This window comes from Medicago sativa, chromosome 5 (genome assembly GCF_051527215.1).
Source record: "Medicago sativa cultivar Bolivia chromosome 5, Bolivia_mono, whole genome shotgun sequence".
Taxonomy (NCBI): domain Eukaryota; kingdom Viridiplantae; phylum Streptophyta; class Magnoliopsida; order Fabales; family Fabaceae; genus Medicago; species Medicago sativa.
In genome coordinates this window covers 28,065,479-28,137,567 of record NC_140753.1, presented here as the reverse complement: position 1 = coordinate 28,137,567, position 72,089 = coordinate 28,065,479, and the positions used below count along the sequence as shown (strand labels likewise).

The window sequence follows — 72,089 nt, the reverse complement described above, 5'->3', positions numbered from 1 at the left end:
GTGTGAATGTAGCTTATCAGTTGGTATTGTGCAGGACAAACCAACAGTTTGATGAAATTTTGTACTACTCGTGGAAGCAAATTTTGGATGCAACCATTTGATGAAATTCCCAAAATTTGGAATTCACCTAATTGGATGTTGGCTCAACGTCTGAAACAGACGCAAAACCAGCACCATACCATGCATAGCCTGTATAGCACATGGGCAATGAACAAAACAAAATTCAATGGAATCGTTCAGGAATTGCTGATAGTTGAAATACTTGTTGGCAAAAAGGAAATTCTAAGAGAATTTACATAAAGAATATTTGACTTGATATGTATTATAAACAAAGATTGATCCTTGTGATTGATATGTAGGAAAAACATTTATCCTAAAATAATGTTATGTACATATTAACATTTTTCCTCAAGCTGATAAACTAATATCATCCATCATGCCCAATGTTGACATCGCTTACTTGAGAAAAGCTTTTCATTCATATATTTGATTTTATCGTTTATATTTGATTGCACAACTATTGTTTCTATCATCTGTGCCAAAAACCATGTGATGCTTCTCAACAATGAAACGTTCCTGTTGACAGTATCCTGAACAACATTTTGATGTTCTTCCTTAATCATTCATGTGTGTTGCTGTTTCTGTTAACAGTAGCGATACCTATGTTTTCGTTTTTTCTTTTCACAACAATTATGAGTCCTACATCCCAATCGGAATCCCTCTGAAACATCCCCTTGTCGCGTCTGAAATCCACCTGCTGCTTGATACCTTGATCATTGTCAAATGGTTGTAGATGACCAAAATAAGAAGTGCTTATTCTATGGAAGTACGCTGAAGAAATCGTTATGAGGAAATCCTCCCTGTAGCACTGTTGTAATGCTATCTTGAAAAACACCTACAAAACATTTTACTGTAGAAGTCGATCTTATTCTGACCAGAAGACATATTGCTTTATTGCAAGTTGCAATATTGATTCATAGATTATTATTAAATAAGAAACTTTGAAAAAATCCAGGCTTCTAATGTTATGGACTTGGTGAGTTTGAAAATGGGATGTTATTTGCTGTAATCTTGTTGGAACTTAATTGAACGTAAGATACTCATATTAACCAAACATAATCTTGTTGAAACTCATTTTACTTAAACATATTACTAACTCAATGATGTGAAATACTGAATTTCTTGATATTTTTGCACATTTTTTACAAAAATAATTTGGTTCATTTAAATTTATCTCCGCAAAGTGCTTTTTATATGTCATGACTAATGGGATAAAGTTGAAGGATACCATCACATGTAATTTCTCTGATTTTTCTTGTCTAGGTGTGAGAATTCTTTAGTCTAAAGACGTGACATTTTAAGGTCCCTAATTTTGATGAGTCAAAACACATGATGGATTTATGAATTGTATTCGTTGGTTGATGAATATCCCAAAGGTTGGAGTACAGGTGAAGTTGCAAGGTCAAATGTTTTCTCCACAAAGTGGATTTATGAATTGAACTTGATAATAGCTAGAAAACTATAACTAACTTGTAACCGTAACTAACTTGTAACGGCCCAAACTGAATTCACAATAGTTTGACAGCTGGTAGAATCTAGCTAGCATTGCTATATAAGCAAACAATCATTCCTCTAAGATTTGTAACTAACATTCATTCAATAGAAAATAGAAATTGAGCTCAACAATCTCAAATAGAAATAGTGTACCAGAAGAATCCAAGCATGAAGCACGGACACTAAACACGTCAGTGACACTGACACGTCGAGACCGATAAAATTTTGAGAAAATGATATAATTCAATGTAGTCACAAGTGTCGGTGACAGACACGACACATGTCCGACATGTGGACACGTCTTCAATTAAAAGTGTCGGTGCAACAGAGTGCACCACCTTACTCATCTTATTAATCTAGATAGGGTTGCATATGATTGAGGGGTCAATGTCAGCAAACTTTTGGTCTCAATTAGGTTAACCGTGTTCTGTAACAGAATCTTCCAAGTGTTAAGAGTACTCTTCAAACTTTTCTTTGAGGCACAAAGGGATTGGTGATATGCTCTGAGGAAGGCCTTATTCCTTCACAAAGTGGCAATGATTGATATGCCATTGATTCTAACCAGCTAGCATTACAAGTAGTATTTCTTGTGTTAGAACCTCATTTGTTTAACCTCATTTATTGTAGAAGTCGATCTTATTCCGACCAGAAGACATATTGCTTTATTGCAAGTTGCAATATTGGTTCATAGATTATTTAATAAGAACTTTGAAAAGAAAAAAAAATCCAGGCTTCAAATGTTATGGACTTGATGAGTTTGAATATGGGATGGTATTTTCTGTACTCTTGTTGGAACTCAATTGAACATAAGATACACATATTAACCAAAGATAATCTTGTTGAAACTCATTTTACTTAAACATATTCACTTACTTAATGATGTGAAATACTGAATTTCTTGATATTTTTGCACATTTTATAAAAAAAATAATAATAATAAATTGGTGTCCCGCAAGTGTAGCTCAGTTGGTAGCTACCAGCGATAATTTGTGCAGGGGCCGGGGTTCGAACCCCGGATTCCCCACTTCTCCACACATAATGTGTGTGAATCTAGCCACTAGACTAGACCAAAAAAAAATAAAAATTTGGTTCATTCATAAAATTGGTTCATTCATTTAATGTTTTCTCCACAAACTATTATACCATGATTCAAGAAATCATTCATGAATCTACTTGTTGGCGAAAGGGAAATTCTATGAGAAATCACATGAAGAATATTTAACTTGATAATAGTTAGAAAACTACAGTCTACAACTAACTTGTAATCGTAAATAACTTGTACCTGTTCAAACTGAATTCATAATAGTTTGACATGACAGCTGGTATAACTATATAAGCAATCATTCCTCTAATATTTGTAACTAACATTCATTCAATAGAAAATAAAAATTGAGCTCAAGAATCTCTCTCAAATTTCAAATCTCTAAAGCTTAAGAAATCTACTGTGGTATGAGAAATCGTTCCGATCCAGTGGCCTCGAACACGAACGCTCCCTCACGAGTTACAGTGGCACTGGCGTCCCAACAACTTATTTCTCTCTCGTCATCTTGTCTGGAGAGCAATTTTTCAACCAATGCAAAAAATCTATTTTACTTTTTTTTTGGATCACTTCTACTATAACTTTAGAGACAATATCAAGTTTTCCCTATCAAAGCAAAGGTGAATTCTCTGACGTTGTCGTGAAAAAGATGGATTTAAATACATCTTTCGTATTGATCAATAGGAAGAAGAGCGTTGAGTAACGATGGACACACCCCTCACTCCATGTCATTGCATGAGGGTATTGACTAATGAAGACTTAGATACAGAAAACAATACAAGAATGCACATTGATGAGTTAACTTGCAGAGAAAGTTACTACACAAAACTGTCTACATACTGGTTACATCTCAGCTCATTCTATTGGAAAACTCAGCAATTAGTTAGACAGTCAAACACAGTTAGTCAGAACAGTTTGTAGCTGATTTTCTCTCTTGTAATTGGTAATTTAGAGATAGAAATATAGAGCATTCTATATAAGTTGTATAAGTGCACAATTCAATGGCTCTCGATCTGAGTGTGCTCCATCATATTCCGCTTCAATGGCTCCTCGCACAAAAAATGGTGCATCCTCTTCAACCGGTGTTCTTGATCCAATCATACATCAACCTTCTCCCTCATTCGTGCATCCCAGTAGGGGTGGACAAACGGGTGTCACCCGACCCAAACCCGTAAACTCACATTTAAACGAACCTTGTCTAATCTATTGGTATGGTAAAGTCTCAGATGTTAGATCCTTGACCCTTCATGAATAAAATCTTTTCTTTTGTGATTCAACGTGAAAGATAGAATAATCTTGCTCCTCTTGATGATTCCAAAGTATTGATTATTTCTGTTGATTACAATAAATCCAATTCCAAATATAACAAATTCTCTTTCTACACTGTTTCTCTGCCATGAAGATTATCAAGAATGAGTTGCAAAATCGCGTAAGAGATCAATGGTTAAATGATTGCTTAGTTACTTATATATAGATAAATGTTTTTATGGAGATTGAAAATGAGAAAAACATTTAATATTTCCAAAAAATGACAAATTGTAGAGAACAATTGTGGTGTATATATTTGTTTTAAAAATTGAAATGTAATTATATTTAATTCTACAAATTGTATATACGGTGTCTCCATTATTCAAAATTCTTAGCTCCCGCTGTTGAGTGTGCTCCTCTTAAGGTCTTAGGTTTGAATCATTCCGGTGTCAGCTTTTCTGCACTAGTTTATACAGAGCTTTAAATATAATCCTTGCAAGTTTACGGTAGGATTGATCCTCCATATTAGCCGGTCCTTAGACCAAATACCAAATTTAAAAAGTTAATAAATAAATTATATTCGGTAGTGGTACACTGACATAAGATGTCTCTAGAGACCATATATACTTGTTGCTATTAAATGTCAAGAATTGAAATAAACAGCACTTTGCCTAACAAGACAAAGTGTTTTTGACTGCAATATGCTCTACATAGATAAAACATTAGTGTTTAAATTTATAATAACTTTTCATCATACATCTAAATTAATGGTCCATTGATCCGTTTATCACAAGACTAGCCTTGCTACTAAAAGGTCACCTCCTATGCAATTGTGCTGACAAGATGGAAACGGAGATACTCAAAGAACATATAAATTGCTTTTTTATTTGTGAATTTCATAGCATTGTTGTTAATATTTGGTTTGGAATTGTGATGGGTATCAAAGTAACAATTTATTTTTAACATTGTTACTTCTTTTTACCTTGTTCGGTTTTTTAAAAGGTCATCCGAGAATCATAAGTGAATCCAACCCTCACCTTACATATCAAAAATTTGAATTTGGTCTAGCTCAACCTTACAAAACCGGCTAGTGAGTTGAGGAAATTGCCCTGGTTATAAACATTTGTCAGATCTTATCTCATTCATGCAACGTGAGACTCTTAACACTTTTTAGTTAATATGCATACTCAATAGTTTAGAAATTGCAAATACATTTCTAATGACCGTGTACCTTTCGTGGAAACATGAAATTATGATCAAACACTACATCAAATGCAATTCCGCTTTCATTTGATCTTTCTCTCTAGTTAGTTAATATGCATTTGATCTCAAAAAGAAAGAGTACACAAGAAGAATCCAAGCATGAAGCACGGACACAGACAGGGACACCGAACACATCACTGACACTGACATGTCGAGACTGATAAAATTTTGAAAAAATGATATAATTCAATGTAGTCACAAGAAGAATCCAAGCATGAAGCACGGACACAGACAGGGACACCGAACACATCACTGACACTGACATGTCGAGACTGATAAAATTTTGAAAAAATGATATAATTCAATGTAGTCACAAGTGTCGGTAACAGACACAACACATGTCAGACATCTGAACACGTCTTCAATCAGAAGTGTCGGTGCAACAGAGTGCTCCACCTTACTCATCTTATAAATCTAGATAGGGAAGGCATATGATTGAGGGATCAATGTCAGCAAACTTTTGGTCTTAATTAGGTTAATAATGTTCTGTAACAGAATCTGCAAAAATGTTAAGAGTACTCTTCAAACTTTTCTTTGAGGCACAAAGGGATTGGTGATATGCTCTGAGGAAGGTCTTATTCCTTCACAAAGTGGCAATGACAAAATACTTTTAGAGTCATCTTGTGCATGATTGATATTGCAATTGTTTCGTAACAAGCTAGCATTACTAGTATTTTTGGTGTTAGAACCTCATTTGTTTAACACCAGAGTGTTAGAATTTATTTTTATGTTAGAGATCCAGTTGAATTATGAATTGACCGATAAAATAGAAATTATGATTGGTGGGAAACAATGCTAGGATGATGCTCCAGAAAATACTCGATCCACAAAACAATTAGAATAAAAAAGGCTAAATTGTATTTTTGGTCCCTTAACTATTTAGGAAGTATCGCTTTGGTCCCTTAATTAAAATTTGATTTATTTTGGTCCTTTAACTTCTCTCTGTTACACGTTTTGGTCATTTCCGTTAGTTTTAATTCAAAAACGTTAGGTTTTCTTCATTTTCTTCTGGTATTTTTTTGGGATTCTTGTTGTTGAAGGTTGATGGAGATGATATGAAGATGAAAAAGAGGAGAAGTAGATGAAGAAAACCAAACGTTTTTGAATTAAAACTAACGGAAAGGACCAAAATGTGTAACAGAGAGAAGTTAAGGGACCAAAATAAATCGGATTTTAATTAAGGGACCAAAGCGATACTACCTAAATAGTTAAGGGACCAAAAATACAATTTAACAAATAAAAAATGGTTTAGTTTTGGAATTCCTATGAGGATTTGAGTGACACCTTTTCAATGAGATTATCAAGCATTCAAAGTGACTTCTTTTCTAGTTTAAGATGCTTAAATATGTTAGGATTTTAATCTTGTTTGGCAGCGGTCTAATTGAGCTCGGATACTTATCTACCAAAAAGTGAAAATTATATCATCGTGAGCTTAACTCAGTTGGTAGGAACAATACATAATATATGTAACTCTGGGTTCAAACTCTGACCACCAAAAAAAAATGAAAATCCGTTTTATTTTTAAACTTGATTGCACATTAATTGATTCTTTTCTCAAAACCATAATCGAGACTTACTGAGTGAAAGTAGGATCGTCTGAAACAACCCTAATATTAATCAATTTTCTTGGACAAACTGATCGATTAATTTCAACTAATTGATTAATTTACTAAATTAACTTATTACTTTTATAAAAATAGTTTCTAAACCATTCTACCTAATCTTTGCTATCAAGGACTAAAAAGAGAATAACAAAAACTTGGAATGTTGCATAAAATATTTCAAATATTGTTCAAATTAAAGTTCCAACTAAGATACTCCTTATCAGAGGAGGAACCGGGGGTGGCATGGGAAGGTCATGGCCACCCTATTCTTATCCCTCTTTCCTATATCCTTATGGTGCTATAAGTAATTCCTCCACTTTTTGTTAGTTTTATTTTGATCTCCTAAGTTTTTTTTTCCTTTTATTTTGATCCATTAAATTATAAATATTAGACAATTTAGTCTCTTAAGTTTATTTTATTTCATTTTGGTTATTAAACTTACAAATACCATATACTTTGATCTTTAAGAATTGAAATGTCTTTATATTTGTAATTTAAGAGAGCGAAGTGTTCAACGTTCAAAACTTAAGGACCGAAATGAAACGAAACAATTTTAAGGAACCAAATTATATATCGTTTGTAACTTAAGGGGGTCAAAATGAAAGGAAAAAAGACTTAAGGGATCAAAGGGAAATCCAACAATAACTTAAAGGACAAAAATTTAATTTAACCAATATAAAATTACTTAACTTTAAAAAAAATCAAAGCAATTTTTTTTTTTTTAAAAAAAAGAAGTATATAAAGCGGTCCTTTTAAGTGTAACTTAAGGGGGTCAAAATGAAAGGAAAAAAGACTTAAGGGATCAAAGGGAAATCCAACAATAACTTAAAGGACAAAAATTTAATTTAACCAATATAAAATTACTTAACTTTAAAAAAAATCAAAGCAATTTTTTTTTTTTTAAAAAAAAAGAAGTATATAAAGCGGTCCTTTTAAGTATAATAACATTATGGCTCCGCCACTGCTCCTGATGGATAATTTAATTTTAAATTTATTCAAAATTTGATAGTTTTTATTTTAATTTAGAAACTTAAGTGTTACGAATATTAATTAAAGAAAAGATGAAAATACAATTAATATATCACTAAGTTTAAATTATTAAATAATCTTGAATATTAGATAAATCATACAAAATTGATTTTAACTCATGAATTAAATAGTACTCTTAAAGTCATGCATTTTAATTACAAAGAACACCACCAACTATGCTCAACACAAACAATATATCTTGCAAAAGAGAACATTCTCCTCCATTCTTCATGTACTAAATATGACTCTTGGAGTCATGCATGTCATGTACAGAACAAATATTTATATGTTAGAAATTCAAAGTGATTGTAAAATCTAACATCTATTACTATTTTTTTTTTTGAATAATCACATAAAATTTTACAATGTTATATTATTTTATGAACAAATTATTAATTACATCAATTACCATTATAAACTTACACGAGAAGGGCTTCCACATTTTCTACATTTTCACTCCCAAAATCAACAAACCTTCACAAAACCAAAGGTTAAAGCGACGGCGCCGCTGCTGTCCGCCTTGATGTAAATCTTCGTCTTGGCCCTCAATTTTGCAATCTCAAAAAAATAAACTTAGACGAGAAACATCATCAACATTAACTTTTTTTTTTCTCATTTGTGTTCATACATTCTTTATATTTATCTTTTTCTTTTTTTCGGCTAAATAGTTTTCTTTCTTCTCTTTGCACACATGCTAAGACCAACGTTTTAGACATTTGAAGAGAACGATTGCAATTATAGCTAAGACCAAGTGGCAAGAACCGCTACTGCGGCGTGAGAAATGAATGATATCATCAATGCAGAAACGGTCAAGTTCAACTTTCCAATATTAATGAGGGAAGTGTTGCGTTGTTTATTCCATCTGAACCCACTACGATTATTACAGACATGAAAAAGAATTCAAAAGTTGTCACAAGTATCAGAAATAGTTTTTTTATGAACCACGATGAAGATTCCAATAATTGTGGAATTCTGAAGCGAAATAGAAACTAAATCTTTGACGGTGTCGAAGCTCACACCGCCAGAGTGTTGGTCGGTGGCGAAGACAGAAGACTTGTGGCTTGCTTCTGCCATTGGGTTTGGTTTAAATCGTTTAAGACAGTTAAATTTAATTATGGTTGAATTAAAAAAAATAGCTGAGATGTATTTAAATGGATAAAGTCAAAGATCGTGACATTACATGGCTACATATCTGATTTATACCCACATGGAGAAAACCAACCACCGCCAACAAGAATTGTCTAGATCATACGTTATAACATGTAAATTAAGAGATATCAAGTTTGAGGCTCATCGTGCAATATTCAATATTTGTCAAAAAGCAATAGACTGTTATGAATGGAAAATCTACAATATATAACTTGTTTTACCGTAACTATTGTTTTGCAGGTCTTAGCTATATTTATCGTTCAGTTGTAAGAATTTACTTTAGAACACGCTAAATCCACAAATTCCAATGGGTTTGGAGAGATTTCTAGTGTTCAAAATGAAAGATAATGAAAGAAATAAGATAGAGAGCAATGACTTGATTCTATGAGGGGGTGGGCTTAAAAGTTCAACATGACCCAATCTCATAGACACCAAAAAGAAAACTCTTAATTTTTCAAAAAAAAAAAAAATCTGCTCTTCTCCCAACGAAATTCACTCGCGCCCAGTTGATTTGTCAATTATACCCATGTGTTAGTTAAGTCACGCCGCGTGACTTAACTCACGCACCTTATAGCTATGCGTGACTTAAGTCACGCACCACTGGCCTAGACGCGAGTTAAATCACTCATGTTGGCCGGTTGGTCAGAGCTCAAAAACATACGTTTTTTGGACTTTGATCAGCTTTTTAACCTTCAATCTACACGTTTTTTTACCAAGTTTACACGTTTTTTTTACCACTTTTATGGTTGTTATAACCTATACTACCATTCCCACCTATAAATACCCCTTCATACTTCCCTCTTTCCTCACACCATATCACCTTCTCTTCCTCCTCAATCTCTGCCTCTATTTCTCTTCTTTTTCTTTTTCAATAGTCTCTAGTCACTTTTTACCCCTTTTGAGGTATAAAGTGGTCAGTTTTGAGGTAAATGGTGAGTAGCCGACTTGGGGGAAGTGATCAACCCTTGGGATAAAATTAAATTTGCTTCTTTTTATCCCCAAAAACTTTTTACCGTGGGTAAAAAGAATCTTCTTGGGGTATAAAAAGAACCCGATTTAGATTTATCCCAAGGGTTGATGATGTATTTTCCCCAAGAAGGTTGCTCACTAATTACCCCAAGGCTCACTTTTTACGCCAAGAGGGTAAAAAGAAAATAAGTATATTTAGTGAATTCGAATAAATGTATCAATTATTGTATGAACTCTATTAATAAAATGAGATGTTGTTATATGTATTAATTTTGTTCATTTCATTTTATTTATATTTGCTTTTATTTTCTGATTTTGTATTTAATAAATAAATTCGAATAAATATTAATTTATTTCATTTCTTTTTATTTATTTTATATTTGCATTTATTTAATGAATTAATTTGAATAAATATTTATTTTGTGTAAATAAATAAATTAGAATAACATAAATAAATAAATAAATTAGAATGAAGTGAACAAATAAATTAGAATAAAGTAAATAAATTAATTTGAATAAAGTAAATAAATTAATTAGAATAAAGTAAATAAATAAATTTGAATAAAAGTGAACAAATTAATTAGAATAAATTTAACCCTTGCGTTACTTAACTAACGCAGCGTTGGTTAAATTGCGCAAAATTAAACACTTGTGTTACTTAACTAACGCAAGGGTATTTTCGGCAAATCAGTTGGGCACGAGCAAAACTTGTTGGGAGAAGAGCAGAATTCAAAAAAAAACTCTTAATTTTGATTAGGGCTGACAATGAACAGAACCAACTCGGATATAGTTCAAAATTCGATTCGAGAATTAATCCGTTGAACTTGGTTCATGAATCTAATGAGTCGAGCTTGAGTTAAAAATTAAGTTCGTTAATTAAATGAGCCGAACTTGAGTTATAGATAGTTCGATTCGTTTGGTTCATGAGTTAACTCGATTACTTTCATATATTTAAATGGTTTTTTAATTAGTTTCTGAAACTTTATATATTTATTAAATTAATTAAATATTTTTTCAATAAAGAACTCAAGGCTTAAACGTTTCAGTTCCTTTTCTTATTTTTTTTTATTTTTTTGGTAATTCAGTTCCTTTTCTTAGATTAGCCTAGGAAATAGGAACTTTAACTTTAGTATTATATGCCTTTATTACTTTTGCAATTTTCAATTACTTTTCCTTTTCATTTCCAATTTCCATTAAGTTGTTAGGGTCACATCCTTTAACACACTCCTATAACACACTCCAATAGTAATTGACCATGTCATCCATTTTTTTAATCCTTTAACTTGCTACCGTTTTATTTTAAAAGTGTAGCATTTTTTTATATTTATTTTATTACTTAGATTTTAACTATTCATCTTCTATGATATCATGTTCTACCTATTAATTGACTGTGACATATCCTATTAGTGTAATATTAATTGATATGATCATTGTGTGATAGAGATTATAGTTGAATATTTGTTTAAATATTTTTAAAAGTCTTGGATTGATAATCCAACTATCATTCTCCGCCAAGTGGGAGAATTTTACATGTCAATTATCTATTAATGAGAAGCAAGTATCACTTGTTGATGAATACTCTTTTGTTTATTATGGAGACTTAATTATATTGAGGATATTATAATCTTTTCCTAAAAATAAAATAAAAATTATGACTATGTTGTCCTATATCCTCAATAGTGCTGAAATTGAAGTCTCGTATATTTCTGCTGCGTAAATAAATAATTACTAAATGTTAAAGAGATTATGAGTTTAGCGGTAATAGTTACTCTTCCAAAAGATAACATATAATTATATGTTGATTTTCTTTTATGTGTTTTTAATGTACTATTCTACCGCATTTTATGAAACAAAACATGTTGGGAATGCGAATTAAAATTCCAACCGACCAGTATGGATGCATTTAAATAATGCATTTCTTTTATTGATTGTGTCGTATCTTGACAAGAGTTATTGATTTCTATGCAAAAATAATTTCATGCGTTGATACAGGTCGTTACCATCAAAGAGGGACCCGCCTTTATTGATTGATTGAAGAAGTTTATTTTTGTAGCTTGAGGAATGTTTTTAATCGTAAGATGTAGTTTCCTGCCCAAAGGTGGTTATTGCATTTTACAATTAAAAATTTATTTGAGATAAAGTTACTGAAGAATGTTTTGAACTAAGGAATTTGTCTGCCCAAAGGTGACAATTTCCCGAATTCAATACATACTCATTGATTAACTTATCTGAGATTTTGACTGGGGTTTTAACCTTAGTTTCTACATTCTTCCCAAAGGTGATTGTACTATTGTATTGGCCTCATTGTGATACATTGTTTATTTTGAGCTATATCTTGTCTAATGATATATTTTAATAAATTCATGTTTTGTCTCACAAAGTGAATTTCTCCATGAATAATTGTTTTGTTATGCATTAATTATTCATGCTCATTAACTAACTTACATGAGATGGAGTTATTGGAGAATATGTTGAACAGAAGAACTTGTCTACATAAAGGTGACAATTTCCCAAGTTCAATGTATCCTCATTGATTAACTCATTTGAGGTTTTGACTTGGGTTTTGACCTTAGTTTGTGCATTATGCCCAAAGGTGATTGTACAATTATATTGGCCTCGTTATAATAGCTTGCTTATTTTGAGCTAAATCTTGTCTTTTGACATATTTTAACGAATTCATGTTTTGTATAAACAATGAGTTTCTCTGTGAATAATTGTTCTACTTCCATCGAGATGTTAATCAAGTCAAACTGTAAGAAATGGAAGTAAGATTTGGAGTTGCCTCTAGGAGAACATGCATAAACTGAAATAACCTTTTGGTAAGTGGGAGGTGACTCACAAGTTAAAATACCTGACCATATTGGTATCCATGTGTCTAATGAAAAGTTATTGGACATGAAAATATGATAATGTTGTAATCTAGAAGTAATTGTCGAGTCAGTGGGAGATATCAACTTAAATTTAGATTAATATGATGTAGGAGTTACTGTGAAGTCAGTGGGAGATGTCACAATAATTTATCATTCTAGTTTTGAACTTGTTTTGAAAAATATCTTTCACGTACCTTCATTTAGGATGAATCTTGTTGGAGCAACTTTGTTTTAGTTTTACTCTTGGAGGTAGAAAACTAAGATTGAGATTAAACTCACATAACCTTGCTTCATCCTTTGTTCATCTATACAAATGGTCTCTAGTAGATAGTTCATGACTCCCTGAATCTTTTGTTGATGGTTTATATAAGTTGTCTTTGACTTCACATAACCTTACTTTGTCTTTCGTTGTCAAAACTTTTGTTGTTGTAAGGTCTAGTGTTGAGGAAGACATCCTTTACTTTATGGCATAAGCACTTGGATCATATTTTTTATTAGGGAAAGAGCTAAGAAATTAATCAAAGTAAATATTCTACCTTTCTTAAAGTTTGATGATCCAGGTACTTTTGTGGATTGCATTAGAAGCAAATATTATTAAAATCGACATAATGGGTACAACTAGTAGTTCCGAACCCTTAGAAATTGTCAACATTGACATTAGTGGCTCCTAACTTCTATAATTTATATTAATAAATTATTTATTACATTCATTGTGTAACATCCCAGACGACTTTAAGCATTGCCGACTTACCCTACAAATCAACACGAGTCTTTTCAGCGTGTTTTGTCCTCACTCGCACGTTTACCGGGAAACTTCCCGGTAGGTCACCCATCCAAAGACTACTCCAAGTCAAGCACGCTTAACTGCGGAGTTCTTATGGAATGAGTTACCAAAAAGAAGATGCATCTTGTTGATATAGGTAGTACCAAACAATTCTTATAAGCCTTCCTTCGACCATGTAGTCCCAAACCTACACAGCCTCAGGATCCCTCTCATTCCGATGTGATTCGGTTCCTCTAGAAGCTGTCGGGAGTTGCTCATTGTCGTGCCTTGTGCACCGGCGACCACTCCCCGCCCTCGTCAGCCATGGGTGTTACATGCACACCAACTTCTGCTTGGTTCGTCCCCGAACCACATCGTACTGGGAGAGGTCTGCTCTGATACCATTTGTAACATCCCAGATGACTTTAAGCATTGCCGACTGACCCTACAAATCAACACGAGTCTTTTCAGCGTGTTTTGTCCTCACTCGCACGCTTATCGGGAAACTTCCTGGTAGGTCACCCATCCAAAGACTACTCCAAGTCAAGCACGCTTAACTGCGGAGTTCTTATGGAATGAGTTACCAAAAAGAAGATGCATCTTGTTGAAATAGGTAGTACCAAACAATTCTTATAAGCCTTCCTTCAACCATGTAGTCCCATACCTACACAGCCTCAGGATCCCTCTCATTCCGATGTGATTTGGTTCCTCTAGAAGTTGTCGGGAGCCGCTCATTGTCGTGCCTTGTGCACCAGCGACCACTCCCCGCCCTCGTCAGCCTTGGGTGTTACACATTGGCTCCCTAACTTTGACGTTAATTGTTCTTTAACCAAATAACTTCGATTCATTGTTTTCAAGAGTCACTTTGAATAACATGAATACTGTGAATTCTTTTGATGTCTTTGGTTAGTGGGAATTTGAATTTTGTATTATCAATTTTGTAATGATAGATTTTTCTTTCACTTATTATCTTTGATATATTGATGTGAATTTTCATTCAATTTAATTAATGATGATGAGATGAATTCTTGTATATATCAAATATCAAATATGAAAAATTAAAGCTCAGTGTTGAAGGGATCACTATGCCAGTGATCGACACTATTTTGGAGCTGAGGCATTACATGTGAAAAATTTGAGTTCAATGTTGACATGATCTATATGCCGGCTGTCAACATTATTCTGGAGCTGATGTATTATGTGTGAAAATTAGAGCTCAGTGTTCATAGTATCACTATGTCGATGATTAACACTATTTTGGAGCTGAGACATTATATACACATGAAATTTAGAGCTCAGTGTCGTTGGGATCACTATGCCGGTGATCGACACTATTTTGGAGCTGAGGCAATGTGGTTTTCCGTGGACCACATAATTTCTATGGCTTTAAGGCATTTGAGAGAAATCACATAATTTCTTTGATTTTAAGGCATTTGAGAGAAATCGCATAATTTCTCTGGCTTTAAGGTATTGAGAGAAATTAAGGACCGACAATGAAAATGATAGTATGGTCGATGATCACGTTGACATATCATTTCTTGCTACACTCTACACAGACGAGTCGATGAAATTGGTGCTATTTGTAACCATGGAAGGTGTTGTATCAATTAAGGATATAACTACTGTCATGATTCGATATCATTCAGTTTTTTTTGTTGGATGGAGTCTTAATTAAGTGTTGCATCATGGGATCATGTAGTGGCCATGTTAGGAAGTTTGTTATCAGTCCGAGAGTCGTTTTCAAAAATATTTTTATTTTATTTTTATTTATTATTATTTTAAAAATACAATTGATTTTGCCCAAGTGGGAGAATGTTAGAATTTCTTCTAATATTTTGTGGGATGCAATCAATTGTTGGTTTTGGTTTTAATAAAAATAGACTGATGTTTGTGATCCATTTGATGATGTTTATGCCCTAATAAAAGTGATCAATAAATAATGGGCTTTTGAGCACTTAATCTGATTTGTGTAGAAACATAGTGTAGGCCCAAACACTAGGCCCATGATGGGTAGTACCTAGGGTTTTCAAGGTTATAAATAGATAGGCTAGGTCCCCTTTGCCATCACTGTGACTATTCTGCTCATTAGCGGTTTGCCCCATCGAAAACTCTAAGTTTGGAGCATGTGAAAGAGAATATAGTTGAATATTTGTTTAAATATTTTTAAAAGTCTTGGATTGATAATCCAACTATCATTCTCTATCAAGTGGGACAAAAATAAGTATGGTCGAAAAATAACATGGTCACATAATTTCTCTGGCTTTAAGGCATTTGAGAGAAATCACATAATTTCTTTGGCTTTAAGCATTTGAGAGAAATCACATAATTTCTCTCGCTTTAAAGCATTGAGAGAAATTGAGGACCGGCAATGAAAATGATAGTTTGGTCGTTGATCATGTTGACATATCATTTCTTACTACACTCTACACATATGACTAGTCGACGGAATTGGTGATATTTGTAACCATGGAAGGTGTTGTATCAATTAAGGATATAACTACCGCCATAATTCGATATCATTTAGTTTTAGTTGGATGGAGTCTTAATTAAGTGTTGCATTATGGGATCATGTAGTGTCCACGTTAGGAAGTTTTGTTATCAGTCCAAGAGTCGTTTTCAAAAATATTTTTCTTTTGTTTTTATTTTTATTTTTATTTTTATTTTTAAAAATACACAATTGATTTTGCCCAAGTGGGAGAATGTTAGAATTTCTTCTAATATTTTGTGGGCTGCAATCAATTGTTGGTTTGGTTTTAATAAAATCGGACCGATGTTGTGATCCATTTGATGATGTTTAGGCCCTAATAAAAGTGATCAATAGATAATGGGATTTTGGGCACTTAATCTAATTTGTGTAGAAAAATAGTGTATGCCCAAACACTAGGCCCATGATGGGTGGTACCTAGGGTCGCACGGTTATAAATAGAGAGGCTAAGTCCCCTTTTCCATCACTCTGACTATTCTGCTCATTAGCGGTTTGCCCATCGAAAACCCTAAGTTTGAAGCATGTGAAAGGCAAAGGAAGACTCTTGTCTCAAATCTCGGCGAATCCGGTAATCATGGTTTTCAAGTAAGTGTGTTCTAATTTTTTGTAATAATTTCGATCTTGATGATTAAATTGTTTAGATGTAAACAATTGATTGCAGCCCACAAAATATTAGAAGAAATTCTAACATTCTCCCACTTGAGCAAAATCAATTGTGTATTTTAAAAAATAAAGATAAAAACAAAATAAAATTATTTTCGATTGGGAAAATTAATCAATATTATATGAGATAGAACACACTTACTTGTCGGTACCGATGACATGGCTGAGTCTTCCTTTGCCTTTCACGTGCTTCCGTTCTTAGGGTTGTCGATGGGGCAAACCACTAATGAGCTAATTATCAGAGTGATGGCAAAGGGGACCTAGCCTCTCTATTTATAACCTTGAAAACCCTAGGTACCACCCATCATGGGCCTAGTGTTTGGGCCTACACTATGTTTCTACACAAATCAGATTAAGTGCCCAAAAAAGCCATTATCTATTGATCACTTTTATTAGGGCATAAGCATCATCAACTGGATCACAACATCAATCCGTTTTTTATAAAAACTAAAACCAACAATTGATTGCAACCCACAAAATATTAGAAGAAATTCTAACATTCTCCCACTTGGGCAAAATCAATTGTGTATTTTAAAAAAAATAAAAATAAAATAAAAATATTTTTAAAAACGACTCTCAGACTGATAACAAACTTCTTAACGTGGCCACTACATGATGCCATGATGTAACACTTAATTAAGACTCCATCCAACAAAAAACTGAATGATATCGAATCATGGCGGTAGTTATATCCTTAATTGATACAACACCTTCCTTGGTTACAAATACCACCAATTCCGTCGACTAGTCATTTGTGTAGAGTGTAGCAAGAAATGATATGTCAACGTGATCATCGACCATACTATCATTTTCATTTTCGGTCCTCAATTTCTCTCAATCCCTTAAAGCCAGAGAAATTATGTGATTTCTCTCAAATGCCTTAAAGCCAAAGAAATTATGTGATTTCTCTCGAATGACTTAAAGCCAAAGAAACTTTGTGGTCCACGGAAAACCACATTGCCTCAGCTCCAAAATAGTGTCAATTATCACCGGCATAGTGATCCCAACGACACTGAGCTCTAATTTTCACACATAATACATCAGCTCCAGAATAATATTAACAGCCGGCATAAAGACCCTGTCAACATTGAGCTCAATTATTTATTCATTTTTTACATGTAATGCCTCAGCTCCAAAATAGTGTCGATCATCGACATAGTGATCCCTTCAACACTGAGCTTTAATTTTTCACATTTGATATTTGATATATACAATAATTCATCTCATCATCAATAATTAAATTGAATGAAAATTCACATCAAAATATCAAAGATAATAAGTGAAAGAAAAATCCATCATCACAAAATTGATAATATAAAATTCAAACTCCCACTAACCAAAGACATCAAAAGAATTCACAATATTCATGTTATTCAAAGTGACTTTTGAAAACAATGAATCTAAGTCATTTGGTTAAAAGAAAAATTATCGTCAAAGTTAGGGAGCCAATGAATGTAATAAATGATTTATTACTATAAATTATAGGAGTTGGGAGCCACTAATCTCAATATTGATAATTTCTAAGGGTTGAGAACTGCTAGTTGTACCCATTATGTTGGTTTTGATAAATTTGCTTCTAATGCAATCCACATAAGTATCTAGATCATCAAACTTTAAGAAAGGTAGAATATGTATTTTGATTAATTTATCATCCCTTTCCCAATAAATATGATCCAAGTGCTTATGCTATATAGTAAAGAATAACTTCCTGTACATTAGATCTTATAGCATCAAAAAATTTGACAACGAAAGATGAATCAAGGTTATGTGAAGTCAAAGACAACTTATACAAACCATCAACAAAAGATCCAGGGAGTCATGAACCATCAAATAGAGAAAATTTATATAGATGAATAAAGAATGAATCAAGGTTATGTGAGTTTAATCTCAAACTTAGTTTGTTATGTGAGTTTAATCTCAAACTTAGTTTTCTACCTCCAAAAGTAAAACTAAAACAAAGTTGCTCCAACAAGGTAAAGAAAACAAGATTCATCCTAAATGAAGGTTACATGTAAGATATTTTTCAAAATAAGTTCAAAACTAGAATGTTAAATTATGGTGACATCTCCCACTGACTCCACAATTACTCCTAAATCATATTAATCTGAAATTAAGTTGACATCTCTCACTAACTTCACAGTTACTCCTAAATTACAACATTGTCATATTTTCACGTCCAATAACTTTTTCATTAGACACATGGAGACCAATATGGTAAGGTACTTTAAATTTTGAGTCATCTCCCACTTACCAAAAGGTTATTTCAGTTCATGCATGTTCTCCTAGAGGCAACTCCAAATCTTACGTCAATTTCTTACAGTTTGACTTGTTTAACATCTCGATGGAAGCAAAACAATTATTCGCAGAGAAATCCATTGGTACAAAACATGAATTCATTAAAATATGTCATAAAACAAGATTTAGCTCAAAATAAATAAGCTATTATATGGAGGCCAATATAATTGTACAATCACCTTTGGGCAGAATGCACAAACTAAGGTCAAAACCCAAGCCAAAACCTCAATTGAGTTAATCAATGAGGATACATTGAACTTGGGAAATTGTCACCTTTAGGCAGACAAATTCTTTTGTTCAACATATACTCCAATAACTCCATCTCATATAAGTAAATCAAAGAGCATGCATAATAAAAGCATAACAATTATCCATTGAGGAAATATATGAGACAAAACATGAATGCATTAAAATATATCAATTGACAAGATATAACTCAAAATAAACAAGCTATTTCAATGAGGCCAATATAATTGTACAATCACATTTGGGCAGAATGCACAAACTAAGGCAAAGTCTAAGTCAAAACCTCTGATAAGTTAATCAATGAGCATGTATTGAATTCGGGAAATTGTCACATTTGGGCAGGCAAGTTCCTTAATTCAAAACATTCTCCAATAACTTTATCCCAAATCAATTTTTAATTGTAAAATGCAATAACCACCTTTGGGCAGGAAATTATATGTTACGAAAAAGGAAAAAAACTTTCCTCAAGCTACAAAAAGAAAATTCATCAATCAATAGAGGTGGTCCCACTTTGATGGCAACGGCCTATATCAACGCATAAAAATCTTTTTGCATAGGAAATCAATAACTCTTGTCAAAATACGACACAGAAAAAATATGCATCATTTAAATGCATCTAAATTGGTCAATATCGTTTCAATTTGCATTCATTATAATTTTGTTTGATACAATGCGGTAGAATAGAAAGTTAAAAGCACATGGAAGAAAATCGACATATAATTATGTGCTATCTTTTGAAAGAGTACTATTACCGCTAAACTCATAATCTCATTAACAAGTAATGATTTAAATCAATTACCTATACAGCGGAAATATACGAGACTTGAATTTCACTACAATTGAGGATAAAAAGACAAACTAGTAATAAAACAACATTTGAGAAAAGACTATAATATCCTCAATGTAAGTCTCCATAACAAAAAAGATTATTCATCAACACATAATATTTGTTTTTCATTTCTAGATAATTATTTTTTTGACAAAAACAAAACGATATTCATTCATTCAAATCGATAGAATACATCAGAATCAAGATCGCTAAAAACATAAAGGATGAATCTGCGAACAAACTCACAGCACCCAAGTTAATAGCATACAACGGCAAAATGCCTACAAATAATATGATAAAATCTAATTCACCAGAATACTCTTGCTTCTGGATCTGCAACGTTGACGTCCAAATCATTGATTGAATCTGTGATTGACTGAAGCTGATCTTTCAATATGAACCAACGAACACCGCAGCAAGATGCCAAACCAAACAACGCCGCACAAGACGACGAACAACACAAGGTCGCACTCAGACGAAGAAATCACAAAAAAACACAAATGAAAACACTTGATATTTGTGAAAATCACTTATTTAGATCGAAAGAAATGGAAAAAAAGATGCAGAGGGGTGGATTTTAGGTCAAAAAATGACCGAAAACCACCCCTCCTCGATGAGGGAAAGAGAAGGAAAACTTAGAGAGAAGTTGGAGTTTCTCTCACTAAAAAAACTAGGGCCGGCTCTTATTTTAAAATGATTATTAATATCACGTTTTCATTTCTAGATAATTGACATGTAAGATTCTCCCACTTGATAGAGAATGATTGTTAGATTATCAATCCAGGACTTTAAAATATTTAAATAAATATTCAACTATATTCTCTATCACACAATGGTCATGTCAATTAATATCACAATATCCACATCCCTTGTATAATAATCCTCTGTATAATAAAGGAACAAGTGTAATCAAATTCATTAAAAAGAATTTAAATTAATTAAACCAAGACTAACCTCGAAAAGTGTAATTAATTCTCCTTGTATTTAGAGTCATTAAGCTTCGATGACTTAGAGAAAATTCCGCACAACTTCGCATATTGTCATCTCAATTGGTTCATAATTCAACAACAACCAATAAAGCAAAAAAAAGATTGTAATAATACATCAATAAAATACAAGGATAATAGTTTTTGATTGCCTTCAGAGTTGCTCAAAAATTATCTTTTATGACATTCCACAATTGACCATAAAAATAACAAGGCAACACGCAATTTATACAATAATTATAAATTCATATACTTAATATTTGGTGATATGATCAACAAAATTGAGTCTAAAGTAATTTCACAAATACAACACTTTGATAGAATAATTCACTTCTATAAAAAGAGATTTTCACAAATAATAATTTAGATGCACATCCTAGCAATATATGTCTCACATATAAAAAAGAGATTTTACATATTTCATAAACAAAATTTATTCCCATAAATAAAAAGATGAAATCAATATTTGGAAATTATTACATATCATGTTATCCTATCTTTGAAGATGCTCTTACAAGATATGATACAATTTCACCGCTAATGGTTACGTGACTTTTATATACAATTTTAAAATTGATTTATTTATAATATTCCCAATTTCACTTTCTATGAAGTTCAAATATAGATCATTTTTTTCTTTCTCTGAAACAACCATCTAATTTTGTAATTCTTCAAAGAATCATAGCATAAATACATTTTACTTGGCGAACCTTCAAATAATTTTTGATAGAATAATTCACTTCTATAAAAAGAGATTTTCACAAATAATAATTTAGATGCACATCCTAGCAATATATGTCTCACATATAAAAAAGAGATTTTACATATTTCATAAACAAAATTTATTCCCATAAATAAAAAGATGAAATCAATATTTGGAAATTATTACATATCATGTTATCCTATCTTTGAAGATGCTCTTACAAGATATGATACAATTTCACCGCTAATGGTTACGTGATTTTTATATACAATTTTAAAATTGATTAATTTATAATATTCCCAATTTCACTTTCTATGAAGTTCAAATATAGATCATTTTTTTCTTTCTCTGAAACAACCATCTAATTTTGTAATTCTTCAAAGAATCATAGCATAAATACATTTTACTTGGCGGACCTTCAAATAATTTTATTTTGTTGATGTATTAGTTCTTTCCTCATTCGAATTCAAAATTTAGTAAGGTAATATCAAATAAAAAATCACGTAGTGAGAGAAACTCCCCCTCTCCCTAAGTTTTCTTCCTCTTTCACTCATTGAGGAGGGGTGATTTTAGGTCAATTTTTGACATAGAATCACCCATCTGCATCTTTTTTCCCCTTTCTTTCAATCTAAATAAGTGATTTCCACATACGTTAGGTTTTTTCTTTCGTGTTTTTTTGTGGTTTTGTCGTCTTAGTGCGACGTTGTGTTGTTTTTCGTCTTGTGTGGCGTTGTTTGATTTCGCATCTTTTGTTGTGCGGTGTTCGTTTGGTTCATATTGAAAGATCAGTTTCAGACAATCACAACTTCAATTAATGATTTAGGCGTCAACGTTACAGATCCAGAAGCATGAGTATTCTGGTGATTTAGATTTTATCATATTATTTGTAGGCATTTTGTCGTTGTATGCTATTAACTTGGGTGTTGTGAGTTTGTTCACAAATCCACCCTTTACGTTTTTAGCAATATTGATCATGTTATTGTCTCTGATGTATTCTATCAATTTGAACGAATGAATATCCTTTTGTTTTTATAAAAAAAAAATCACATGATATTAAGAAAAGTGGAACTACAATTTTGGTATTGTCCATTTTGTATTTTTTTTCTCAGCCTTTGTGTTTTCCTTGATTTTGTATTTTTAACACTTTTTCACACACCTTGTGGTTCAGAGGGAGGTTTGTTCATATATATATATATACACACATTGGCATCTTAAAAAAAAAAATTAGGTTATTTTATTTACATGATCTTAATTTTTTTTATACATTAATAATAACAATGAAACATAACAATCAAATTGCTTAGATTATTATCACAAAAAAAACGTATATTATCTTAATATGACTCTAAATTAATGTTCAAAAGTTACATATTTGAGTGAATGGGAATTGTAATTAGTTTGAAAAATATATATTGTCAGTATGTGTCATTAGAAGTCTTAGAAGCATATGACTTTCGCGTGAGTAGAAGAAAGACAAAGTATATGGAAAATTTCTATCGGACAGTTGTCATACTGAAAATGTTGCATGAAACATAGTGTTAAGCAAAGAACCCAAGTGAGTAAATATATAATAACTATAATGGGTAAAATAACCACAAAAATCTTAAACAAGAAAAATCAAGCACACACCAATCACACAATTCAGCAAACACGCGTACACGCTAGAAAGCAAATTAAAAAAAAAAGAAAAAAAAAGAGGTGTGTGATCTCACTAGCACCGGTCTAATATTTTGATTACAAAAAAAGTATTTGGCCTCCAACAAAAAACAAATCCACAAACCCATAGACCACTAATAAAAAAATAGCAAACTCATAACAATTTCTAGCCAAATGGTCCAATAAACTCTAGAACACGCGATGAACCTAAATTGTGAGATTAATCTAAAATGACAAAGTGATTAGAGCTCAAAACAAATTGGAACAGCGCAAAAGAAAACCAATCACATCAGATATGGAATGAGTAACAAACAACATATCCATTTGGGTTTCAAAACAAACAACACAGAACACGAGAACATGTTTTACAACAAAGCCGATGTCAACGACCAACAAAGCGGTCGTTGCTGATCTATGCAACAAAAACTAGATCTTAAGGAATCACCGGCACAAAAACGAACAACAACAATGAGATTTATCTTGAAACAATTCAGATCGAACCACAACATAAGCAAGCAGTGTCGTAACCAGATTCAAAATTTAAAAAATCAAAACCCACCAGCACAATGGCCGTCGAGAGCCGTCATAACCAAAACTTTACAATTCATACTAAAATTACATTAAATTTATGCCGATTTATATGTCAATAACTTAAATATACAAATTTTGTGTGAGATGTATTTTTTTCATGTAAACTAGTTTTCAATTTAATTTAAAATAATTATTCTTTTCCTTTTGGCGGCCGAAGGGCTGAATGTCATGATGAAGGCGATGGTGGATAATAATTTATTAACTGGATATGGGGTAGGAGACGCAAATTCAACGGCGGTTTCGCATCTTCAGTTTGCCGACGACACATTATTAGTCGGTGTCAAGAGTTGGGCTAATGTGCGAGCTTTAAGTGCGGTTTTGTCTTTGTTTGCGGTAATGTCTGGATTAAAGGTGAATTTTCAAAAAAGTATGATGGTTGGTGTTAATATTGCGGACTCGTGGTTGGATGAGGCTGCATCGTTACTGAACTGCAAGGTTGGGAAAGTCCCGTTTATGTATTTGGGTTTATCGATTGGGGGTGATCCTAGGAGATTGGCATTTTGGGAACCCGTTTTGAGTACCATTAAATCTAGATTGACGAGATGGCACAGTCGTTTTCTCTCATATGGTGGTCGATTGGTTCTACTTAAATCTGTCCTGTCAGCACTGCCTGTCTATGCCCTTTCCTTTTACAAAGCTCCGTCAGGTATAATCTCTTCCATTGACTCTATGTTTAAAAAAAAAATTGGGGAGGGAGTGAGGATAACAGGAAAATTTCCTGGGTAGCTTGGAGCTCTGTTTGTTTAAGTAAGGAGGATGGGGGTTTGGGGGTGAGAAAGTTGAATGAATTTAATCTTGCTTTATTAGGAAAATGGTGTTGGAGGTTGTTGGTGGATAGGGGAGATTTATGGTATAAAGTGCTGGCGACGAGGTATGGTGAGGAGGCTGGGCGGTTGGAGGTAGGGGGCCGGAGTGTTTCTCATTGGTGGAGAGAGTTAGCGAAGATTAGGGATGGTGTGGGTGGTGGCGGTGGGAGTTGGTTTGCTGATCGGGTGGCTAGTAAGGTAGGGACAGGATCGAACACTTTATTTTGGCAGGATAGGTGGTTAGGAGATGTTCCTTTGTGTCGAAGGTTTAGTCGTCTGTTTGATTTATCAATATATAAGTCAAGTACGGTGGCTGAGATGTTTGATCTTGGTTGGGAGGAAGGAGAAGTGGCGTGGGGGTGTCGGAGACGGTTATGGGATTGGGAGGAGATGATAGGCGAGTGTAGCCGTTTACTTGATAATGTTGTTTTGCAGAATGATGTTTATGACAGGTGGCAGTGGCTGCCCGACACGGCGGCTGGATATACTGTGCGCGGGGCTTATAACATTCTAACAGAACAGGCGCATTCCTTACGTGATGCAGTAGCAGAACTTGTTTGGCATAAACAGGTACCATTGAAGGTCTCTATTCTGGCATGGAGGTTACTACGGGACAGGTTACCAACAAAAAAACAACTTGCTCAGGTGTGGCATTATTCAACCCACGTACATGTTTTGTGTCACGGGATGTGAAATCGATGAAACGGCTGCTCACATGTTTTTGCATTGTTCTACTTTTGGTGCTTTATGGCAACATATTCAGCTTTGGCTAGGTGTTTATGGAGCTGATCCGTATACTATTCATGATCATTTTTTACAGTTCACATATGCTCTAGGGCCATCAAGGAAGAGAAGATCGTTTATGCAGCTTTTATGGTTATTAGTGGTATGGACTTTATGGACGGAAAGAAATAACAGATTATTTAATAACGTTCAAAATTCCATGTTAGACTTGATGGAAAAGGTCAAGTTTACATCCTTGTGGTGGCTGAAAGCCAATAATGTGATTTTTGTTTTAGGTACCCAAAGGTGGTGGTCAGACCCGTTACTGTGTTTGGGTATTGACTGACATCTGTTTTATTTTGTACAGAGACAGCTTGTATTTTTCTAGGGCGCCTTCTTTAGCACACCTTATGCTAAAGGGGTATTGTTGTTAATATAATCCATTTTTGATTCTTCAAAAAAAAAAAGAATTGTTGTTGCTATAATTTAGAAAACTAAAGTTGCGTATTGTTTGGAAGTCGTTTTTTTTTTTTAAATTTCTTTGTAAGGCCTACTGGTCATTACATGACATGCAATTTCTATATAAGCATATCCTCCTGCCATTGACTTTTAATTGATGCATTTTTCAGGTATAACAATACGCGGAACTTTTTTTTTTACATCGTTGTTACCCTAAAATACAATATTTACATTAGACCATTAGTTTTGTAAAAAATAAAAACAAATAACAATCGACGTTTTTGTAGCCCAAACTATGTTTATACGCACCCGTAAAAACTTTAACGTTCGCATTCACAAACTAGGTGTATACATCTGACACTGACTATTATATAAAAAAATAGAAATTTTTTAGTTTTTATGATTAATAAAATACATTATGTCAACAAATAATAATATACAGTACGTCGGCGTTTTTTGCAAAAATATTACATATGCTAAGTTTAACAATGAGTACATCTTATACTACAAATAATTAGTATAAGTATAAATCCAAATACTTTAATCGTTATGTGCAATGTTTAGATATTTCAAAATATATATACAAAATTAAGATGATATTGTTTTCCATGTCAAATTTAAATTATAACCACATTTATAATATTAAGATAACATAATATAAAATTTATACATTTGATCGAAAAAGTTTTTTATTTCTCGTGTTTAGCACGGGTCACTAAACTAGTTATATGAAATTAGAACATCTAAATTCACTTCACGTTCTTCAAGTTCTCCACTATAACACCCAAATTGACGAACAATATTGGCATCTTTATCAAATTTCCATGGAAAATTAAATCAATCCACCAAAAGGATGTTAATGAAGATCTGGAAAAACAAAAAAATGCTACAAAAATGGAACCCAATTCAATCTGTAAAAAAATGGAAACCCATATCAAAAAGGGTATGGATCACTTGCAACCAAGATAAGCCACCGGAGCTTTCGACAAATACAGTGCCGACTATCAGAGAGTGATATATACAATGGAACTTGCGATAAAAATGTTTCACAAATAACAGTAAGAAGCTTAAGAATTGAGATAAGAAGATGTTTCAAAATTGGTTGATAATGGTGTGCGATATGTGCGAGAAGTTTGAAAACACTGCACTTTCATTCTTTTCTCAATTTTATTTTTTTGTTCTACAAAATGTTACAACCTGAATAACCGGTTAACAAGTTACTCAATAAAATGTGCGGATGACATGGTCAATTACTATTGGAGTGTGTTATAGGAGTGTGTTAAAGGGTGTGACCCTAGCATTTCTCAAAACAAGTTTTGCTAGAAACCAATCCTTAGGCCTACTAAAATGGTATGTCATATCCACTAATCCGGTCTCTATGAACTCTAAATCATCTTCCATTTCCTTTTCTCTTCACGCTAAGTTGTTGCCATATTTTTGAAGGTATTCCATTTTATTTTCTTCCCTCTTGCACTATGTAAGTTTCTCACATTGTGCTTGCAGACTAGCTATTTAGGTCTTTGTGGCAGAAAAATGGATGCTAGTGGTCTTTTTTTACTGTTGTGATTGAGAGACTATCAAAAGACTAAGCAGACCATTTGTAGTGCATGCTTCTCACGATTGATTTTTCTGTAAATATAAGATGATGTTCGTTAACCTTTCAGATAGAGTTGGAGAAAGATAAGGTCACTAAGAATTTCTAATTCTATAATGCTAGCTGCTTTTGTTCCTTCGAAACTCGTTCGGGTGCAACAGTTTGTGCACAAACTCAAGAAACTAGAAATCCAACAGTATGGTTGACGACTGGGATCAAAAACACCGGAACATATACTCGAATAACATGACTATAGACTATACAATAGGTTTCACTCTCAATAAGGAGGCTTGTAATCGTTGTTTAATTCTTCTTTCTTACATTCGTTTTCTTCTTATGATTCACATTACAATTGTAGTCACTTTTTAATATTGTAGGCATTGAAAAAAAGAACCTTCATCAAGGCTTTCATTGATATGTAACGCTATATTCCAGAAATTATTATTTTATCACACTTATTTGATGCATAAACAAATTAATTATTGCAGATAACTCTTGTATGGCTCTTTGATAACTTAATGTGTCCTAGCATGGTAGATGTTCATGTTATGCTTCATTTTTATTTTGCACAAAAGTCATGAACTCTTTTATACAAGGTTATGCTTCACTTTGATAACAATATTGATGATGTCCAAGTTCGAAGGGTTTATAAGTAAAAGATCTATAAATTGACTTTTTTTGAAGAAAAAAAATTGACCTTTAAATTATGTGATTCGAGCGAACGAACAAAACCCAACGATACGAACCGAACTGTTCGTGAACTTTAAACGAGCCGAACTCGAGTTGAAAAAATGCATCGGTATGTGTGACAGAGTCAGCTGTGTCACTTAATATGGAATGGAGGAAGTATATAAAAGTCGGTAGTGTTAGTCAAACGAAGTTGACTCTAGGATTCTATCAAAACAAAAAGGTGGCGACTCAAGGATACCAAAGAATTTTCCACTAGACTATGGCAGTATTGGCATAAAAAAATTGTTAAAAATTTGAGGTTTCTTTCTACAATGAATGACATGTTTCCAATCAAAATATTGATCAGTTGTGCCAAAATTTGATAACCCGTTTCTGATTGGCAGCTCTATACAAATCTCTCTCCCTCTCTCTACACAGAACAATCATCAGATTTACTTGAACGGATCTATGACTACTAATATGCCCTGCTATTAACTATTTCTAATCATTTCTGGCTGCACTAACTATTCTAATTATTATACAAGCTTCAAAAAGTGGAAAACTCTTTATCAGAAGTGATATCGCAGTTAGTCAGTACTCAGTAGTCACCTCCTCCTATCACCACAGCATGTTGCGCGTTTTAACTCCTGAAGTTTGTGCCACAAACATATCATCTCCCTAGGACCTTGATAATGGGCAACCACATAACCATCCTTGCAACCTTCATTATAAACTCTGCCCTCATTCTCGTATCGAACTTCTAGACCTTCCTTCTTCATGTCTGCGATCCAGATTCCCATTGCAACATCTTCTAATTTAAACATCTGCAAAACAGTTTCAGAATTGGCTGAGTGTTCATCTATGCTTGCAATGCTTTTGTACATAACACATTTAGAGGCCACTAGAGATATTTTACATTTTGAGCAAATAAAGGATTGTACATACCTTCAAATGATTCTCTTTGTATTTCTTGTAAACTGTCCTAGCTATGTCATGTGAAACCACATAACCGGGACCATGTGCCCATGGAGGATAAGTTCCTTCGCTCCATTCCTTTACCATAGCATTAGCATACAATAAGATAATGTTATGTCCGTTTAAAGTAAGTAGAGAAGAAAAAAGAACAAAAACAAGATGCAAATGAAAACTACAGAGAAAATGATAACAAGTTAACGAAAACTTTAAATATCAAATATTTATGATAAATAAATCAAATAAAAAAAACTGGATATATGCTAATAGAAGTTCCAATCCAATATACATTTACTGAAGTTCCAATCAACTAAGCATTTCAGTCCAATTTCGGATGTTTTCTCACCGAGTTTCTAACAATGTAAACTGTTCTGGAACTTGGCATTTTCCGATACTAAGCATAGGATAATTGACGAAAATGCACCAACCCATGGACCATGACATGACTGAATAACCAAGTTTCAATCCAACCATGGGAATTTACATTCATTATAAGCTCTTCAGTTTGTATGAATAGAGAATATTTGTACAAAGACCAATACATTCGTCCAAGATCTATTTAAAAGCAGGTCCAATCAATAAACATTGCATATACCATATTCCATAAACTTACAGTCAGAAACTAATAAAGTAAATAGAATGTAAGAAGGATTAGTCTTACAAAGAGAAGATATCATTACCTCTTGGCTGATGTACCATTTGCTATCAGGATTTCGATGAGGCTGGGAATCTGAATTGATGAGTCCATATAGTAACCCATGAGACACATTGATCCTCTTCAAAGAGGCTAGCACTATATCTACACGAACAAATGCATCATCATCTGTCTTCATGACAAACTTCGCTGAAACAACCTGTGTCTGTTCAAAAGATATTGCCAATGAGAAGAGGAAAGATTTTCCTGCCAAGTCAAAGAAAATACAAGACAACGGACATTTACCCCGAATATACATATTGCTAAAGATTTCCAGGTGATGAGGCTGTAGTAGTCAACAAACGGCATCAACTGAATGTCTCCATACGTTTGTGCTTCTTTCCACAGTTCTTCATTAACTATTTGGCTTTTATGCTGCACCAAATCAAACATCAGACCAAATTCAGTAAAATCCAACATGTAACACTATTAACAGAGAATTTTGTAAAGTTGCAATCATGTCCTTAGGATGGATGAAAAGGCTACAAAGTGTATATAAGTATATTTTGTAACAATTTTGAATTTTGAAGACCACCAATTCAGAAAAATACAATAAAATTTCCATTTATATTATGATAATTGTTATATGATAAGGAGATCTTTACTCAATTCTACTAATATTAAGAATCGTGTGAGACAAACACAAGTAACACCTACCAAACCAACAAAGAAGCGCACAGCCGTTGTACTTGATCTAACAGCATTGTACTGCATCCAGGTTCTTCTAACAGCCATCCGTCGCTTAAAATTATTAGCTGTAGAGAAAACACCAATGAAGAGATCCAACGGGGCCTGTGCAGATAGAGGACTTGCTTTCAATAATTCCAGATCAACAACATGCTCTGAATCCTCTGATGTAGGCAGACCACTTGCAAGAATAGATTCTAGTTTTAGGTCCCCAGAAATTTTGATCTCACTGACAAGCCATGGCTCCAAAGTCTGAATCATAATTCATAACTAGCAAAGTTAGTCAAAACATTAAAACAAAAATTATTCAATATTTAATATTAAAAAAGTAGAAGCAAGAGAGAGAAAGTACTTCGCGAAAAGCAAATGAAGTTATGTGTTTTCCATCAACTGTCATCTGGATTCCCTCTGATCCCACTCTAATGGTTGCGACAAAAGGGTATCCTTGCTTAAAAGGGAAGTATTTTCTCTTAATTGATTGCTCTTCAGTTGCTGAAATTTGTCTCGAAGTGTGGGAATGCATGCCACCCGTGTAAAGATGGCTAATGTTCTTCCCAACAATCTTATTGCACTGCTCTAACTCATCAACTGGCATAAGAAACAACGATATAAGTAAAGGAAGTTAAAAGAAGTTATGCAAAAGAACGTTACGGTATTTACAACATCTGGATCAGCAAAAATCATACAGATAAAGTTTTAACACTACAAAATAATATAGCAGAAGAACAGCAAAGATGAAGATTGTAAGAAAAAGAAATTGATTTTCATGCGGACAGGATTCAAATCTGTTGCAGCTGCACATTAATAGGATAATAAAACTAAGCAGAAAACATGAGTCTTTTTGTTCTAGAAGAAATACTCTTTGGAAATCCTTGAACAAAAATTTCTTAAATTTTGATTTCAGAATCATAAGATAAGAGGAACCTTGACATCAATTATGATTGATTTCAGAATCATTAGAGGAAACTTTGACTTCAATTATGATGAACATGAATTTCTATTGATGTTAACAAGAGTATTTTTTTTACCTTTCTTAACCTCTGCAGATTCAGGAGATGGACATCGTTCCTCTTCACCCCAATCATGAGCTACTGTCCAGGTGTTTTGGACAATTACTGGATCTTCGGTGATTTTATCACCATGAAGCCTAACATTGTAGTGCAAGATAACTGGGGGATCAGGCTCCCCAGGGATTGGTTCACCAGTCAAATCTATCCGAAAATTACCTAGAATACCATTTGGAATACCAATTACAGTAATCGAAGAACCCTGTGTCAGACCACAAGGTACTTGCAGTCTATAACTACTATTACCAAGTTCAGTAGAATTCATCTTATTAAGAAAATGGGGACACTGCTTCTCTTTTGCTCTTGAACTATCATTTCCACGGCCTTGCTTTTGCTCTTCAACTGAGGAAACAAGACTATTCCACGCACTGGCAGCTTCCTTGATAGCTTCTGTTGCACTAGGTAAACCCTGAACATGATCAATTAAGTGTTTCAAGTGGTTCCATGTCTGCAGAGTTTGCTGCTCTTGTTTGGAAAAGTTGTTCCTGGCAAAGAGGCTAGATACTAAAATGTCCGCAGAAATAACTTGAGAAGTAGCAACTGGATTTTGAATAGCAGGCGGAATCACAGGATTAATCCATTCTAGAGGATTAGTACCATTAATCAAGACAGGTATAGTCAAATAACCTTCACCAATAGGATTTTTCATGACCCCATATCGCATGATCATAAGCATAAACAGTGTAAAAGATGAGGCAATCAGAACTCCTCCGTACAATTTCTTCATCTTGATGATCCTACGAATGAAACAATATCCCTATGTATTTATGGTACTTGATCATATGGATGCCAAATTACAACCAAATTGATCATTATCTTTCAGACAACTCCTTGTCGTAATTGTGTAGCAAAAAATGGTAGAGTAGAAATAATAAGGAACACAGATATAGTAAAGGTTAACTTTTTTCTTCAAGTCTGCTGTCTATATGATACCAAGTAACTACCAGCCTTTAGAAGCGTTTTTGGTATACTGAGATATCCACCGTGAAAACTATATCAAAAGCACGTCAAATGTAGCAAGCATGCTGAACCTGAATTCAAAACAATAAGTTAATATAATTATGCCTTTAAATATTACAGTAGATGTGAATAAAATAAATCAAACATGGTGTTCTGCCAATATGATTAATACAAATCAAAAGCAAGTGTTATGATCCTTTTTTCACTTAAAGAAACATACCACCTTTTGTTAGTAGGATACTACACAAACAAAAGAATGAAAACACCACAAATCAGTACAAATAGGATTTTAACCAAAATTAAGATGTGTGATTTTCAAGTGAACAAATCGTGTATCCTAACATTCCCGTCAAAAAATAAACAAAAAAAATTGTATCCTAACAAAATCATGTTGAATTTGTCTCAAAATCTGTTACAAGTGGTCATGCTACACAGATGTTGCAGCATATGTGAGCCTGTTACGATTTTGTGAAAGGTTGTTACATTCTGTTACAAATTACAATCATATAATGGTCGCAACCCAATTTAACAAAATTATATTTTCAGCAGAGCTTGAATACAGGGGTCTTATAAATAGCATTGAGTATCTCTTATGTGAGTAGGCAATCTAAGTAAGATAGAAGTGACGCATATTCATGTAAACTCTCTACATTGTAAAAAGAAAATTAGAAAGATCGAGTCGAGATCAAAGGAAAATGAGAAGAAAAAAAATTGTGAAAAAGGGGCTCCAAGACTGAATTGCGTTAACTCTAATACTGTTTTAAATGTTTTTCAGATGTTTAATACGACTACTGTTTTAATTGTTTAATATGACTACTGTTTTAATACTACTATTTTGTTCAGTTATCAGTTTTGTGTGCATCTATTAGTTTTCTCTTGTTGTAATTGGTTTCAAGCCTTAATTCGCTAACATATCAATAGTAATCAAACTCAAAGATTATCTCAAAAAAAGTTGAATTTTTTACATTCTGTGAAGTAATATGAATCACAACTTATTTCCAATTGTTCAAAGGGCAACCCGGTGCACTAAAACTCCCGCATACGTAGGGCCCAGGAAGGGGTCCACCATTTTTGGTATATCGTTCAAGCCTTACCCTGTTTTTTACTTCTTTCCAATTGAAACTCAAGATTTATCATTGCTTTGGGAAATTATTATTTGCTAGTAATCTAATGAAGGTGCCATCAACACAAGCACCGGATATGGCACAAACATCAACGACGCAGATAATAAATTGAGAAAAATCACATAATTCAATGTAATTTTTGGTGTCAGACACCAGACACGTCTTCAATCAGAAGTGTCGTGCTACATAATAATTTCCTATCATCAGACATTTTCCTGTTGTTAGTCAATTCCCTTTAAGGCATTCTATTAAAGTTTAATGCAGCCACTTTGAATAAAGTTTTGTATCAATAAATAAATGTTCCTAGTCAATGCCCAACCTAGGCAAACAACCACTATATTTTTAGTCAACATAGTAATACGATAATTCATATTTATATTGCAAAAGAAATTTGAACCGTCAACATAATAATAACAACAACAACAACAACAACAACAAAAATAATTCCCCAAAAAAATAATAACAATAATAATTAGGAATTAAAACAAATGAAAATCAAAATATTTAGAAGAACAAAGACAAATAAATTGACTCATGGTTTGAAGACACAAAAATAAATCACAGAAAATAATAAATTAAATTTAATCTAAATCTCCAATGATGCATTAATCAGAAACATATAACAGCTCAAAATCACTTATGAAATCAATTACTTATAACTACCGATTTAATCTCAGATCTTACTAAATTCATGGTTTTTTTTTTCTTCTTCTTCTTCACAGATTCAGCATTAAATCTACTAAAATTACTAAATTCATGGTTTTATTTTTTTCACAAATTCAGCATTAAATTAAATCTACTAAAATAACTGAATGGACAAATGCATGTATAAAAGAAAATATCTAGAATTTTTTATATTTATATTATATATATCCGTGTGTGAAAATTCCAGAACTTTTTTTTTTTGACAATGAAAATTCTAGAACCATTAAACGCGTTATTTTTCAAGCTTCTTCCTAAACTATTTGATCTCAAATAAAATTCTAAAGCAGGAAAAAAAAAACATGAATCATAACAAAAACGGGAACAACAAAAACAAAAACAAATCATGAACAATAATTAGCACAAAACTACAAAAAAAAAAAAAGAAGTTAAAGCGGTTAAAAAATTACAGTTAAATTCTGCAAAAATTGTACAAGCATCTTGAACGAAAAGCAAGTAAAAACAGAGTCAAAAATCAGAAATAAATTCGAAGAAATTAGAAAGAATCGAGGTTGAAAAGGAAGTAGAATCGCAATGTAAAACAGTGAAGGAGAAAGAGAAAGAGATAGAGAGAGTGAGAGAATCGTTGTACCTTGTGAGAGATTTTCTCGAGAAAATGGTGGAAAATGCAGAGAAAGAGAGAGAAAGTGAAATTGTTGTTTCAGTGTTTTGTTTAAGTTTGAAGTTTCTTTATTCTGATTTTGTGTGTTTTCTTCTTTCTTTTTCTTCTTCAATGTTCAAACTTAATAGTGTTACGAATTACGAAGTGATTGAAACTTAAGAATAGAAAATAATTAATTATTTAATTGGAAAAGGAAAATAAAAATATGTTAAAGAAAGAGACGCGTAATTGAAAAGTAAAAAACATCGAGACATTCGGACACCTTTTTCTCCGGTGTTATCAGATTTTTCGGATGAGAAATGAAAGGGTAAATAGGTAAATAAACATGTATTGATTATATTTTCTAATTGTAATTTTTATTTATATGTTAAATGTGAATACACAAATACTTGCTAAAATGCCCCTAAAAAACAAAAAAAAAAATAGGAATTAATCAAATGCGACACTCAAAATAATATTCAACAAACCTTTGATTTTAATATGTTTTTAAGAGTTTTGGTGGTGGCCGATATTTGAACTCCGAATATTGCATATATTATTCATTGTCTTTATCAATTAAGTTAAGCTCAAGATGACATGTTTTTATGAGTTTATTTTTAATTGATAGAGCATGAATATAATTTTAATTGATTGAGTCATAAATATTTTGATAAAATGATTAAGGAAAAAAATTAGTAATAGAAAATATGGTTAAACTTATTTGGGGAAGAAAATATATGGCTTTGCTAATCAATAGTACTTGCTAATTCACATGTATCAGATGCAATGGGAAACATTTATACCTATAAAATAATAATCATATTTGTACATCTATTTTGAAACAATTTTTTCATGATTACATCTTTCATATTCACATTATATTTTTATTCTCTCTTTTTTTTTTCTCTCTCTATCTCTATATTGTTTTTAACCAACAAAAAGAGAGAAAAGGGAAGTTATCACAAAATTATCTCAAATGGTTGTTCAAATAACACTACTAAAAAAATAGTAATTCACATGTTTTTGATATGATATTTAATTAATCGTTATTTCCCCTAAAAAAAACTATTAATTAATGGTTATTTATGTTTGTATTCAATTAAAAGTATGCTTATACTATTATGCAATTAATGTTTCATTACAACACTTTTTGTCTAAAAACATTTGCACCATCTTTTTTGAGTTTGGATCCGCTCTAGTCGTTAGTTTTCTCCGATTTCTCAATCTACCTAACGTTTTTAATACTCCTTCCGTCTCTAAATAATAGTCGTTTAAGGTTTATTCACGATTATTAAGAAAATGATTAATTGTGTTGATTTTGATGGTAAAATTAGTATCATTTACTAAAACACCATTATTAATTGTAGTTAGTGGAGTAGTTAAGTTAGATGAAATTCAATAAATAAGGGTATAATAATGGGAAAAAATAATAAATGCTGCATTTGTATTCTAAAGTGACAATTATTTTGAGAAAAAGAAAAATAGGAAAAAAGACAATTATTGTGAGACGGAGGGAGTATTTTAGTTTTTGTCTAAAAAATGATTTAGTTTTGAACGGGGTGTGTGTTTCGGTTGAGAAGAAGATGTATATTTTAGTTTTTTACACCATTTCATTGTTCCTCTTCTTCTCAACAATAACACACACACCCCGGGGTAATAGTCACTTTGGTCCCTGATTGTATATGATTAGTCATTTTAGTCCTTCATTGTATCAAAATTTCAAAATAGTCCTTGATTGTATCAAAATTTCAAAATAGTCCTTGATTGTGCATTATGTTAGTCAAAATAGTCCTTGACACTAAAATAATCTTTCAATGCTCACAATAACTCTTTTCATATAGGGACTAAAATGACAATAAATATGTACTTATAAGAACTAATATGACAATAAGTAAGTATATTGAAGGACCAATCTGACAATATTAATTAAACATTTTAACATCAAGGACTATTTTGACTAACAAAATGCATAATCAGAGACTATTTTGAAGTTTTGATACATTGAAGGACTATTTTGACTACTCATTACAATTTCAGGGACCAAAGCGACTATTACCCCCCCCCCCCCTTTCTAAAAAAATTTACACCATATTTTTGGAGTTTGGATCCGCTCGAGTCGTTAGTTTCTCCGATTTCTCAATCTACCTAACATTTGTAATATTTTAGTTTTTGTCTAAAATTGATTTAGTTTTGAACGGGGTGTGTGTTTCGGTTGAGAAGAAGAGGTATATTTTTAGTTTTTTACACTATTTCATTGTTCCTCTTTTTCTCAACAATGACACCCCCATGTGTGTCTTCCTCTTCTTCTCCCCCCCTAACATTTTCTACTTCCCTCGCGTTGCTTCACCACCGTCGCGAAGGCCCGTCACTCAGTTGTGGATCGTCGCCACAGTGTTTTTGTTATTTTTGATTTCATTGTATAACTTATGGTTCTAATCGACAATTGAACCCTAAATTGAAAACGGGGGAAATGAAGTGGGGCTTGAAGAACTAATTCCACAATAAAATTAAAGTTGAGATGCAAGAGTGTAACATGCAACAAAATATGTTTCTTATGGCGGCACTAACACAACAAAATCAAAACACGCATCGGTGTGAGCATGGTGATATGGTGACAAGATCGTTGCAATATGGCGGTGATCGTGGAAATGCAAAGGAGAAATGGTGAAGAGGATTGTTGTTTTAATCAAAGCAGGGGTTCAAGCAATTCCTACATATATGATGAGTTTTTTCTACTTCTAATGGGTTTTTCGAGCATATTGAAAGCATGACTAGCAAATTTTGGTGGGAGAGCAAACACGGGAGACATGACGTAAAGAAAAAAAGAAAGGTGGAATGGGTTTAGAACATTCCATAATTTTAACCTTGCAATGTTGTCTAAACAATGTTGGCGAATTATGCATAATGACGACTTATTGATCTCACAATGTTTGAAAGCAAGATTATAAGCACTTTCTTGAGAGCTTCAGTCGGTTATTGTCCAAGTTATACTTGGGGAAGTATTTTGCAAGCTTGTCTGAATGTTATTAAGAAAGCAGGTCTTTGGAGAGTGGGGGATGGTCACCTAATTCATATATGGGAGGACAATTGGCTTCCTTATGAAAATGGTCACAAGTTGTCGTCACCTAAACCTTCAGTTGTGATATTATGTTTGTTTCAGATCTCACTCATGATGATATTCGATGTTGAACTGCTCTTTTAATTAATGAAACTCCCCCCCCCCCCCCCCCCTCCCTTTTTATTAAGAAATATGTTTTGGATATGGCAAAGTTCCAATCTTTTAGACTCGAGTCTATTATTGTACCAAAGGTCCAATAAGGTATCCACATGATACATGGGTCAACATGAATCAATTGCTCTCTAGGAACCTAGCAATTGCTTACAGACAACTATTACAGTTTGTTGAACAACAATTAACTATCATTTGCTTCAAAACGATAGTTAATTGTCGGTCAATACTTTTTAAATCGATTAACCAATTTAAAAAGTTCCCCGAACAATAATTAATTTTTGCTGTGGTTATTTTGGGTAATTTGATGTGCATGTGAACAATTGACAAATGCCTATAGAGATATTTTCATTGGTGAAGAGTTGTGTCGCACGAGATCACACGTTCAAAACATCTCAAAATTGTCTGTTTGATCCAATGATCACCCGATCATCACAATGTATGAAGAAATATGATATATTCATGTTGGGAGCCTATAATTAGGGTTTGGCACACTAAAAACATATACATTTTCTCACTTTATAAAATTGCATCAAAGCTCATTAAAACATCGATGACTTAAACGTTGGAGTATCTTTGTATGTACCATTGTCTTGGTGAAGAAGATACTCTCCCATTGTCATGAACAAGCTCAAACATTGTAAACCCCACAACGGTTGCTTAACACCACCTTCAACCGAAACTACAATTCTATGATCAGAAAAGAAGGGGGTAATTCTATTAACATGGGTAATTTATGCAATTTCAGGGGGTAATTGAAGTTTTGCATAATAAATTACCCATCTAAACTGCAATTTCAGGGGGTAATTGAAGTTTTGTTTTTAGAATGCAAGTTAACCTTCTTTTCTGATCATAGAATTGTAGGTCCGGGGTTCGAACCCAGACCACCACAAAAAAAACATGGGTAGTTTATTTTAGGGTGTGTTTAGATGGAGGGTTTAGAAGGAAAAGAGAGGGGAGGTTTACTTTTCATTTTTAAATTGCGTACATTATGAAATATTTTTTAAAAAGTTAACATATTAACCTAATAAACGATCATATAATAATAAACGATCATATAATACTTCAATCATATTTAATTTATTTTAGAAAAACGTGTTATATAGTCTGTAATTTAAAAAAGAAAAGTAAACTTTCCCCTCCTTTTTTCTCTTAAACCTTCAATCCAAACACACTCTTAAGGAACATTGATATTTTATTTGTCCCGTGGTTCCATGATCAGAAGAATTTTATTTTTTAAGATAAATAAGTAAAGAATTTAGAGTTTAAACCTAAACTCTTATATATTGCTATATAATATATCAAAGATCAATATTTTAACATCGATTTTAGTTATTGTAAATAATTATTTGATACGAGATAATTTACCATTATCAAGCATGAATTAGAGTGGATAAGTGATACATATTTGGATCCTTAATCATTTGATTTAGAGTTCGATATTGAAAATTGTGTGTAGAAAAACATTTTTTGAAAATGTCAATATATTTTTTAAAACGGTCAATGTTAATAGTTAGTTGTTAAACTTGTATTTTTACTTTATTTTTTAAAATTTGTGTTTTTACTTATTATTTTGAGTTTGAACTCAATTGAACTATCTAGAGAAAATGTCTTGTTCTTGACCTGGTCCACTTCTTCTTTGTTCTTGACCTGGTCCACTTCTTCTTGGAGCATTCATAGTATACCAAAATAACAGCCGAACAACTTTTTGTTTCTCAGGTAGAGTCTACAAACCCACTTGCTGGCATTGCCTTTGCCTAATTTTTATTTTCTTAATTGTTAGGCTCTTTATTAATAATAATTTAATTGAACTAATGAATTTAGTATTACAAACTGAAAGTATAAGCTAAAAATAATATACTATTAGGATCTTACAACTATATTAGTTTTGGTTGGAAAAAAATATTTTTTGTATAAAAAACTATTTGTTTGATCTAAATAAAATTTCATTTTTGAATTTTTAAAAATTCCATATGTAAAATACGTTTAATAGTACTAAGCTTGTGAAAGTGGCAGGCTCATAGCCGGCAAGAGAGTAATTTACTAAAATGCCCATATTTTGCCAAAAGCTTCGTTTGCTACCTATCAGGTGATATGTAACTTTCGCACTTAACTTAAAAAAACAAACTTTCATATTTATTATAATTATTTTTTAAGGTTTTTTTTTTAATAAAATGTAACTTTTGCTACCATCCAGCAGTAACACCTCGTTCTTGTTACGAAGAAACACAAAGCATTCAACAATTGCAAACGTTATTTTTTTACCAAATAGGTTAGTAGTTAAACTCATACGTTTAAGTGGTGAAATGCGAAGAATCTTCGATTCAAACTCATGGCCTTTATATATTAACAATTTTGTAGCTATCAATTAAATTGTATTTCTAATGATAAATTTTTAGGTATTTTGGAGTTTAGTTAGATATCGACACCCTGACAAAAATTATTTAATATTTAGATTTATTTTTAAGATAAATTAATATAAAAATGTAACGTGTTGCAGAATTGGATGAAGAGTATATACTCAACCAAACTTCATGCTACCATTGCGTTCACCATTTATAATCCAACAAACTTTATTTACAAGTTACTAACTAAACACAATGATGTTCCTTTCTTTTTGGATCATATTATTGAATTTTTATATTGAGTTAGGCAACAGAAATTTGTTGGTAGCTTTCAATATTGTATATGTGTGTAGGTCGATGGATTCATATGAAGTTAAGCATTGGCATTTGTTATTGACATCTCACCTAAGAATAAGAATGACATTTTTGTTGCATTGGAGGCTTGAAGCAAACTAAACAAAGGATAGAGAAATGATATTTGAACAACCATTTTTGACAACTTTTGTGACAACTTTCTCTCTCATATTCACATTATCTTTTTACTTTCTCTCTCTACTGCTTTGGTTTTTGTGTCAATATTTCATTTTCTTTGTAAAATTTTGGTTGTCACAAAAGTTGTCACATATATGATGTTCAAATAACACAAATCAAAGGGTAAGGTGCTCTAATAAGTTTAATCACATTGGGATGTTCGATTTTCGTGTCATAGGTGGGGTGAAACAATTAAATTGTGGGTTAATACATTTTTACCCCCCTGTAATATAGGCGAGTTCCGGTTTTCCCCCCTGTAAAAAAGATTCTTTCGATTCCAACCCTGAAATATGAAGATTCCGTCGAAAACACCCCTGGTCAAATCTGGCACACGCCAGGTGCTGATGTGGCGCGCCACGTCACCTTTTTTGATGACGTGGCACGCTGACTGTATAATTATTTTTATTTTTTATTTTTTTAATAGGGACACGTGGAAAAATTAAAAAAATGATAACATCATGGAAAAAATTAATAAATTTTGAAAAATTCATATTTCCAGATTTTTTCAATACCGGAAAAATGAAAAAAAAATCATATTTTTTTTCGGAAAGTACTTGTCATTCAACCGTATAACATGATTTATATACCGGTGTCAATCAATATACATTGTATCCAGTTATTCGGACATGGTTTTTATAAATATGAATAATCTTCAAATTTTTGAAAATGACCAATCTTGAAATTTTTGAAAAAAGATTAATCATATTTACAAAATATAAATTTTCGAAAAAAAAAAAGATAAAAAAAAATATGGTAATTGAGTCAAACATAATTCATATTTTTTTCGAAAAACATACAAACTGCTCAAAACATTTTTTATGTTAGTGTCTACTAGTTTCAATGGTATTTGAGTCAAACATAATTTATATTTGTTTTACTATTTGAACTTCTACTATTTAAATATTTTTTTCGAAAATTCATATTTTTTTATCTTTTTTTTTCGAAAATTTAGTTTTTGTAAATATGATTAATCTTTTTTCAAAAATTTCAAGATTCATCATTTTCAAAAATTTGAAGATTAATCATATTTATAAAAACCATGTCCGAATAACAAGATACAATGTATATTGATTGACACCGGTATATAAATCATGTTATACGGTTGAATGACAAGTACTTTCCGAAAAAAAATATGATTTTTTTTTCATTTTTCCGGTATTGAAAAAATCCGGAAATATGAATTTTTCTAAATTTATTAATTTTTTCCATAATGTTATCATTTTTTTAATTTTTCCAGATTTTACTTTTTATTTTTAAAATTTTCCAGATTTTTGTTTTCATTTTTATTAATTTTTCCAATTTTTTTAAAAAAATTTCGGTATTTTTTCATTTTTTTTATTTGTTAAGAATTTTTTTTGTTTTTTTATTTTTTTTAAAAATTTTTTAAAAAAAACTTAAAAAAAATATTTTTTTAATTATTAAAAAAATATTTTTTTTTATTAAAAAAATATTTTTTTATTAAAAAATAGGAAATGCCACGTGTCCCCATTAAAAAAATAAAAAATAAAAATAATTATACAGTCAGCGTGCCACGTCATCAAAAAAGGTGACGTGGCGCGCCACATCAGCACCTGGCGTGTGCCAGATTTGACCAGGGGTGTTTTCGACGGAATCTTCATATTTCAGGGTTGGAATCGAAAGAATCTTTTTTACAGGGGGGAAAACCGGAACTCGCCTATATTACAGGGGGGTAAAAATGTATTAACCCTTAAATTGTTTTCAATTTTCATTCATCCATTCTTGTTTACATGGACCACTTTGCTTTTTGTCGCTTGGGATGTCTTATGTGAAAATTTACACTTTTTTTTTTAATACAGATCTAATGCAAATAGGAGGGTATTTTGATGTGGCAGCATTTAGCCTTTTTTTTTTTTTTTACTCAAGGGATAGCTTATTTTATCAAACTTCCTCATTATGGTCCAACTTTATTTTGACATTTATTAGTTTCAAATTAAGTGGCTTGGATGAAACAAATGCGACCTTTCAACATTTCTTTACATAGATTTCTTGTTTGCAAAATGGTGATTAAATCATTAAACAATTTCATCTTTATCAAAATGCAAAAGATTCCATTGTAATGTTATTTTCACATCGCCTTATTGTAGCACATAATTTAAAATCATAAGAATTTGATAATTCTTTCTTCTTATGGATATTTTGTAAAATTGCGGCGGAAAAAAATTAAGAATTTTACACTTCTTCCTTTCAAAACTGCATATTCGCACTCTAAATATCCAACATGAGTTAATTTGCGCTGACCCAAATGACAGTTAACATGCGTCAGTTTTAAGCAGGGACGGACCCACTTGAAGCTGTATGTGGGCCTTGGCCCTCACTTAGTTAAGAATATATTTTTTTAAATACTAGTACATATGTGTGGTAGTGACATCTAGTATTTGAGTGGTAGAGGTTTTGAAAGACTGCCTAATACACTGGAAATGCCTACAACATAACACAATTGTATTTTTGGTCAGCATAAAACAATGTCAAATTGTCAATTGGGCTTAAGAAAGAATATTGAGGAGTGGCACTCATAAAATAGAAATTCATGAGACTTAATTTAGAGTAGTATTATTAGCCTTTGAATTTTAAAAAACAATAGGTAGAGATTTGGTGTTAAAGTTTAATTTGACATTCGGTGTCAACTTTTATTAGCTTGTCTGCGTTTTATTGTATCTATATCTAGATTTGAAAAGAATTTTAACAAGAGAAGTTTAACTAAAATACACAAATAGTTTTCAAATTTCCTATACTTAGTTTGGAGTTTGAATTAAAATTTAAGTTTGAAAAAAAAAATTGAGTTGTTAAAGGTAAATTTATCAAGAAAAAAAGATCCAACCAAAAAATAGTTAAGCGTTAATTAACTTTTTTTTAGGGATTAAGCGTTAATTAACTATAGAATTGCCTTATATATATATATATATATATATATATATATATATATATATATATATATATATGGCCTACACTGCTTAAAATTCCTGGGTCCGTCCCTGGTTTTAAGTAAGTTAACATAACATCATTTTTTTTTAAGAATTGATGTATTTTAAGCACCTAAACGTGCATTTTTCACAATATCCATCACCGGCTACCACTATATTCATTTACCACATTCATTCATTCATTCACAATACCTTATGTTCATATTTTTCATTTCCAATCATTCATTATATTTTTTTAAATGCACTCATTTGTTCAAGGGTAAGCATGCTTTAGAAAGATCAATTCATTAATTAATTTCTAAAATAAATCATAACAAAAAAATAAACAAGTACGCAAAATCAATTCCAAAACAATATAACTCGACAAATTAACATTTATTGTTTAACTTCATCTCCATTTAAACCGGGCAATAAACGAAGTGTTGTGTTCATTACATTCTCCCTAAGGATAGTGTATCATCATGATGTTGGATTAAAATTAAATTCATAGTTGTTTGCTCAAAATTTCAGCATTAAAGTGTCTTATACTTTGTGTAAAAAATTGTCAGTCTCTTTGAAAACTCGAAAGAATGGAGAGAACTGGTGAACGCGTACGTGATGTTGTACTTAATTACGGTTATGGCAAGTGTTCCTGTCGTTTTCATCAAGTAATAAAGTGATAAGTAGAGTATCGTATCCACAGGGATTGTTCTTTCGTCCGAACAATTCTCGTTACTTATTTTTGTAAGTTTGACGGTATATAAGTTAAGTTGCAATTTTTATCTGTTTGCAACAGAGCGAGTTTACCTGTTTTTGGATGTAGAAAAATAATCAGCGTTTATGATTCTTTGAATCCCTTCTGTATATTCGTTGTTGGATAATAAGTAATACAAATGTCATGTTTATTTATCTTAAGTAAACTATACAAGTGATGAGGCTGTTGGGAGTTTCCTAAATAGGTAGGGAACCATCTGACCCAATGGGTTTTAGCCACTGGGTACCTAATTAGGCCTTTCCCTCTGATGCCTAACTGCACCTGTTGATCGCACAGTGATCCTTACGTGCAGGGTCTTGCTAATTAAAAGGTAATTGAAACATAAACTTTATATTGGCTTTCTAGTGTTTCCCAAGGCAATGAAGGCCAAGGTTCCCTTAGGTCTGCCCATCTACGAATCTTAGGACACTCATAGCACACTCTCTACGCTTACTTAGTAGTTCTACAAACGGGCAGCCCTAATCTACGTCTACCTTACTAAGGGTTTCAAGAGAATGGTTTTACTAGGTTATAATCTTAAGTCAGACAGCTAGGTGCTTGTTTCCCTAATTACTAACCAGTTAATTCCTAGCTTCGGTAATACACCTCACGACCCAATGGGTTCTAGCCACTGGGTACCTACGTCTAGAGTCAACAATTCCTATGGTATCTTTGGTTAATGATCACTTACTTCCTAGACAAATAGTTATCAGTAAAAAGATATAAATATCAAGATATAAACATCCAGTTAGTGATAGCAATATTAGGCCCTGTCACAACCTAAGTACCTAATCTAGGGTTGCGCCTCTCATAGGAATAAAACTATATCCTAATAAAACTTAATAGCGAACAAAAGAATAAATAAATAAAATAAACGACATATTATATTAAATAAATATCCAACAAAAATATACAAAGGTTCATCTTAGAATTCTAACCTAAAAAGATTTAGTTACACATGATAACTAAAAACAAATTACTAAAGATAAAAACATACCCTAGAAAATCAAGGAGAAGATAAAAACTCCCCCGAAGCTCCAAAGTCGCATTCCCTTTGACCTGCCACAGTTCTGAACGAGAAATTCTGAATAAGAAAGACTGGTATTTATAGTGAGAGTTTATACCTGAGTTTGGACTAAAAGTGCGGGCTTTACCCAAAATAATATCAGGAAAAGACGCTTGTGCCCCGCATTTTCAGATGCACGGGGCACATTGCCAGCATGCATGCCTAGCACATGAGTGTATGGCAAAAGCCATGCCCTAGGCGCATGAACAATGCCCTAGGCGCATGGATGCTTCTCCATGTGCTAGGCACATTCCCCATGTGCTAAGCGCATGCCATCTCTATCCTAGGCCCAAATTCTTCGATTTTCTGTCGTTTTAAGTCTTCGTCTTCAAATAACTTGCCCCAGGACTTGGGAACATAATTCCTCCCATTTGTAAGTCTTCCGAGGCCTCTTGAATCTTCATTCTTTGTTTCCTTGAATCTTCGTAATTCTTCGGATGTTCTTGATTTGCATGATTTCTTCGTGAATTACTTCAAAAACCCCCTAAAATTGCTATGTTTTGGAAAAACTAGAATTATAGACTGAAATATAGAAAACATTACAAAAGTCCCGAAATCATATGAGTTCTATTTATAGAGAAATACAATAACTTCGAGAACAAACATTAATGACTAATGAAGCAAGCACAATATGACTCACCAATAAACTAATAGTATGACTCAATAACCTAATTGCTATATGGATATCCAGTTATAATATCCATAAGATCACGTAAGTTTTCATTGTTTTCATATTACATCACATCCTTTATTTTTTGATAATTAGTGTTGAAGGTGAAAATGCAAACACCATTTTAAATATTGTTTACGAAAAAGTCTTTTCAAAATTTACTGTGATAGGTAAATAAAAAGGACCACTATATGTTTGCTTAATTTGATCACCAAACTACACATTTCTTTTTTTTTTGGGTCAAGCCAAACTACACATTTCTTTTTTTTTTTTTTAAGGAAAAAACTACACATTTCTAATAAGTTATATTTCTAACCGTTTAAAAAACCACTGAAATTATTTTTTGTTTGTTTAAAATTATAAAATATAATTTTGCACCTTTCTCTCTCCTATAAAAATATTTTTTTTAAAAAGTAATTGTTTTTTTTTTGGTAGTGTTTTAAAAAAGTAATTGATGTATAGCTTTTGATTTTCTGCATAATAATTTGTAACGAAATGACTTTTTTTTATAAAAATAATTTTTTTCGAGTAAAAAAACTTAAACACAATTAAAATTACTAAAAGTTATTTCTTACTCAAACAACGTGATATTATTATCACCAAATAATCTTAATGAAATAGGCTTAAAATGAGTATCTCCAATCTAAGCAAACAAACAAAAATCACACAGTAAAGAAACAACACTAAACAATAAAGCACCTGTTTTTGTTAAAAAAAATACACCCTCCTGCTTCTCCTATTATGTAACTAGTGTAGTGACCCGGCGTTGCTCGGGATAATCATAGTAAATATTAAATAAGGTTATATATGTTCATGGACACATACATGAAAAAAATGAAATGATTTAAATTTAAAAATAATAATTATTAACGTACATAAAATAAGCTATCTAATCTTGGAATACAAAAGTAGTAATTAATAAGTGTAGTATGCAAAAATAAAATATAATAATGTGATAATTGAAAGGAATAGTACTTTGTCGATAAAATTAAATCCCAATTAATGTATAAAAGACAAATGCTACATATCTTGCAATATTAAGTTTTCAAATACTTCTTTGTATACAACATTAATTGTTGTATTCGGAAGAAAATCAACACTATTTTCAATAAGTATCCTTAGCCCTTGCTTACTTTTAACCCTTGAAAGAGCAACATACAGTTGACCATAACTAAAGACTGGTTTTGGAAGATACAACCCAACAACTGAAAGTGTCTGTCCTTGAGATTTGTTAATGGTCATACCAAAACAAATGGATGTTGGAAATTGTCTTCTTTTAAACTTGAATGGTAGATTAAGGTTGTTTGTAATCATGCTCATTCTAGGAATGAGAACAATGTCTCTGATATTTGTCCCAGTCAGAATTGTGCACTCAAGGACGTTGTTTCCCAATTTTTGTACCTTCAACATTATTGGGACTCCTACTTTCAGTCAACAAAAATTGTGAATAATAAAACAATAATAAAAACAAAACAAATAAAAGTTAATAAGGAAAAAGAACTGATGCATACTTTTTCATCCATGAAAACCATATCGATTAAATCAACCTGGTCTCTATCTTTAAAGTTTGGCATTCTACACATTCTAATGATCCTAATCTTGAATCTGCATACTCTATACTTATTATTGATTGTTATGCTATCAATGAGGTCAAATTTGGCAGCCATAATTTCTGAAAAAGAAAATTAGAAACCAAACTGATGAAATTTATTGGTTAAATAGGAATCAAATTTGAATGAAGGTACTGCAAGTGTGTGTAAACATGATTAGAAATTTTTAAAATGCTGTTAAAAAATTCGTCTACAAAAATCAAAAAATAAAAATAACAAAAAGATGAAAACATGTTATATTAAAAAGCAGGATTAAAAATTGGTTGATATATGTATATAATAATTATTTAGAAATAAGGACTTGAAATAAAAGTATAGGTGTTATCATAAAATGATAGTATAGGTGATTAATAATATTAAAACGCTACTGGTGAAATAATAATATTTTAGGACCTGAAATATTATTATTAAAATCAAAACGCTACTGATTAATAATATTGAAACGAAAGGACCAGAAAAAAATAGTATATGTGATAATAGTATAGGTGATTAATAATATTAAAACGCTACTGTTAAATCGAAAAGAGAAAAAAAAATAGTATAGGTGTTAGTTCAAGGACGTGAAACAGAAACAATAGTATAGGTGTTAGTTCAAGCACCTGAAACTCATAGGTGTTTGTAATGGATGCCAACTACAATAGTTCAAGGACCTGGAAAGAAAAAAAAACAATCAGTAAACTCACTCGTAGGTGTTAGTTCCCTCTTATATTATATATAAAAATAAAAATCTAAGCATAAGTAAAAGAAACAATAGTATAGGTGTTTGTCAAACCTGAAGAAAGAAAAAGCTTAGATCAAAAGAAGGTTTGAGTTTCAGTTCCTGCTCAATATATGTGATTACGTGATTAAAAAATTCTCCTTTATTTATAGTTAAAAAAAAACCGAAGCCTTTTTTTTCCTCAATGAAAAAAACTAATTGAATAATATGGTGCTAAAAGATTAGATAGTAACTAATTGAAACTTCTTTTCCTAAAAAAAAAGAAATATTTAATGGATAGTATTGAAAGTATTATATATAGTTTGTTGAGACATTTTGGCTACATAAAATATTAGGAATTAAATATAAAATTAAATAAAAATATTTCAGGCCCTGAAATATTATTATTAAAATCAAAACGCTACTGATTAATAATATTAAAACGAAAAGGACTTGAAAAAATAGTATCGGTGATAATAGTATAGGTGATTAATAATATAAAAACGCTACTGTTGAAACGAAAAGAAAAAAAATAGTATAGGTGTTAGTTCAAGGACTTGAAACAAAAACAATAGTATAGGTGTTAGTTAAGGACCTGAAACTCGTAGGTGTTTGTAATGGATGCCAGCAACAATAGTTCAAGGACCTGAAAGAAAGAAAAAAACAATCGGTAAACTCACTCGTAGGTGTTAGTTCCCTCTTATATTATATATAAAAATAAAAATCTAAGCATAAGTAAAAGAAACAATAGTATAGGTGTTTGTCAAACCTGAAGAAAGAAAAAGCTTAGATCAAAAGAAGGTTTGAGTTTCAGTTCCTGCTCAATATATGTGATTACGTGATTAAAAAATTCTCCTTTATTTATAGTTAAAAAAAAAAACCGAAGCCTTTTTTTTCCTCAATGAAAAAAACTAATTGAATAATATGGTGCTAAAAGATTAGATAGTAACTAATTGAAACTTCTTTTCCTAAAAAAAAAGAAATATTTAATGGATAGTATTGAAAGTATTATATATAGTTTGTTGAGACATTTTGGCTACATAAAATATTAGGAATTAAATATAAAATTAAATAAAAATATTTCAGGCCCTGAAATATTATTATTAAAATCAAAACGCTACTGATTAATAATATTAAAACGAAAAGGACTTGAAAAAATAGTATCGGTGATAATACTATAGGTGATTAATAATATAAAAACGCTACTGTTGAAACGAAAAGAAAAAAAATAGTATAGGTGTTAGTTCAAGGACTTGAAACAGAAACAATAGTATAGGTGTTAGTTAAGGACCTGAAACTCGTAGGTGTTTGTAATGGATGCCAGCAACAATAGTTCAAGGACCTGAAAGAAAGAAAAAACAATCGGTAAACTCACTCGTAGGTGTTAGTTCCTTTTCATATTATATATAAAAATAAAAATCTAAGCATAAGTAAAAGAAACAATAGCATAGGTGTTTGTCAAACCTGAAGAAAGAAAAAGCTGAGATCAAAAGAAGGTTTGAGTTTCAGTTTCTGCTCAAAATATGTGTTTACGGGATTAAAAAATTCTCCTTTATTTATAGTTAAAAAAAAACAATTTGAAGCCTTTTTTTCCTCAAAGAAAAAAACTAATTGAAACTTCTTTTCCTAAAAAAATGAAAGAAAAAAAATAAAGGAAGATTTAATGGATAGTATTGAAAGTATTATATATAGTTTGTTGAGATATTTTGGCTACACAAAAATATTAGGAATAAAATATTTAGTGGATAAGATCAAAAGTTTGTTGAGATTTTTATGTCAACTAAGATGTCAAATAAAATATAGGAAAAAAATATAAAAATATTGAGAATAAACGTGGAAGCGACACGTGGCATAAAAAACCTTACTTTATATATATACTATTGATTGATTGATTGATTGATGTGTAGTTTGTTGAGATAAAAAATACTGAGTGCATAAGATCAAAAGTTTGTTGAGATATTTATGTTAAATAAAATAGAAAAAATAATAAAAATATTGAGAATGAATGTGGAAGTGACTTGTGGCATAAAAAACCTTACTTTATATATATACTATTGATTGATTAATTGAAGTGTAGTTTGTTGAGATAAAAAATACTGAGTGCATAAGATCAAAAGTTTGTTGAGATATTTATGTTAAATAAAATAGAAAAAATAATAAAAATATTGAGAATGAATGTGGAAGTGACATGTGGCATAAAAAACCTTACTTTATATATATACTATTGATTGATTGATTGATGTGTAGTTTGTTGAGATAAAAAATACTGAGTGCATAAGATCAAAAGTTTGTTGAGATATTTATGTTAAATAAAATAGAAAAAATAATAAAAATATTGAGAATGAATGTGGAAGTGACATGTGGCATAAAAACCTTACTTTATATATATACTATTGATTGATTGATTGATGTGTAGTTTGTTGAGATAAAAAATACTGAGTGCATAAGATCAAAAGTTTGTTGAGATATTTATGTTAAATAAAATAGAAAAAATAATAAAAATATTGTGAATGAATGTGGAAGTGACATATGGCATAAAAAACCTTACTTTATATATATACTATTGATTGATTAATTGAAGTGTAGTTTGTTGAGATAAAAAATACTGAGCGCATAAGATCAAAAGTTTGTTGAGATATTTATGTTAAATAAAATAGAAAAAATAATAAAAATATTGAGAATGAATGTGGAAGTGACATGTGGCATAAAAAACCTTACTTTATATATATACTATTGATGCGCCCAACCTACTCTGTATAGTGTAGCACACCCCCTAAAACAATTATTGCTATAAATGAGATAAGGTTAGAAAAATAAAATTAGAGTGAGAACGTAACAGAAAGAGAAGGTGAATGTAAAAGACGGAAACCAAACGACAACTTTCAACTAGGTGAGAGTTGGATTTACAAGACCTATATTTAGTTGTTCAAATCATGCAAGGCAAAGGTTCTTTGTTTATTTGAAAACTGTTTCTGTGATAGAACAAACTAGATAACAATTAATAAAAATATTTGTCCATTACTAAATCACAACAAAACTTTTTGTTTTAATTCCATGTTGTCTAAAATATCAAAATAACATTTTGTTCACCAAACATAGTATATAAGATAAAAAACGTTCAAAACCATAGAAGATTTTTATTTGCTGTTGTCTTATATTGCATTGTTCTGTCTTGCATTGTTCTATACAATACATGGCTTAATAACTCCCTTATTTTTCTCTTGTCAAAAAAAAAAAAACTCCCTTATTTTTCTCTCAAAAAAAAAAAAACTCCCTTATTTTTGTATTCTAATGAATATACCGAGCTTAATTTATTTGTGGTCCTTTATTTTTCTGGCCGATACTAATTTGGAGCCAGGGTTTGGTAAGACAGAAAAATTAGAATGCAATTCAGAGCATTTTTTTTTCCTTTCCCTTTTTGATGCAATGATTTAGAGTTTTATTTTTACCAAGTCACTCAAATTAGGATCTTTAAGGTCTAGAAGACACCCCAAAGTATTTTCATGATATATGTCATTTAGATCTACAATGGGACTAATTCTCGAGTCGATAATGGAACATCTATTTTTTTTAGTATCCTGTAGTATTAGTATAACTACTTAACAAAATATTTTAACTTTATCTAAAATTTTATGTCATTGCACGTCTTGTAAAGTTAAAAGTTAGAATTAAATGATTTAGTATAACATTTTTTTTTTGAATAATAGTATAACAAATGTTTAAATATTGCCACGATGATATATAATGGTTTGTTAAAAATCATTTTGTTTTACCGAAAATAAGAAAAATTCAAGTATATATCACATGTTTGTTAATAAAATCGTTAAACTTATTACAAGAAAAAATAGATCGTTAAAATGATTCATTTCAAGAATCTCATGTCTTCTTACTAACAAATTAAAATGAATGTATATTTTAGAAAATGAAAATAGAAAATATTTTCACAGAGTAAAAGTAGTCTAAGTTTCCTAACTTATTTTAAGCTATGTTTCTAGGATTTATCTTTTTTTGAGATATAAGGGTGACATATTAGAAAATTTAAAGGTACACTTTTTTTTTTTGACAAGAATTTAAAGGTACAATTAAAATGAGCTTATTTTTCCACCCATCTATTCTCTAATTATGAAACTTAAGTCTACCAAAAATACAATCTTACCCCTTCTTAAGTTTTGGACACGTCATCAAAATTATATCCTTTTGTGTCTTTTGCTTCAACCTCCCTCAATTTTTTCTATTTTAAAAACAAATTAAAACAAACTCATTCGATAAAACACAGTAACTTAATCTTTTTTAACAAACAAACTTAATCTTTTATTTTTTAATTATCTATTCTCTAATTATGAAACTTAATGTGTGCCAAAATACAATCTTACCCTTCTTAATTTTTTGAGTCGGTCATCAAAATTATATCCTTTTGTGTCTTTTGCTTCAACCTCCCCCTATATTTTCTCTCTTAAAAACAAACTAAAACAAACTCACTTGATAAAACACTCTAACTTAACTTAATCTTTTTCTAAAGAACAAACAAACTTAATCTTAATCCCAATCAAAATAAATTTTTCTATAATTCAACTTCTAAATATCTAAAGAGTTAAAAACAATTTACAATCTATTATCTTTCTCTAATTATTAAAGTTAATATTTCTCTAATTATTAAAGTTAATCTTTCTATAATTATTAAAGTTGATGTAATTTTGTAACAAAAAATCCATTTTTTTTATAGTTGTATCCAAACAAATTAAATTATTTAAAACATGTGATTTTAATTACAATAACTAAACAAAATAAATCACGATTTGTTTTATAAATTCTCTTAATTAAAAGATATCAAAATCACTTTTATTTTAATTTGTAACAAAACGGGTCCTGAATTGTTTTTTAAGAGGTGATTTTTATCATGATAAAAAAATCTATAAATTATTGAATGTCATTCTTTTAATTCGTAACAAATTTGTCATGTATTTAATTTACATTTACTAAAAATAAACTTTACGACGTACATGTGATTTTATCTAATCGTGTGTTTCTAATAAAATAACATTAATTAATACATTTCACGTATGAATAATATAAAAAATATAGGAGACACATTTTATATCGATACTTAAAAAAAACACGGGAAAAAAGAGTAAATTAAAAAGAAAAAAGCAAGACTTTTTCATTGAGAAAAAAAGCATAGGACTATTTCTCACTGATACATATTTTTACATCTAAATTTATTCAATTATATCCAATTGAATGATCACAAATAACATAACTTTGGGAGAGTTACAAAATCTTTCTCATTTATAAATTATACACGGGGTTAGTATTTATCATGAGAAATACAACTACTTTACATAAAATTACACATCTTCATTATTAGTTCTTTTTTATAAATGATTTTCATAAATTTTTTGGTTTATCTTATCATATCATAAAATTATTATTTTTAATCGTTATTCATTATTAATCATTATATCCTTTCAAAGAATGGTTATAAAAAAACACAAGACAAACGTTACTCTCTAATTAATTAGACACTAACTAATATTGTCGTACAAATCATACATGAGACAACAATCAGTTACATATTAATTAGTTAAATTGATTTTTTTTTACGTATTGCATCTAGGCATGGTAACAAAACTCATATCCACGAGTACCCATCTGAATCAAACTCAATTTAACGGGTTTTTTTCCCGCTGTGACCCGGTTTGGGTTTTCCTCGATTTCAAAACACGGGTACGAGATAAGTAACTGGGATATAGGTATACCCTCCCCGAACCCATACCCAAACTCGTCCCGAATGTAGAAAATCATTGTATTGCCCCCCTTTATATAAAAAGAAACTCGAATGTAGAAAATCATTTTATTGCCCCCCTTTATATAAAAAGAAACTTAAACCATAAATCATTTCAGTCACACAATCAGAGTCTTAGTCTATCAGATGACACTCACTTTTCAGAGTTCTCTCTATTCTCCATCACCATAGCCATGATCTATCGTCGTCATTTCTTTGCAGGATAATGCATTGCAACTTGCGTATGAGGCAACAAAATACTTCTATTTTATTTGATTTTTTTTTTTACCCATTGCGGGGATGGGGTCGGGGAAGGTAAAACATGTCCCCACCCGCCCCATTGCCATGCCTAATTGTATGTTCTAAACAATAGTGGAAGTAATTATAATATACTAATTATAATTTGATACAAGAATCTTGCACGATATACATATTTACTGTTTATAAATTCATACAAAAAAATGCTAAAAAAATTACAAATATTTTTCAATGATATACAAAAATCACGGGGCTTATTAACGTCTCCGTTATCATTATTGTGATTTTATTATTTATAATATTTTCACATATGTTTAGTCTACCACTTTATAATATTCAATAACAACTATTTCAATGTTTTTATTTTTATCTTCATCTTTATCATTAATTTTTTTAATTTCTCAATGTAAATAATATTGTAAATGTGTTTTGACGCATAAATCACGATTTAAGGATCAGCCCGTGCGGAGCACGAGCCCCGTGCTTAGCACGGGTCTGTTGCTAGTTGATTCATAAAAATTGCTTACGTGCATAATTATCCATTTGTTTGGATGGAAAAAAAAAACATTTCTTTCTCGTATTCATCCACTTTGCGAGAAAAACATTGTGTTTCTTCCCACCTAGGTTGATAAATTCAGAGGGGTGTGTTTAATTATTTCCCATCAGGTTGATAAATTCTGAGGGGTGTGGTTTTTGAAAAATAATGACGGGGTGGATAAAGTAGTTATCAAAATTAAAAGATTCATAAACATTCTATAAGCCCCATTCTCAAGCACAAGCCCAGCTGTAAAACAAGATGCAAAGAAGGGTTTGAAAATTGCTCTTTAAGCTTTAAAAATTGCTCTTCTGCACCCCAAAATTACCTTAATATCCATAACGGCAGTTAACTGTCGTTCGCTTCACAACTGCAGTTAACTACCATAGACCCGTATCCCAACTGCACTTAAGGTAATTTTAAGGTTTGAGAGAACAACTTTTGAAGCTTAAAGAGCAATTTCCGAAGGGTTTTATCATACGTGATGCATGGCAAAAGTATTCTAGATCTATGTAATCGTGTGTTTTTTTTTTTGTCTGTTGGTGTGCATGTTTCATTAACTGCTTTCCAAGTTATCGATTCTAATAGGTGTATAAGTAAAGAACAAGTCCGTTGTTTAAAGTTGTATCTATTTGATTAGGAATTAATTCGGTACTTTACCTTAACAGTAGGTAATGATCTACTTATGGTGTAATGTTTGGCTATTTAGCTATTAAATGAACGAAATGTCTTATATTTGAAAAGAAAAAGAGCGCAAAAGTGAAAAAAACACATTATTCCCTCTCCTCTTGAAAACCACAAGCTACACACACATACACCTTGATGACAAGAAATCATATAGGGTTTTCAGTCCACTTTTATAGTCATCTTAGAGTTAAAGTAGTTAGTTTATGTGTATTTCAGTCGAGTTGCTGTAAAGAAATTGTTCAAAAGTTATATGGGGACAAAAGAAGGGAAATAACCTTGAAACCATGAAAATCCATCCGAACCAGACAAGTCTGTAAGAAACCAAAAAGTCTGCTACTACTGATCTTGCAACGCGGGCTATGAGCCCCGCATCGCAAGATATGAAGATTAGGCAAGGTGTTCGCCACTATCAACCTCACGTCGGGGGGCTGTGAGCCTCACATCGCGAGTATTGTGTGACAGGCCAAAGGATTCAGTCATGTTGACCTAACTATTTTTAGTAGGAAAATGCAAAAGACATCGGTAGCTTCATTGTTTCGAGATGTAACAAATTTTTTATGGTATTTTTATAATATTTATGGAGGCCAGGTGTGTTATTTTTCCTGTGAATTTTAGTTTACAAGTAAGTTTGCTCAAGGATAAGCAAAAGTTCAAGTGTGAGGGTTGTGATGACAAGAAATCATATATGGGGTTCATTCCACTTTTAGAGTCATTTTGGAGTTAAAGTAGTTGGTTTATGTGCATCTTAGTTGAGTTTTGTAAAGAAATTGTTCAAAAGGCATAACAAGACAAAAAAAGAGAAATAACCTTGCAACCATTGAAATGCACCTAAACTAGACAACTCTGTGACCGTGCTATGCTTTTTTACAAGTTTATCACTGATGAGGGGGTATAGTCGTTACAGACGTTCTGGTGAGAAGAAATGAAGTAAGAACTGAAGAAAACAAAAAATCAGCTACTGCCAATCTTGCATCGCAAGCTCTGTATAATTTCATATTCATTGTTTTAGTATTCTAGGGCTTTGAGTGATGTCTCTCACACTAGGACAATTTTAGATCATGTGTAATTTGTCCCTCTAGGTTTATAACATGTTCTCACATTGCACTAAAACTCTTTAGCATGCATAAAATACTTCTTGTTTTGTTAATGGGTGTTATGTGCGTTTTCAAGTCTTTTAAAACAATTTTTATGTACTTGAATTGATTCCAGTAGTCATAATTGACTGTGACATTTTTATATTGGAAACAAATCATTTTCCAACTTATTATAATAGAGATACCAACATATATTCAATAGAACATGTCAAGGATTAATTAACTTAAGTATTATTTATTGAGAGAAACTCAATCGTGACAATATAAAATTATGAGACGAGAAATATAACAGTAACTATAAAATCAAATACAAAGTAAACCATGTTCTGCTTAAAACTTGGGGAATTGTACTTTGGCACGACAGTTGTCCACCAGATTATTAGGGCACTGAAAGAAATTTGATCCAGAAATGTCCACGCACATGTAAACTTTTAAAATCTGATCGTTACTTGCTGAATCTCGATTACATTCTATTCCTGGGAGAAACCCTGTAGCTTCTTCTATAATACTTAAAGGGTTTCCTATGTCGTAAAATTGATCATTTGGTTCAAATCCTGAAATTCATTACCTTTAAATGATTAGAAATTTTAATTTGCAAATATATATGTGTGTGTGTGCGCGCGCGCGTGTGTGTGTGTTTTTGAAGTCACCAGATGGTTCAAAATCATGTCTTGTTACCTGCATCCGTAAGCATTTGAAGAAGGTTCAGTTTTTCCTTGAGTTTAAGAGCTGTTTGAAAGTAGTCATGTTGAGTAAGCTTAGATTCTGAACATGTACCATGTTTCATCCATTCATGTGACCATATTTTAATATTGTTGAGACGTGGACACCTCAAAGATGGCCAATTTATTTCCAAGTTCTCAATTAGGTCTGAGATCTACACCAAATTAAGTTTGACTCATTGATGAGTTTTTCATTAGAGAAATACACTAATAAAATCATAAGGAAATTTAAATAAAATGAATACCTTAGATTTATTAAAGACACTTTGAACATCACAGTTTGTGGGAGATGTTCCATTATTGAACCTAGGCCGGAGTCCATAAATGGTAAAATCTGCTGCCGGTTTACCGGCTTTCGGATAACAGCAGCCTAGTTTTTTGAGTCACAGTATGATCCTGGCCACTGCATCATTAACAAACAATAATGCAATACTGAATAATCAGATTAATAAAGTGTAAAAATATAAATATAAACCATCAACAATATCTGTAATTACCTGCAGAATAAAAGTGAAGAAATCAAAATCTTGAGCAGAAAGGCATTGAACAGATAGATATTGTAGTATCAAAAGCTTGGACAGTACTGAAATGCTGCTTAGTTTCATTTTCTTATGTTTTCTCTCTCTATTTAAAGGATTATTTGGAACTTAACAAGCAAAGGAACTAATCAATGATGTTGATAGGAGTATTAGAGTCAATAGTTGAGCTACATATATATAGTGCAATGATGTTGAACTTATGACGCATATACTAATAGTAAATATATTTAATTGTTTTTTAGCATATGCAAATATATTATTTTTCATTCCAATTTTTATTATTATTTTTGTTTATAATGTTGCAACTTTCTTTCTCTTCTTAAGTTAAAAATGTACATGTCTCTTCATTACACCTTTAATCATATTTCATAATCATAGTTGGAAGAGAGTTTCTCGACAAAATCGTGACTCGTGAGTTTTAACAATATTGAGTTTCAATAGAGAAAAAAAATAGACGGTTAGGGTTTCAATAACATTATTATCTAACACATTTTCTCAAACTCATGATGCAATATCAGTCGGCAACAAGAGTTTGTCAAGCGAAAAACGAAAAACATACTACGTAGTATAAAGTTCTAACACCATCCTCAAACTGAAGCTTACTATCTAATAGAGAGAGAGTTCATGATCCATTGGATTGTAGTGGTACCCTGAGAATGAGATGATCTCCGAGAGTTAATATGGTAAGTTAAAAATAATTTAGAATTCTAATTAGATTAGTTTTAGCATAATTATGTTTAAGTAAAATGGACTAATTAGTATATTTTAACTTTCGAACGGAAGGAAGTGTAATGTTAGTATATTTGATAATAGGGGAGGGAAATATAATTTACTTTATATGTTTTTATTTTTATTTTTGGTCCTTTTTATTTTGTTTGAATTTCTACAAACTTATGAGTTTTTTTTAGCAAGACAAAATTATGAGTTAATTTCTACAAACAAACCATTTTATTTAATAATAACGGTACCCGATTCTAATTACCTAACTGGTTTTCATCTACTTTTGTTTTTTAAATTGAACGATAGAAATTCAAAATATTGTAAAAGAGAAAATACTAATATATATGTATGTATGTATGTATGTATGTATGTATGTATGTATGTATGTATGTATGTATGTATGTATGTATGTATTTATATTATATTTGTTATATCGTTTGCATCATTGAAAAAGTTAAATATAGCTTGTTGCAAATATGAAAGTAAAAAATATTTATTACCTATACCTATAATTTTAATCAAAGTGAAAATAATTTTAATTAAAATTTCATAAAAATTATTGTTTATAATTTATACGAATAATAAAAGGGTCGAACAGATATTTACGGAGTATAAGGAGAGTATAAGTTTAGGCACTTAATTAATGTGTTGCAATGTTGACAATGTTGAAGACGTAAAGTGATCTAGCTAATCTTGAGCATTAAGGCATGGACGTTTGGTGTTATAGCGTGGAAGGAAAAGGAAGTCAACTTAAGGGGTGCTTTGACCGGTTCATAGTTTTGAGCAGGCTAGACTATAATACCAAGACTTCAAAAATTTTAGGCTAGACTATGATAAATTACAAAAGAGAAAAGACTAATGATTCTAAATTAAATTAAAGGCAATTATTTGGGCGAGCAAAGTGAGCCAAGTCAGAGAGTTTCAAAGGTCTACGGGCTAGATTATTCGATGGACAAAGCAGAAACGAGATGAGAGTAAATTTAAGCAAAATGTCATTATTTCAAAGATTGGAAGATTCCCTGGGTGGGCCAGATGCGAAGTCAAAGCGAGGAGTTCTATAGAGTTTCAACGAAGAAGCAAGAGCATATTCGCTAGACGAGTCACATTTTGCCCTTGGAAGTAAGGCGGTGTTAGTGACCTTTGGTAGACGAATCTGCATTTTTCTGACATGTATATAAATAGGTGTAAACAAAATTCAGAATATATCTTTACAATCATAGACTCGTATTTAGAGAGAGAAAACAGAGAGGAGAATAAAGATTCACCATTGGAGGCTTGGATTCAACCTTTGCATGATTTTCCCTTTCAATTCTTCATCTTTGTGTTGGTTATGTTCACCATGGATAACTAACTCTATGTGTCGGGATTAAAATTAGTTAGCTAGGATTTCAATGTAAAACTCTTGGTCTGTCTGATCATATATAATCGATCTTTCGTTGTGTTGATGATTAATTTATGTTCTTAATGTTTTTCCCGACGTGCATTCCAGAAATGATTTTTTGATTTAGAAAATGTGAGCGATCGACTTTTTATCTAAGAGATTTACAATAAACTCTTTTGTGGATGCTAGTTGCTAGACATAGAGCTAACTTTACACTTACATTTTTTATCATAATGTCATTGAATCAATTGCTGAGAGAGACATCAAAAGTTAATTGTTAGAATAGATCTCGTGGCGTTTGGCAGACATGGAAACGACAACGAGGGACATGTGGAAACATAACTAAAATTTAAAAAGTGTATAATCAATCAAGAGAAGCATTGAATGAATAGCTAATGACGCCTAATCCCAACACAACTTGTATTCATATATTTCAACTCTTTTTATAATATGTTTCTAAAACAACCTTTCTTAAACTTTTATTTAGAATATTTCAATTTTTTTTTGAGAGGAGAATATTTCAAAATTTGAATGGTCAAAACTATTTCACATTTTTTGTGGATTCGATGTATATTTTTCATAAATATCGACATAGATGACTAAAATTCTCTTATCATTGCTCAAATGACAAGAGTAACATGTAATCAGACATAACTTTTACATGATAATGATCACGTGTAAATTACCATTTTATCTAAATTTCTAAAATGGTTAAATATGATTGGATTAGATATAATCTATTAATTAGTTGTTGTAGAGTGGATGAACTAGATGGATAAATAAATGAAGGGTATTGTTAACTTGTGCCTTTAGGGCACATGTTAAGAAATCTAAAAGAAGAAATATTCTCTAAAATTTTGTGCATTTAAATGATTAAAAAGTTAAATATTAAATGTAATGCACACATTTCAATAAGTTTTTTTTCTATATGTGCCTTGAGGGCACAAGTTAACATTTCCCGTAAATGAATTAATTGAATGTATGTGGTTTAATGAATATAATTGTCATTTCTTAAGCTAAAAAATATAAAACTAGCTTTTCTGTATGAAAAATAAAACGGAGATGTCAAATTTCTCATTTTCACATAACCATATTGAAGATGCATTCTCATTACGTGGGTATGATAATTATAATTAGAAATACAATGCTTACTTGAAAATCAAAATACAAATTAAATCATGTTCTGCTTAACAAAACAAATTCACCCAAAACTTGGAGAATTGTACTGTATCACCACACGAACCCATTGGAACACCAGGACACTCAATGAAATTTGACCCAGAAGTGTCCACACACATGTAAACTTTTAAAAGCTGACTTTTAAGTCCTGGATCTCTATTACATACTATTCCTGGGAGAAACCCTGTAGCTTTTTGTATGGCATCTAAAATGTTGCTTGTGTTGTAAAATTTATCATCTGGTTCAATCCCTGTGGAATTCATTGCAATTAAATGATCAGAAGTTTTGCAAATATATCTTACTTTTTGGTTTCGCTCTCAACACTTTAAATTAAAAGCGTGTCATCTACACTTAATTACACTTAATTACTTCCATTTTTAAGAAATATTTGTCATCTACATGTCAGTGTCAATGTCGTGTTTCATGACTCATTAGATGGTTCAAAAATATGTCTTGTTACCTGCGTTCTTAAGGATTTGAATGATGTTGAATTTTTTCTTGAGTTTGAGAGCTGTTTGAAAGTAGTCATGTTGAGTAAGCTTAGATTCTGAACAAGTGCCATGTTTCATCCATTCATGTGACCATACTTTTATACTTTTGAGTTGTGGACACCTCAAAGATGGCCAATTTAATTCCAAGTTCTCAATGAGGTCTGGGATCTACACCAAATTAAACATGACTCATTGATAAGTTTTTCAATAGAGATATAAGGGTTTATCTAACTTGCAGAAGTAAATTACTCTTGCACTATTTATATATATCTTTTTTTACTACTGGATCAGTAATTCTATCATATTTTTTTACAAAATCAAGAGTGAGGAGGACATCAAGCAGCCGCTGAACATCTCGATTAAATCGGCACCTGCAGGGGACTCCTATCCTCTGCCACTCACCCATATAATATAAATAGGAAAAAAAAGGAAAAAAATATATAAAAAAGGGGAGTCAAATCAAAACCCTATGAGAAAAACATTAACAAGGAAAATAAATTTATGGAAAGCGAAAATTAAGCAACTCAAATCGGTCTCTAAAAAAAACCTCCCTAACGAAAATGGGGATAGTGTCCCACCATCTAAAATAGAGTACGTGATGTGACCATGATTAACCAATTTGTCCGTGCTTCCATTACCTTCTCGATGATTAGAAAAACCTCCCTATCATATTTTATTTAATGATAAGATTTATTGTTGTATAATGATGAAAAGAATGTGCATGGTGCAAGACTTATCATCCTTATGCATTATTGACTTGCCGGAAAAATTAATGTACTAACAAAATATATTGTAAAGACCAATTAAATACATTTTTCAAAAATAAATTAATACCTTAGATTTATCAAAGACACTTTCAATATCACAGTTTGAAGGAGTTGATCCATCATTTTTGGTCGGCCGGAGTCCATAAATGTTAAACTCTGGCGGTAGAATCGGGGTAATCGGATAACAGCAGCTATGGTTTGTGTCACAGTATGCTCCTGGCCACTGCATCATTGACAAACAGTGTAATGCTTAATAATCAGGTTAATAAAGTAAATCAACAATATTCATGATTAACAGATCTAATTACTAATGATTTAATTACCTGCTGAATAAAATAGAAGAAATCAAAATCCTGAGCTGAAAGGCATTGCACAGACAGATATTGAAGTATCAAAAGCTTGAACAAAAGAGAATAAGTGCTGCTCACTTTCATTTTCTAATTTTTTTTTTTTTTTTTTTTTTGGTACAAGATTTTCTAATGTTTTCTATTTCTCCCTAAAAGGAGTTTTTGGAACTTCACAAACAAAGAGAACTAATCAAGTTTTTTTTTTTTTTTTTTTTGGTACAAGATTTTCTAATGTTTTCTATTTCTCCCTAAAAGGAGTTTTTGGAACTTCACAAACAAAGAGAACTAATCAATGATGTTGATAGGTGTGTTTCATATATATATATAGTGCAATTATGTTTAACTTATAATGCATACTATTTAAATGATTTTTAGTATATGTAAATATACTATTTTGTTTTCTTCCAAAACAAAGTACTATCTTTTGTTTCTATACTGTTATAATTCTACATTTAATTTCTTGTAAATATATCTTTATTTTATTTTATTTCTTATTATTGTTATTTTGTTTTAATCTCTACTAAATTATATGTTTAATTCCTACAACTATACAGTTTTTTTTTTTTTTTTTAATAATAACGGTACCCAATTCTAATTACTTGGTTTTCATCTACTAAAAAGAAGTTGAAGAAATTAAACAACAGAAATTCAAAATCTAGTAAAAGAGAAAATACTAACATATATAAAAAATTACTTGGTTTTCATCTACTAAAAAGAAGTTGAAGAAATTAAACAACAGAAATTCAAAATCTAGTAAAAGAGAAAATACTAACATATATAAAAATTTCAACCCAAAAGTTATAAACTTTTTTTCTCTATATAGATATAAGTATAAATCAGGTTATCCAATATTTTGTTACAATCAATGCATTTCTAAATCAATGTTATGTACTACAAAAACGATTGATTAGGCGTTAGTTTAGTTCTTTTTTCTTAGCTATATGTTGAGGTCAACATGTACAGTGTAACACTCCTAACGTATTAATTAATAATCACATATTGCTAATAGGATTCTCTCAAGTTTTCTAATACTATATTTTCTACAATCAACGTGACAAGGGTGGCAGCTTTCATTTATATATTGAGAGAAGAACGTTTTGGGATTACCAATCACATGTAGTAAGCAACGGAAGGAGATATATTATGTTAGTTTTGGGGCTTAATTAATTTGTTGCAATGTGGATCATGTTGAAGACGTAAAGTGATATAGTTCAACTTGAGCTTAAGGCATGGAAGTTTGGTGTTGTTGCGTGGAAGGAAGCCAATTTCAGGGACGCTTTCGCATGTGATGTATTCATATGCCTAAATTGAATTTTGAATAAATAGTTAAATACTCTTTTAAAGTGTTTTGATCTCATAAAATTGAATAAATAGATAAATACTCTTTTGGAGTGTTTTGATCTCTTAAAAAATAAAGGACATGGCAACTCTAGTTGTACATTAATTAATTTGTAAAACTGTTTCTGAGACATGACTAACTGAAAGGAAGTGACAGGACAAAAACAAAAAATTTTGTCCATCACTAAACCACACCATAACTTTTTGTCCCCATGTACAAGTTATCTAAAATACAAAAAAAAAAAAATTGTCCACCAAAAATCGTAGAAGACAAAAAAATATTCAATACCATAAAAGTTTGTCATGTGTGTTATGTCTTGTGTTGTGTTATTCTCTCTCTGATGTTGTTCTGTCTAATACATATTGTTTAGCAAATCAAACGTACCATTGAAGTTGTAAATTTTGTAAATATCCTCTGAAATTTGAAAAAAGGTAAAACTATCTCTGAAATTGTTAAACGTTGGAGAATTTACACCCTCCGTTAGTTTTTCGATTAGTCAGCGTGACGCATAGTTGACTAATTACGTGACACTGCCACATGGTATGGTATGGTATGACTGGTCATGCCACGTCATAGGGGATATTTATTTATTTTTTGAAAATAAAATTATTCTTGATTATTTTTAATGGTTATGAGCAAATACCACAAAACTATTAAAGATGATGTTCACGTGTGGTGCTTCACATACTGAAAACAACTCTAAATCATATTCTTATCTAGACAATTGTTTTCTCTGCATAAATATTTTTTTTTCTAGAATTTAATATTAATACTTAAAAAACATTTGTTGAAACATGAGAAAAATATTTTACATAGCTACAATGATAATAAGAAGTACATAATGGAAAGTGTGTCTAGGAATAAATTGTGTCTTGCTAATGAAGTGGTTTCTTCTTATACCTTAAAACTCCTCACCGTAAACTATGTGAATCTGCAAGTCAGGTGTTCCATTAAACACAATCTGACCCCGAATACGAGATTGATCAACTGGAATGCTCATAATGGAAAGAGTACGATTTTGAATGTGGATGGTAGTAGCCCTGAGAATCCTAGATGGTGCTTGGATTCACGGTTTTGCTAGAAAAATTGGATTCTCTAATATACTTCACACGTAACTTTTGGCAGTGTATCATGGATTGAGATTGGCGTGGGATTTTGGCTTCACAATCATGGTGTGCTATTTCGATTCTAAGTCAGCTATCAAGTTAATTTAGAGGAGGTGAAGTTTGACATCATTATGTTGCGATTTTCTGAATATTCGAGAACTCCTTTAGAGGGACTCACAAAGTTCAGCTACTTCATACTCTCACGGAGAAAAAATGCTTGTGCATACTATATTGCTAAGTTTGGAGCTGACAGTCAAGATGCGTTTTGGTCTATTGCGTCGCCTCCGTATGGAATTCTCCTCCACCTGCTAGCTGATGCTAGTGAGACTTTCTTTACTAGATTGCGGTTTTTTTTTCTTTTTCTTTTTTGTTTATCTGTTTCTTTTCCCATCTGTAGCAATGATATTAAGAAAACACAAACAAATACGAAGGATCGATGTTTTAATTGAAAAGTGAATTTTACACATTCAAATTTTAAAATGTGTAAAAATTCATGTGTAAAAGTCTTGAAAAGTGCATTTTACACATTTGAATTTGAAATTAAAAAATGTAAAAAAAATCTAGAAATTACTGTTTGTCACAAAAGGGGTTCGAACCATGTATAAATTGCGTTCAGATTCAAAAATCCAAATATGCAAAACTGTTCCCGGTTTTAAAATCTAAAAGGGGTAAATTTGGCAAAGAAAATTAATTTTGGCGGTGCGCTAGAATTGTGAGGGTAGAAAAATAACTTCACAGGTCTCTCTTAAAATTAAGAGAAGATATTTGTACAACAACTTTTTGACAATTTTTTCTCTCGTATTCACATTAGATTCTTATTCTCTCTCTTCCTTTTTCTCTATCTATTGTTTTGGACCAATGAGAAAAGAGAAAATGTAGGTTGTCATCAAAGTTGTCCCAAATGGTTGTACATATATCACTACTCTAAAATTAAAGTATAAAATGCGAGAAATAAGATGGAATTATGTAATCTCTCATTTTCTAGTGACCTTGTTGAAGATGCATTGTCAGTGCTTGACAATGCATCATTTAGATACAATGATTACTACAAAATCAACATACAAATTAAACCATAACCATGTTCTGCTAAGCAAAACAAATTCTCTTAAAACTTGGGGAATTGTACATTAGTGACACAGCTACCCATTGGAAGACCAGGGCACTCAATGAATTTTGACCCAGAAATGTCTGCACACATGTAAACTTGATAAAGCTGGCTGTTACGTGCTGAATCTCTGTTACATTCTATTCCTGGGGAATACCCTGTAACCTGTTGTATAGCATCCAAAATGTTACCTGTGTTGTAAAATTTATTATCTGGTTCAATCCCTGAAATTCAATGCAATTAAATAGAAATTTTGAATTATATACCTCTCAACACTTTAGATTCAAAGCGTGTCAGTAAGACACCATCAGACGAGACAAGTATGGTGTCTGACTGACACGTTGTGGTGTCTGACACATACACGTCTTTGACACATGTGTCAGTGTCGTGTACACTGTACCGTGTCAGTGTATGTTATTTATGTGTTCGTGTTAGTGTCATGTCTAATATCCGTGTATATGTGTATACGTGAGTGTTACATAAGTAATCATTAAATACTTCAAAACCATGTCATGTTACCTGCATTCTTAAGGATTTGAAGAAGATTCAGTTTGCTCTTGAGTTTAAGAGCTGTTTGAAAGTAGTCATGTTGAGTAAGCTTAGATTCTGAGCATGTACCATGTTTCATCCATTCATGTGACCATAGTGAAATACCATTTCTACTAGGGCAGCTCAAAGATGGCCAATTATTTTCCAAGTCCTTAATAAGGTCTGAGATCTATATATACAAAATTAAATATGACTCATAGATGAGTTTTTCAGCCGAGAAATACACTAATAAAATCATGAAGAGCAATTAAATTCATTTAAAAAAAAAATACCTTAGATTTATCAAAGACACTTTTAATATTACAGTTTGAGGGAGATGATCCATCATTGAAGTTTGGCCTAAGTCCAGCAATGGTAAAATCTGCTGTCGGTTTTCCGGTTTTCACAAAACAGCAGCTCTGGTTTGAGTCACAGATTGCTCCTGGCCACTGCATCATTAGCAAATTAACAGTGCAATACCGAAGAATCAGAATAAAATGTAAATATGAATATAAAACTTAAATAAATCGACTATTTTTTTTTATAAGAATTAAATGAATACACTTTATTCAGTATTAATAGATCTACTCATGATTTAATTACCTGCTGAATAAAATAGAAGAAATCAAATTCTTGAGCAGAAAGGCTTTGAACAGAAAGATATTGAAGTATCACAAGCTTGGACAAAAATGAAATGCTGTTGAGTTTTTGGAACTACACTTGGAAAGGGAACTCATCAATGATGTTGATATTAGGAGGAGAAATGGTGTTACATGTAAATAGTGTAATCATGTTGAACTTACAAAGGTGTGAATATATTATTTTTTTAGTTCCTTCAACAATTTTATTTTTTATTTTTGGCCAAATACCTCCCTGGGTCCTTTAAGTTTCACGTTTGTAACAGATAGGTCCTTTAAGTTTTTTAGGTAACAGATAGGTCCTTTAAGTTTCTAAGGTTTCAGATAGGTCCTTTAAGTTTCGAGTTTGTTTCAGATAGGTCCTTCATATCAACTCTGTTAAGGACCTATCTGAAACTTTAGAAACTTAAAGGACCTATCTGTTACCTAAAAAACTTAAAGGACCTATCTGTTACAAACATGAAACTTAAAGGACCCAGGGAGGTATTTGGCCTTTATTTTTTTAGTATATGCAAATATACTATTTTATTTTTTGAAGGAAGTATAAGCAAATATACTACTCCTTCGAGCGATTTTCATAAAAATACATATAAGGTTTCGTGTGGTGAAAATAACGGAGAGTTTATAAATTAACTTACCGGGGATGAGCTTACCGTGGTTGATTTATAAACTAACTTATAGCTAATAATAGATAAAATAGTTGATTGAGTTTGTAGTGTTTGGTAAAATTTGCATTTTAATTAATTTATAAATATGAAATAATATAAAAATATATATTTAATGAATATTTGTTTTTTTTAAGGTTGCAAGAGTATAAGTGAGTAAAAAAAAAAGTTATAAGTACTTGAATTAACTTATAAAACTTTATATCATATAAACTACTAAAAATATTCTATAAGATTGTGAGCAAATAATTGTTGCCGTAAGTCATACGTTCCTTTTTCAAGTGCTAAACAAACCCTAAATATATTTATTGTTGCCGTATTTTTAAATCGGTTTGCACTTTAACTTTGATATTTTCTATACAAACAACTCACATAGTTGATATGGAAGTATTGATCCTTTCCCTCAAAAAAAAAAAAATGGAATTATTGATCCTCAATAATTTGACTTTAAATTATATCCATCTACCCATAGGGTAAAAGGCTGCATGCATTAAGTGTGTTGAGTGGTTACGGAATTTTTTTTTCTGCCCCTATCACAAAAAAAAATGATATATCTGCCCCTAGTTGAAAGTTATTGTTGTAAATGCCCTTGTTCTTCATTTGAAATGGCGAGCATCACATTTTTTCAACCCTCCTCTGCAAGCTTGCAGGCTTTCTCAGAACAACTCTGTGTGTTCCTAATTTCATTTGGCGAGCATGAATATTTAAGGTATTTTTCTTGTTCTTTCTTTTAATTTTTTTTTTCCCATGTTCCACACATGAAATGGCGAGCATGCCATTGTTGTTTTTTTTTTTCAATTTTTTTTATGCTTGCCCTTTGAAATGGCGAGCAAACAAAGGCCTTTGAAATGGGATTTTTCCGGTTTTGCAACGAGGTAAACAATCTTTTTCTGCTACTTATAGATTGCTTTTATGATGATACTTATAGAATCAATGAAGTGATATATATTAATCCGTAGTATTCATATCTTGTTTAATTAATCTCTGGCTACCTATGCATTCATCTCTTATGGCACTGTTTGCTTTTTACAGAAGCACATAAGAAGATGAACACACATGTTGTATTCTTTACTGTTTTTCTTTTGTTTCCGATAAATTGTTAACCACTTCATTTCAATTTATAACTTTTTTTAACAGATAAGTTTTCCTTCGTTGAATGGTTGCGAGAAAAGAAAAAAATCCTGGATAATTTCGTTGAATGGTTGCGAGAAAAGAAAAAAATCTGATATCTTTCAGCCATCTGATTCTCTGCACCGTGCAGTCTCTGGTATGTGAATTCATTAAATGCTTTAACGATTGAGTTTTATGGAGAAATATTCAGTTTATAAAATAATGTTGCTCTGAAATCCAATAAAGAACTCATGATATTGACACGTAAGCCCATTTTGTATCTTCGATTTAAAAATAATAGCAAAATACTGGTTTTCAATTGATGTCAGTGCCAAACTAGTTTACACTGAAAGTGCATGTTCGTTTTTCTCTGAACAATTTATTTATTATTTTTGTGGTTTTTTAAATCTGTTCTAACTTAACTTATACTAATTGATTTGTTGGCAGCACTTCTTTGAGCAAGAGAACTGTTGAATTACCAAATTAGATGGGTGCCTTGTGGCTCGTTTATTTTAAATCTCGCAACCTTCGCATTTTTTTTTTAAAAAATGGCCTTTGTTTGCTCGCCATTTCAAAGGGCAAGCATAAAAAAATTGAAAAAAAAAAACAACAATGGCATGCTCGCCATTTCATGTGTGGAACATGGGAAATTTTTTTTTACCATGCTCGCCATTTGAAAGAAAGAACAACAAAAATACCTTAAATATTCATGCTCGCCAAATGAAATTAGGAACACACAGAGTTGTTCTGAGAAAGCCTGCAAGCTTGCAGAGGAGGGTTGAAAAAATGTGATGCTCGCCATTTCAAATGAAGAACAAGGGCATTTACAACAATAATTTTCAACTAGGGGCAGATATATCATTTTTTTTTTGTGATAGGGGCAGAAAAAAAAAATTCGGTTGTAACGTTGCATTCAGTAGCTTGTCTCATGATAATAAATATTGATCGAAAAAAAGTTTAGACCTCATCAATAAAAAAAAAATGTTAACAAAGTGATTGATCTCAAGTGATGAGTGATTTTTATCAAATGTTGAATCATTCAAAAGAATTAAGTTTAAATTTTAGGTAGAACAATTCTTGGTCAGGAATGTAAAGAATTAAGTTTTAATTTAAAAAAAAAAAAGTGTTTATCTTGGTTCTCACCCCACAACTTGATATTACTTCTAGTCCCTCACACTTGAAGGATTTTATCCACTATAATCAAACCGATAACAATATTGAGACACTTAGTCCTAAATTTTACCTTGCCTTAAACTCATTTCCTTACCTCAAACTAGAGGATTACAAGATTTACAAAAGAATAATTGAATATTTACAAAAACTTATATAGTAGTAAACTAATTGAGCACATAATTGAATAGTATCTCTTTTATAATTTGTCTGATGTTTCTCGACCAAGTTTGTTGGCAAGTGTGTAACCTTTCACAACAATTGTCATTCCTATTTATAGGAGAATTTGAAATACGTCTTGCTGGAGAATCTTCGTTTTCAAACATTAGAGTATATGTATGTTGCATGCAATCTTTGCCTTGATAGTTGACAAATCCATCATTCAACTTCAACATTGATGCACTTGAATGTTCTTTCCTAATGTATACATGTTAATTATTGCTTTCCTTATTTGTAGAAAGATTTGTTGCATCACTTCAAGTACATAATATCGCCTTGGTATAGAAGATTACTTGGTCCAGAATGTCGACCACAAAACATTGACTCCTTTTTTGATTATAAAGTCTTGTCTTCACATCTCTCCACAAATGATGACTTGAGTCCACAAAGTGTTGATTTTATGTTGACCATAGTGCTTTGTCTTGATCTCATATGTTTCTGTTTCGCACACCGTAAGGTTGACTTCCAGTTCAGAGCATTGACCACAGAGGATCAACTTTGTGTATTTTCCTGTACACATAAGAAACATCAGAGTATCTAGTTATTCTTAAATACATTGTTATCATCAAAACTTAAAGGTATTGCTCTTTAATCCATTTTGGTTTAACAATCTTCTCCAATTTGATGAACAATTTGTTTACTTACAAAAATGTCTTAACATAAGGTGGGGGTTGTAAGCTTCCCCCCGATTCTAAGTCAGGAAAAATAAATTCTAAATAAATTAAAACAAACATGCAATAATAAATAAAAATAGGTAACAATATGTAATAGTCAAAATAAGACACAGTCTTTTATTATTACTCCACATGTTGTCATCAATCAAAAATATATATATTTCATTGATAATAGAAAAGATACATAGGAAAACATAAGAAAACAATTAA

At 31.5% G+C, this 72,089-nt stretch overlaps 4 protein-coding genes, 2 long non-coding RNA genes and 1 pseudogene across 8 annotated transcripts in view; 3 read left to right on the top strand and 4 right to left on the bottom strand.

Moving 5' to 3' along the window:
- Positions 1-430, top strand: part of LOC146921528 (Ribosomal L18p/L5e family protein) — a 5,173-nt gene extending 4,743 nt beyond the window's left edge. Inside the window, exon 5 of the mRNA XM_085714918.1 lies at positions 35-430. The gene's annotated coding sequence lies outside the window, so the exon portion shown is untranslated. The remainder of the gene's footprint in view (positions 1-34) is intronic.
- Positions 431-28,482: 28,052 nt separating this feature from the next.
- GALT1 (galactosyltransferase1) lies at positions 28,483-35,118 on the bottom strand. 2 transcript variants are annotated; one of them, XM_085714913.1, is made up of 8 exons: positions 34,992-35,118; positions 31,575-34,016; positions 30,899-31,134; positions 30,517-30,798; positions 30,106-30,234; positions 29,846-30,025; positions 29,139-29,246; positions 28,483-29,017 (listed from the first exon to the last, which is right to left on the bottom strand). In XM_085714913.1, the coding sequence occupies exons 2-8, from the start codon at positions 32,338-32,340 to the stop codon at positions 28,799-28,801; spliced, it is 1,920 nt and encodes a 639-aa protein (XP_085571039.1). In that variant the 5' UTR covers positions 32,341-34,016; positions 34,992-35,118; the 3' UTR covers positions 28,483-28,798. The 2 variants fall into 2 exon arrangements, with proteins under 2 accessions (XP_085571039.1, XP_085571038.1); XM_085714912.1 differs by having other exon boundaries at positions 31,575-32,644.
- Positions 35,119-40,397: 5,279 nt separating this feature from the next.
- LOC146921526 (uncharacterized) lies at positions 40,398-43,254 on the top strand. Its single transcript, XR_015012159.1, has 2 exons — positions 40,398-41,283; positions 42,923-43,254. It is a non-coding gene; the product is annotated as an uncharacterized LOC146921526 (long non-coding RNA).
- A 14,140-nt stretch (positions 43,255-57,394) lies between these two features.
- LOC146921525 (ribonuclease 3-like) lies at positions 57,395-58,599 on the bottom strand (annotated as a pseudogene). Its single transcript, XR_015012158.1, has 4 exons — positions 58,399-58,599; positions 58,147-58,304; positions 57,858-58,056; positions 57,395-57,733 (listed from the first exon to the last, which is right to left on the bottom strand). The product of XR_015012158.1 is annotated as a ribonuclease 3-like (transcript).
- Positions 58,600-61,618: 3,019 nt separating this feature from the next.
- Positions 61,619-63,431, bottom strand: LOC146921524 (ribonuclease 3-like). Its single transcript, XM_085714907.1, has 4 exons — positions 63,302-63,431; positions 63,046-63,201; positions 62,181-62,379; positions 61,619-61,970 (listed from the first exon to the last, which is right to left on the bottom strand). The coding sequence occupies exons 1-4, from the start codon at positions 63,410-63,412 to the stop codon at positions 61,729-61,731; spliced, it is 708 nt and encodes a 235-aa protein (XP_085571033.1). The 5' UTR covers positions 63,413-63,431; the 3' UTR covers positions 61,619-61,728.
- A 3,301-nt stretch (positions 63,432-66,732) lies between these two features.
- LOC146921523 (ribonuclease 3-like) lies at positions 66,733-69,393 on the bottom strand. The gene is made up of 5 exons (XM_085711322.1): positions 69,337-69,393; positions 68,007-68,117; positions 67,697-67,852; positions 67,395-67,593; positions 66,733-67,099 (listed from the first exon to the last, which is right to left on the bottom strand). The coding sequence occupies exons 1-5, from the start codon at positions 69,391-69,393 to the stop codon at positions 66,876-66,878; spliced, it is 747 nt and encodes a 248-aa protein (XP_085567448.1). The 3' UTR covers positions 66,733-66,875.
- Positions 69,394-69,889: 496 nt separating this feature from the next.
- On the top strand, positions 69,890-70,317 carry LOC146921522 (uncharacterized). Its single transcript, XR_015010776.1, has 2 exons — positions 69,890-69,973; positions 70,264-70,317. It is a non-coding gene; the product is annotated as an uncharacterized LOC146921522 (long non-coding RNA).
- Positions 70,318-72,089: the final 1,772 nt, after the last annotated feature.

What these genes read in the sequence shown, in the direction of transcription:
- LOC146921524 (XM_085714907.1), bottom strand. Translation starts at nt 63,412, where the DNA reads ATGAAAGTGAGCAGCACTTATTCTCTTTTGTTCAAGCTTTTGATACTT. An exon ending in TCTTCTATTTTATTCAGCAG is followed by an intron (nt 63,202 to 63,301) that starts GTAATTAAATCA and finishes TCAATGATGCAG; the next exon opens with TGGCCAGGAGCATACTGTGA. An exon ending in GTGTCTTTGATAAATCTAAG is followed by an intron (nt 62,380 to 63,045) that starts GTATTAATTTAT and finishes AATTTGGTGTAG; the next exon opens with ATCCCAGACCTCATTGAGAA.
- GALT1 (XM_085714913.1), bottom strand. Translation starts at nt 32,340, where the DNA reads ATGAAGAAATTGTACGGAGGAGTTCTGATTGCCTCATCTTTTACACTG. An exon ending in ATCTGCAGAGGTTAAGAAAG is followed by an intron (nt 31,135 to 31,574) that starts GTAAAAAAAATA and finishes TTCTTATGCCAG; the next exon opens with TTGATGAGTTAGAGCAGTGC. An exon ending in TAGCAATATGTATATTCGGG is followed by an intron (nt 30,026 to 30,105) that starts GTAAATGTCCGT and finishes TCTTTTGAACAG; the next exon opens with ACACAGGTTGTTTCAGCGAA.
- LOC146921523 (XM_085711322.1), bottom strand. Translation starts at nt 69,393, where the DNA reads ATGAAATTAGGAACACACAGAGTTGTTCTGAGAAAGCCTGCAAGCTTG. An exon ending in TCTTCTATTTTATTCAGCAG is followed by an intron (nt 67,853 to 68,006) that starts GTAATTAAATCA and finishes CTAATGATGCAG; the next exon opens with TGGCCAGGAGCAATCTGTGA. An exon ending in TCAAATCCTTAAGAATGCAG is followed by an intron (nt 67,100 to 67,394) that starts GTAACATGACAT and finishes ATTGAATTTCAG; the next exon opens with GGATTGAACCAGATAATAAA.